The sequence below is a fragment of the Rhodamnia argentea genome, chromosome 7 (genome assembly GCF_020921035.1).
Source record: "Rhodamnia argentea isolate NSW1041297 chromosome 7, ASM2092103v1, whole genome shotgun sequence".
Classification (NCBI taxonomy): domain Eukaryota; kingdom Viridiplantae; phylum Streptophyta; class Magnoliopsida; order Myrtales; family Myrtaceae; genus Rhodamnia; species Rhodamnia argentea.
In genome coordinates, this window is record NC_063156.1 from 15059626 (window position 1) to 15131714 (window position 72089).

Below are 72089 nucleotides of genomic sequence, written 5' to 3' on the forward strand. Positions count from 1 at the left end.
AGGCCAAACCATTTTGTTTAGTAACTTTTAAAAATTGATTAACATGTTTCAAATGTGAATCAATATCAGAAGAGAATATTAAAACATCATCAATGTATACAATGATATAATCAGAATAAGGATTAAAAATATCATTCATAATTCTCTAAAATTCAGAAGATGCATTTGTTAAACCAAAAGGTATAACATTCCATTCAAATTAATCAAAAGGAACAGTAAATAACGTTTTGTAACAGTCCTTTTTAGAAATTTGAATCATTCAAAAACCAGATTTCATGTCGAATTTTGAAAAAATTCTTGATCGACATGATCTATTCAAAAGATCCTTTTTGTTAGGGATCGAGTAACAAATCCATTTTAAAGCGGAATTTAAAGGTTTATAATTCACAACAAGTCCGGGGACTCCTCATTCTAATTCTGCATTTTTATTGACGTAAAAAGCGGAACAACTCCAAGGAGATTGACTTTTACGAATTAAACCTTTTTCTAAAAGATCTTTAATTTCATTTTTACATAAAATCAAAAGTTCGGAATTCATCTGCGAAGGTCTTGCCTTTGTTGGAATATTTTTCTCGGAGAAATCAAACTCATAAGGTAAATCAACAATATGTTTTTTCCTATTCCAAAAGGCATTAGGAAAAGCGAAACGTACTTCCATTTATATTTTATTTTCCAAAAGAAGAATTTTCTTTTGTATATCAAGTTGAACCAACCTTTGTCCAATCCTTTTATACTCCAGTTCTTCTTTTGAAAATAAAAGATGAGACTCTTTATCTCGAATGAGACAATTAATCTCTTTAATGGACTATTCCTGCAAAATATTCAAATTCCTCGTCTAAGGTTTAGAAATGAAATGGAAAACAATTTTATTTCCAAAAATATTAGTCTCAATTCCATTTCGATTAACCATAAAAGGTTGAATGAGATTGATAAAAGGTGTTCCCAAACTAACATTTTGTTTTAAATCTTTAGTTAATAAGAAAGTTGTTTTTAAAGAAATATTATCTTTAATAATCAAAACTTCTGGGAGTTTGTATTTAATGTTTAAATGGCCACCGGAAGCAGTTTTCAAAGCTTCAGTGGTTTTGTCAAAATATTTTGTTGGGATTAAACCGTCACGAATGCGGTTTAAGTCCGCACCGGTGTTAAAAAGAGCTGTCGTATTTAGAACAAAATCATTGATTTTGATAGAAATATTTATTATCCATATTTTGGATGTAACTTCAAAAAGTAAGTGAAGAAACGACGAATGATCCGATTCCTCGGGATCCTCTGTTTCTATTTCTTTTCTTTTCAAAATTTGTCTTTTAAATTCCAAAAATTCTTGATCTTTGCTCGGTCGATTGATTTTGAGAAAATGAATTTCCTTTTTTAATTCATTTATCTCAAACAGCAAATCATTAGAATTTGTTGGCCTGGAAAATTGTTTTTTCCCTCTATTCAAAATATCACTTAAATTGTAAGCATTCTCAAAAGGTTTGGATGCTGAAGTTTTCGTATTTTGAAAACGATGCATGGCAACCTCATAATCAGAAAGGTTTTCAATTTTATCTAAAATTTCTTCTTCATCTTTAGTCAAGACATGAACTTCCTTAGAATCTTTTTCGAGATTCTCGGGCTCTTGTTCAAAATCAAAAAGATTTTCTAAATCATTGATTCCGAGACCTTCGTCATTTTCCTCTTGCTCGGAGAAGTCAGAAGTCTTACTCTCAAAATCAATCATGAGTTGGTTTAACTAGTCAAGGGTTTCCTCGTCTAGTTCTAACTCATTAATCTTCTTAAAAACTTTGCAAAATTTGCGAGTAAGGCCTTTTGGACCACAATTGTAACAAGTAAATTTAGAAAAATCTTTTTTCACAACTTGTTGTTTGGATTCAAAAAATTTCTTTGTAGAAAATTTGTTGGATTTTATAGCAAAACTTTTCTTTTTCTTCTGTTCCATCTTTTTGGGAGGACAAGTTCCCTTGCACTTCGATCGAGATTTAGAAGTAGAAGAAAAGGAATAAGAAGGATCATATTGATGGCAAAAATCTCCCAATCCATTGTTTCCAAGAGATTTCTCTTTCTTAAGCTGTTTTTGTAGCTTAATATTATTGCACATCTCGGATCCAGTTTTATAAACATAAGAAACAAGTTCACCATAAGAAAGGATATTAAAAGGGATTTCTTCACCAAATTGCTCGCAGATTCGTTTTCGGACTTGATTTCCTATAAGAATAGGGGGACCGGCAAGAAATTTCTTTTTCCGGAATGGTTGATTGCAATCTGGTCCGAGCAAAGCGCGTTGAAAGAAAATATCTTTGTATTCGCGAAATTCACCAAGGGATCGACATTTTAAATTTGAAAGAAGATCCTGGTTGTGATGACGAATAACGGAAGGGTCACCGATAAAATGCTGAGAAATTGAATAGATTAAAGTAGAAACGGCATCTTGGACCATCTGTCCTTCAGCATCAAAAACCATTTGACCATTGTCATCGGTCTTAACAGCATTCAAAATTTGATTTCTTTGGTCTTACGTGAGATAATTATTCCACCAACCTTTCAAAGTTTCACAGAAACCGGCTATTATCACAAAACCAATTTCTTGGTTCGTAGTATCGGGAATGGTTTTGTAGGTTGTAGCTAATATAGCCATCTAATTCAAAATTTGAATTAAATTTGTTTCAACAACGCCATCGATATTCCATTGAGGATTCTTCTTTGACGAGATCCGGAGGGGTGGTGCGTGAATAGTAAAGTTTTTGGGGTTCTTTCCAAGATATCCTGTTGATTTGAGGAGTATCTTCGGAATCAAGAACATAAATTTTAGGAGTATCTGGTATAGAAATTTGATTAGAATCTAAAACTGCAATTTCTTTCAGAGTAGAAATTGTTAAAGGTTTTTCAACTTTTGGAGTGTTCAAAACAGGTTGTTGAGGGGGAAAGTCCACTGCCTTTTGTTTTCTTTCCTTTTCTCTCAAAATTTTTCTCTTTTCAGTTGAAGTGCCTCATAAAATTCTTTGCTGAATTTCTTTGGCATTTGAAAATTTTTAAAAAGAGATTGTTTTAAAGAAGTAGAAGAGGTAGAAATTGATTGGATAGGAGTAGAGTATGAAGAGGATGACACGCCGATCATCCTTTCGATTCTATTCAACTACTCGCCTATCGTATGGATATTTTGATTTGCAAAATTGTTTTGTTCAATGATCTTTCTAAATTCCTTTTCTACTTTGAAATTCTTATCATTTTCCCGAGAAGGTTTCTTAAAAGGTGTAGCAGGAATAATTTGATCGTAAAGTTAATTTTAATTTTTCTCAAAGGAGGATGGTTAGATTCAATGACCTGTCCATCATCCAGTTGCCATTTTAAAACTTTATTTAAATTAAAATTTTCCTTTTCTTCTAGAAAATGGTTCTCAAACCAATCAAAGAAAAACATATGTTCTCCCAGTTGACCTAGGAATTCATAATATTGGTCTTTGATTTGTTTGGTTTGCCTTTAAACTTAGCAAAAAACCAATTTCTGATTTCAGTATTGGTTTCAAAATTAAACTCTTTGTTCAAAAGAATGTGATCCGGAACAAAATCTTTTTCTAAAACACAACATTCGCGGTCTTCATCCATTTACGGTGGAGTGGGTTCGGGAGATCCTAGATCCTCTTATCGATAAACAAGTCTAGAAATTCCTGAGCTCGTATCGAGACCATTGAGATTTAAATTAGAATTTAAAAGAGGAGCATTAGGAGTTGTATGTCCTTGTGCTTGAGAAATGGTATCACCTTGGCTGCTAACCGGAATGGTGATAATAGGAGGTAAATTTACGTGTAGATCCACGGATCTACGAGAAGAAGAAGCAAAAAAAGATGGTCTTGAAGAAGTATGAGATGAGAAATCAAATGATCACCGAGGGAACTGGATAGTTACCCTACCTTCGGGATGTTGGACTATATTGGTTGGACCGACGTTTTCAATAATAAGTCGAGGTATCGGATTTTCAATTTCCCATTGCTCGGGTAAAACAACGTCATTCCAACTAATCGCCTTTGGAACTATACAATTTGATTTCTTGATATTCGTAGTCAAAAGAAGGGTTTCACCCTTTGGGGTAGAATTTAAAAAGTGAACATCAAAAGCGGAACTCATCGCTTTGTAATGGATTTTATAGATGAGGGAAAGCGGGATTGAACCGTCATCTACCGCATAATTATGAGTTTTAATTTGTAAAATGAGTGACTTCAAAATATTTTTATCCCTTAAAGAGATAGAGAAATTAGGATAGCAATCAAAATGAACAGGTCCATTGCGGAGAGACATCTCTATAGTTGCGAGTATAGAATCCTCATAACGCAATAGCCTAGAATCTCTCAAAACTAACAAAATTGAAGCATTTAAACCTTCTTTCAAAAGTGGTTTAATTCCAATTTGAACCACCAAAATGAAGGTAATTATACTTATGGGCATGCTTTTTAATGGATTCTTTATTCAAAAGAGGAATCAAAGAATAAGAACTAGAAAGAGGAATGTCGTGTTCCTCGGTAGTAATAATATAATCGGAAGATTTTAAAATCTTATGAAAAGAAGATTGCTCATAAATCTGATGGTAATGGACTTTTGGAATTTTCCAATTCTTAATTGATTTATTAAAATCTTCAATAGTAATTTCTTCTCTATGCAAAGGTCTTTTACTCTGAGAAACCTCATATACTAAACCCGAAGAAGAAGAATTAGTTCGCCTTAAAAGATTCATCTTATATAAATAAAGTTTTTCAATGCTTGATCGGTTCCTCAAAGTACCAGCCCTGTTGACCAATGGACTTACGCACCTCCGCCGGGACCACAGCGGTAAACAAGAGGTAACAATCCCCTTTCAAGTATTTTCCAACTAAATTTATATAAAATGTTTCCAAAAAGATTAACTAATTTTCCTTCCTCATATATATATTGTTATATATTTGCGTGGGAGTGTTCATAAGTTTTAGTGACTTCATGATGAACACGGTTGAATGATTGTATTGATGTTAGTTTCAAATTAGAATTCCTAGAAGATGATGGGAACTTAGTGAACTGTTGATTCTAGGGTCTATTATGAAACCGTATGTTAATACAATTAAAATACATGAATATGATGCATTTGTTGCATTCAAATAGACATTAATAATTCATGTAAAATGTCTAAATTACCTCATATTCGGATAAAATGGCAACGGCTTCAAAGAATATTGTAGCTGAGCTCAATAAGGGCGAGAAGTTAAATGGTGAAAATTATGAGATCCGGAATATGGAAATCCACTATGTGCGAAAAGAGCTAGAGGCACTTGAAGCTCTTAACCCGATCATGATTGAGCCAGAGGATGAAACCACTACACAACACAAGAGGGAGAAGGAAACCTTCGTTGCTGGGAAGAAAAAGAACTCAACTACTTGCATTACGTTGTTGAGCGGGATGGATAATGATATTATGCGAGAGTTTAGGCAACATGAGAATGCAAAAGATATGTGGGACGCATTTAAATCTAGATTTAGGCGGACTTCGGTCACCAAACCGAGATAGCTTACAATCAGATTTGATACATATAAGATGCCACATGAGTATAATATGAAGTAGCATTTAAGAAAAATATCAAACATGATTAGTGAGCTCAAGGATCGCGGTCACACATTATTTGATGAATAACGGATGCGAGCAATGATTCGTTCTTTGCTTCATAGTTGGGAGCACATGAAAGTTAACCTAACCCACAATGAGAATGTCAAGACCTTTGAGGATGCTATGTGCCACTTAGAGTTGGAGGAGAACTGTCTTCTAGCAACTAAAATACAATCCGATGTGTATTTTGTTGGCACTAGCTCCCATGGAGCTTCGGACTCCAAGCGCAAGCATTCTGGCAAGCTCATAAAGTAGACAAATAAAGGAGCAGAACCATCCGGCAAGAAACCAAAGTTTGATAAGCATGGAAAAGGGAAGCGTCCCTTTAAGAGAAACATTTCAAGGGTGAAGTGTTACAATTGTGGCAAGAAGAGTCACTTTGCTCGTGATTGTGGCGAGCCGAAGAAGGTAGAAACCCTTAATATACTTAAAAGTGCTAATTATGTATCAAGTTCTATATTTCTAATTGAATCTAATCCTTTGTGGACTGTAGACTCGGGCACCACGGACTATGTAGCTAGAGACAAAAATAATTTTATGGAATTTCAATGAATTGCACATGGAGTGAAGTGGATCTATGTGGGGAATAACTCTAGAGTGGAAATTAAAGGAATTGGCACCTGCCAACTAATCACGCGCAATGGTTACACTTTATTCCTACACGATATCCTATATGCTCCGGAGATTCGTGAGAATCTTGTTTCTGTGTTGGTTTTGTCAAACTTGATTTTTGTATGAATTTCCATGATAATGGTGTGGATTTGTTGTTGGGTACAACTTTCTATAGTTCAAGTTATTTTGTTAATGGCTTTATTGTATTGGATGTTGAAAACACTAATGTGAACATTTGTTATACTATGTTTACATCTTCCCATTTTAGTGATAATGATGTAAACGTGTGGCATGCTAGACTTGGTTATATTGGCCAACAACGTATGAACAAATTAGCCAAAGAGGGCTTGATAGGCAATATTGAGAAAGTTGAATTGCTTACTTGTGAGTATTGCCTAGTGAGAAAAACAACTCACAAGCGATTTGGAAAATGAACAAGAGCTGAATTTTCATTGCAATTAATTCATACTGATATCTGTGGCCCAATGATTGATGTTGAAATTGATGGCCGACGTGCTTCTCGGGATTTAGATTTCCCTGCATTCTTTTCTCGTTGCTCATTGGTCAGGAACCTTTTCAGCCCTTTTTCTCTTATCCATCTTTCTTGCTATGTTTGAAACTCTTTGGAAAATGGCCCTACTATTAAGAATTTGAGGTTGAAAGCCCTCTCTTTTTCCGACCAAGACATGATCTTTCAATCATCTGACTAAATCATCCTGCAGATTTGAGCTTTGTTGAAAGGGGTAAGATAAACTATGAACTGCCTTATTCAAGGCTCTCCAACTCGCTCATACATAGTTGGCTATGATCTTTGGCTCGCTCTTTCCTCTTCCGATTCAATATATCTTATAGTAACGAGTAGAACAAGTTTTCCGATTGGAGTTGGGTCTTGCTTTTGGTCTTTCCATTCAATATCCCATTCCCAGTTGCATCTGTTCTATTCAGCCAATCCCTTGCTGCTTGTTGCTTTATCCCGCCATGCCTGGTCCTCGGGTATTAGAAATGATACCATGGGATGGATGTAACGCTAAGCGTAAGCCCTATCTGAGAATAGACTAGAGGTCGAGGGAATTAAATGAATGCCCGAAAAGCCTTCGCAGGGACATCATACCAACGAAAAAAAATCTACCAATCAAGCCTGGTTTCTTAGTATGTCATCTTTGTTTGTTCTCCACTAGGGCTTTCGTATATAGATATATACGAAAGCGCTAGTGAAATGGAAGCTTTAATTTTCGTGTTTATCCTAATTGTTGGTTTAGTTTATGCATGGCGAAAAGGAGCATTGGAATGGTTTTAGTTCCTGAATATTCAGTTAATAAAAAGGTAAAAAAAAAAAATAACATTAAGACAGTTATGATTTCCATTGAATCTCCCTTACTTGCTCGAACAACCCAAAATTCAATTATTTCAACTACATCAAATGCCGAACCTTCGCATCTACTCTCTCTTCGACTTAGAGGATGAACCACGCCTTCGCTATCGCAAGAGCGATCGAAGAGCTATTGTTCATCGTTGCTTCACATATTATGAAAGCCCAATTGCCCGAACGGGGTATGCTGCAAGAGCGTAGGTGAGTGGTAAGCATAGGAGGCGTGCCCGAAGGGTAGTGGCAGCAGTGCCGTTCCAAGTGCCGTAGATAGATTGAGATCTAAGGGGTAGCGGGGACTTCGACTGCCTTGTATTGGGTGAAGAGAAGAGGATGGTAGGCTTAGTAGGGCTCGAATAGGGAGTTTCGTTGTTACGCCCCGAACCCTTCAGGCCCACTAACATCCCTCCAATACCGTTCCATTTCCCAAGATCCAACGGCGAATATCTTAAGCGCGATATGAAATGCACAAGCGGAAGCATAACAAAACTCCATGAAAAAAATAGATGACTAAGGAAGAACAACAACAATACATAACGTAACGTTAAACCGGCTTTACACCTCGGACTTAAGTAGGAAATACAACACATTGGGTGTAAGGATAGGCTACACATAAAATCAAAAAGAAACACTAACCCAAGTCTAACCGTTCTAACCTAGGAGGTAACCCAAAAGGTGGGTGTCACGGTCACGCTTAAAGGCAAGGCTCACCATCATAAGAAAAGTCCTCGTCCGCCACCGAATTGTACTTGGCGGAGACTTCTGACTCCAAGTCCATATGGCCTTCGGCCTCCTCCTTCTCTTCCTCAAGATCGTATTCCGAATCCAATGGGAAATCAAATTGTTCCTCCTCCCATGGCTCGGGCTCAAAAGGTTCTCTAGGTTCGACGTCAGCATCGAAGGGCTCCTCGACTTCGCCATCCTCGGTAGGGTTTGGGGGCTTCGGCTGGCTAGTTACAAGTTTGGCGGCAGGATTGAATACTTTACCATTGGGAGGCATAGGGTTACACCATGCGGGGATCACACTTCTCGGGATGTCATAACTCTTCAATGGTCCATACTCATTATCTCCGTCTCTATAGAACCAAGCTTCAAAATGGTGGAACTTCTAATGATTGCCTCCTTCGTCAACCCAAACTACACTTCCTTTCCCTAAGTAGGACTTATTTTCACTTATAGGGTACTCGGTTACCAATGAGGAAATATCCATCAGCACTCCAAAATGTTGCGATGGTATGATGATCGAGTCGGGGTTCGGGGTTTGAAAAAGGTTGGTCCCATAATGAGGTGAGAATACGTCTCGGTAAGCAAACTCTAAACCTAAACCAGCCTGTCAGTATCTCCAGACACTTACAAAAAAAAGAAGTTTGGAAAATAAAGCTTCGACATATCAAAAGTAAGACAAATGGCAAGACATGGCAATTCGGGCATTTCGGACAATTCGGGTACTCTCAATCAGTCACAATTCCAAACCAATTCAAGGCTTCATACTTGAAGCAGGCAAATCAAACAATCGGACACTTGAGGTAAAATAGAACTCGTGAGGCAATTTCATTCTCAATTCCATTTCCATTAACCGGATCTTTTCTTCAATGCTCTTCTTGAGCTGCGAGATGACACGGTCGCTATATCGACTCTCGATACCCTGCGTTATCGAGATGATTCGGTTGTTTATAAGATTCTCGCGTCCGGACCTCGAGATGATTCGATTAAATAAAACAACTCTTGATTCTTACAGCCCTCGAGATGATTCGATCGTATATTAACTCTCGAGCCGCAAGACCTCGTCAGGTCAATCGGGATCAAACACCGCAAAGACAATGCATTGGCTATACCATTAATTATTAACAAGTCAAGATTACAAACACAAGCAAGCTCATCTCATAGCAAGCGGTTTATCGCCAAATCAAGGCATTCGATTCAATCAATTATGGGCTTATCAATTCAAGCGATTAATTAGCCGTTAAGGTACATATCCATGACCAAAAAGGACTTCTCAAGCATTCGGTTCTCAAGGCCAATTAAGGCAACTTATCTCAGCAATTTCGTCAATGACACCCAAACGTGCATACGAGTTGCCATGGTCCTTAATCAAGCCCGTTCAAGCTAGCAATGCCTAATCCTTGTTATGATAACCCAAGTTCATTAATTCACAGCCTTGAACTAACATGGATTAAGCATAAAAACATGATTTCCAAGCAAGAACAACTCATCAAGCACTTAATCTCAACACGAACAAATTCGGGTCTCTCAGCGTTTCTCACAAAACCAACCATGCATTCACTCAATATCAAGCTCAAACTTGGTCCCTTAGTAACCTAACATCCTAATTAAGTTTTATGAATAACTTACCAAGTTAACCCAGCAAGCAAACTCCTCCAAAAGTAGTAACTAAGTCACAGTTTTCCCCGAACAGTGCAAAAGAATGGGGTGAAACAAGCTTGAAAATCGAACTTAGAGCTTCTCGGGTCGGAATCAAATTGGTCAGTGACCTTCGCTACTTCAAACGGCTCTACAGGATAAATGGCTGGACGGATTTGGGCTTAGAAAGAGCTTTCTAATGGTGGGTGGCTCGCATGATTCTGACTACGGACGGAGGTGGAAATCGTCGGAAAACGGATGGCAACGGGACTGTTCCGGGCAATTGAGCTAGAAAGAGAGAGTTCAGAGAGAGAGCGTGTGTTTGGTTTCAGAGGAATGAGGAAGAGGGAGGTAGTTCAAGGGTTTCATCTAAGAAGAAGAGTGAGCTAAAGGGGTGGTTGGAGGGGTTTTCCCCTTGATTGACATGGATGTGGCTCTTGAATGACTAGGTTTGATGGAGTGACAACTTGGATGACTAGATGGATAGGTTGGTGAAGTGAATAGTTGAGGAGTAGCGAGAGTTGTTAGAGGGGATTTGACTTTGGCCTTCTCTTGTCTTTTGTCCATAAATTAATAGCACTTAGACTAACATATCCCTCATAATTTTGGCCAACATAGCATCAAATTAAAGATCATCTTGCCTTTGTTCTAAACTAGAGGAATGAGCATTCACTCGGGAGGAAGGTAACTTGACATTTCCGGTTTGAAATTCAATTTTTCTGACTCCTAAAGGACGAACCACAAACTTAATTGATCTCGACGAGACGACATCCCAAATTTGATTGTTGGAATACTCAAATATCTGACATCCAATTTTGAAGTCTAATTCATGCACAAAATCCATGAATGGTGATTTTAGTGCACCTCAAAGTAACGGGCGGCTCTCGGGAGTTACACTTATCGACCCATGATTAATGTCACGTTTAAGAGTTATTCGAGCCATGACGACCTTGGTCGTCATGTAATTGTGAGGGTCAATCGCTAGTTTCAAAGGACACGATCTTCGTGGAATCGTTTAGGCTAATTTGCAAATCATATGATGGCTAAACGGAATCACCCCCGAACCATTGGTATAATGCTAGCAAATTGTTCTACGACCAATCTTAGATCGGCCTTTAATGGCCCAAAATATTCCTTCAGCAATCCTTGTCGTCAAAGTGTCTGTCCAAGGTCGAGTTCTTTAGTCTACGTACTTAAATCGTGATTAGCCTTCCCCTTTTGGTTAGTTATCTCAAGAGCGATCAAGTCTGAGCGAGATTTAACTGAAATACATTAATAGATATTTTATTCATTCATAAGCTGAAAAGGGTCGGAATTCATAATGTCACAACTCTTTCCTTCTTAGAAAAATTTCATCCTTGAAATTTACAGCAAACCTAACTACTCAAACAAATGGGGGTGCTGACGCCTCATCGTTTCTTCACTTTCCTAGGTAGCTCCTTCGGTTTCATGGTACTCCCGCATCACCTTTACTAGCGGGATCATCTTGTTCCTCGGAACCTATTCTTTTCTGTTCTCTATTCGAACCGGCCTCTCTACATAAGATACCCTATCATCCACATCCACGACTTCAGATCCAGCACATGGGCTGGGTCCGGCTTGTACTTCCTCAGCATGGATATATGAAAGACATTGTGAACTTGTGACAAATTCGGTAGCAAGGCGAGATGATAGGCTAAAGTCTCAATCGTTCCCGGGATCTCAAATGGACTCAACTTCCCTTTCTTTCCAAATCGAAACAAACCTCGCATTAGCGACACCTTGAGGAAAATGTGATCTCCCACTAGAAATTCCAAAGGTCTACGTCGTCTATCCGCATAACTCTTTTGACGACTTTGAGCAGTCTTAAGCCTTTCTCTAGTCACTTTCACTACATCGACGGATTATTGAACTAACTCTGGACTTGTTATACCCCTTTCACCAACCTCATCCCAACATACTAGAGTTCTACAAGCTCTGCCATATAATGCTTCAAACGGTGCCATTTCGATACATTATTGGTAGTTGTTATTGTAGGCAAACTCGACCAGGTGTAATCGCTCCTCCCAACCTCTTTTAAAATCTATTACACATGCCCGCAACATGTCTTCTAGTGTCTGAATCGTCCTCTAAGACTGTCCATCCATCTCAGGATGATAAGCGGTGCTATACTGTAATTTCATTCCTATAGCCCCTCGTAGGTTTTTCCGGAAAGTTGCTGTAAACTTCGGATCCCTATCTGACGTAATTGTCACTAGAAGTCCATGAAGACGAAATATGTGAAGCATATACAGTTCAACGTACCTATCCATGGTGAAATCCTTTCGCATTACCAAGAAATGCGCGGACTTAGTCGATCTATTGATGATTACCCAAATCAAATCATGGCCTCTTTAGCTCCTAGGCAAGCCCATCATGAAGTCCATTGTGATGCGTTCCCATTTCCACTTGGGAATTTTCAACGGTCGAAACAATGCTTCAGGCTTATAGTGTTGTGCCTTCACTTGTTAGCATGTAAAGCACTTGGCCACGTGCTTAGCCACGTCCACTTTCATCCCATTCCACCAGTAGTGCTAACGCAAGTTCTGATACATCTTTGTGCTACCCAAATGAATGCTATAGTTACTTCGATGAGCTTCCGACGAAATATTTTCCCTTAACTCCTTATCATTGGGTACACACAATCGTCCACGAAACTTCAAGATCCCATCTTCAGATATTTGAAAGTCAGGGGTTTTTTTCTCAACATCCATTTCCAAAATTTTCTGGATATTAGGGTTTGTAGATTGTAAAGCCTTAATCCTTTCCCGAATTTCAGGTTCAATCCTCAACGTAGCCAACAAACTGGATAGATGACAAACTTCGAACTTAAACTTTGAATCCCTTACTCCTTCCAACATAGTCCATTCTTTAATCATTAAATGCGCGATGCTCGATTTCCCATTAAGTGCATCTGCAACCTTATTCGTTTCCCGGGGTGATACAAGATATCGCAATAATAGTCCTTAAGCAACTCCATCCATCGACATTGCCTCATGTTCAGTTCCTTTTGGGAAAATAAATATTTCAAGCTCTAATGGTCGGTATAGATCTAAAACCTTTCCCCACACAAATAGTGCCTCCAAATCTTCAACGTAAATATAATCGCGACAAGCTCCAAGTCGTACGTTGGGTAATTCATCTTATGTGGTCTTAACTTTCGTGATGCATAAGCAACAACTCTTCCATGCTGCATTAAGACACATCCTAATCTCTTTAGCGATATGTCGCTATAGATCTCAAATCCTCCGGGACCAGAAGGTATGGTTAATACCGGTGCGGTTGTCAACCTATGCTTAAGCTCTTGAAAACTCCTTTCGTACTTATCCGTCCATTTGAACCGCGTATCCTTCTTCCTCAAACTTTGTTAGAGGGGTAGTTATCGAGGAGAACTTTTCTAGGAAGCATTTGTAATAACCTGCCAATCCCGGAAAACTTCAAACTTTGGTAATTGATATCGGTCTTGGCCAATACGTAATCGCTTCGATCTTCAAGGGGTCTACCGAGATTCCACTACCAGAGATCACATGTCCAAGAAACATTTCTTTATTGAGCAAAAACTCGCACTTACTAAACTTAGTGTAAAGTGAGTGTTCTCTTAACGTCCGTAGAACTATATCCGGATGCTACTCATGTTCCTCATAGCTACTCAAGTAGATTAAAATGTCATCAATGAAAACGATAACGAATTGATCCAGAAACTCCTTAAATACTCGATGCATCACATCCATGAAAGCAGGTGGGGCATTAATAAATCCAAATGGCATAACTATAAACTCATAATGCTCATATCTTGTCCGAAAAGCTGACTTCGATATATCTTCCTTCTTAATCCTTAGCTGATGATAACCCTTCCTCAAGTCGATCTTAGAAAACACAGACGCTCCTTGCAACCGATCAAACAAGTAATCTATTCTTGGCAACGGATACTTGTTCTTTATGGTCACTTGATTCAATTGCCTATAGTCGATGCACAAACGTAAAGACCTGTCCTTTTTCCTCACGAATAACACCGGCGCTCCCCAAGGAGACTTGCTCGGATGAATGAATCCTCTGTCCAAAAATTCTTGCATTTGAACCTTTAGCTCCTTCAACTCTAATAAGGACATCCCATAGGGTGCTTTTGAGATCGGTTCCGTCCCATGAGCTAGTTCAATCATGAATTTTATTTCTCTATCAGGTAGCAATCCTGGTAATTCCTAAGGAAAGACATCGGGAAAGTCGCATACCATAGTTATATCTTCCAGCTTCGGTTCCTCGATCGTCGGATCAACTATTACAGCTAGATAGGCTCAGCATCCTTCGTCCAATAACTTAGTCACCTCAAGCGATGAGATTAAAGAGATCGAGATTCCTCCTCGACTCCCTACAAATTCATATCTAGGGTGACCAATCGGATGGATTTGGATTACCCCGCTACCACAATCCAAAACTGCCATTTGCTTACGCAACCAATTCATCCCGATTATAACATCAAAGTCGTTCATAGTCAAAACAGCCAAGTGTAGTTTCTTTCACTACCACTAATCATTATTTTACAATTAAATCACCCTGCTACCACAGTCCAAAACATCCTAACGAAACCAACACTTTATCCTTTAGAGGGGTGGTAACATGCAATATCACATCCAACAGTTTCAATTCCAATTCGGTCAAATCAGCAAACCGAACATATACGAAAGAATGCGATATTCCAAGATCAAAGAAAGCATAGTTAGCATGATCACTTAATGTAACTGTACCTATGACCACACCAGGCCCATTCTCGGCCTCATTGCGCGCTACAATATATACTCGCCCTTGAACTGGCGGCCTATTCATGTTAGTACGTAGGGCGGCTCCACCTTGTAGTCCTAGTTGGGGTTGCAGCGGTTGATACCGAGGTCCCGCCGTCTGCTATCCACACTGTTTTGTACGATGGCCAAGCTGGCCACATTTGAAGCACGCTCCTGTCCGGCTTGGATAGGGTCCATTTTCGTGCTTTCTTCTACGAGGCGACAATACCAAGTTACTCTAATAAGCAGGCTTTCCGGCATTCTTCTTAACTAGAGGGACGAACCGCATGTTGATCACCATAAGCCTCTTGCCAAAATTGTGATTATCCCTAACAGGAGCAAACCACGATCTAGAAGCGGTTGCTCTTTCTTTCATGTCTCTTTCGACTATCTAGTCTCGCTCATACAGTTCATCGTAATTCCTCAAATTTAACAATATCAATCGATCGTGGAGTTTCGGCCTCAGTCCATCCCGAAATCTCCTTGCCCTATCTAGAGGGTTCTCTACCATCATTGGAGCATACTTCAACAACATTGAGAACTCTGCCTTCTATTGATCTATCGTCATCCGATTTTGACGGAGCTACCGAAATTCCACCATCTTTTGTTCTTGAGCAGTCTCCGAGAAATACTTCTCATTGAACACCTCAAAGAAGGCCTTCCAATTAGGCACTGTACCTTCTAGGAAAACTCTTCCTTTGGTAGCCTTCCACCAATCATTAATAGTACCTTCCAGTTGGTACATAGCTAGGGTTACCTTTTCGGCTTCAATACATCCCAAAACTTTTAAGGCTTCCTCCAGCCCTTCAATCCAACGAAGGGCCATCTCGAGATCCTATTTGCTATCAAACTTGGTGGGCTTCAACTTCGGAAACTATTTCACTAGTTGGCTCATCCGGCAGTTTCCGTTCCCATCACCATGATCACCCCTATTGCCATTTCCGTTATTCCCATTAGCCACATTAGTGGCTATAGCAGCGACCTTAGCAGCTTGAGCCTGCCTGTCCATTAGATTTCCAATTTCCTCTAACACTCTCAAAACTTCGTCAACCCTCGGATCCTCGCCCATTGGTGTTCTTGAGCTAGACGCTCCTTTGGTACTCTTATCCCGATTGCTCATCCTCGCTATAACTTACCGCACCTAAACCACTATAATTGCATTCGGGAATCAGAGACCTAAGTCATCTACTTAAGTCTAGCAGTTTTAAGCTACTACCACAGCAGCATTCATAACCAAGGTAAATAATTCTCAACAAGCAAATAGAAGTACCACACCCAGAGATTTACATTCACACCTCAAGTCCGGACGCATCCGACACTTAGTACAACCACAACAAGCTATCCATTCATTAGATAGACAACAACCAAGCAACATTCAATGCCAAGTACGAAGTTCTATTACCTTTAATAACTCCAAAGTGATACTGATTAAGAATGCCAATCACAAACGCCAATTCACATGTCATGCGTATCGTGCCTAACTCTAGTGAATCCCCTAGTCTCAATCAACTTGGATAGAGCTGACCTTGCTTTAATACCACTTCGGACGGGGATGTCACGTCCCGAACCCTTTAGGCTCTCTAACATCCCACCAATACCCTTCCATTTCACAAGTTCCCGGGATCCAACGGCGAACATCTCAAACGCGATATGAAATGCACAGGTGGAAGCATAACAAAACTCCATGCAATAAAAACATATGACTAAGGAAGAACAATAACAATACCTAACGTAACGTTAAACCGGTTTTACACTTCGGACTTAAGCGGGGAATACAACACATTGCGTTCAAGGATAGGGACACATAAGATCAAAAGGAAACACTAACCCAAGTCTAACCCTTCTAACCTAGGATGTAACCCAAAAGGTGGGTGTCACAATCACGCCTAAAGGCCAGGCTCGCCATCATCGGAAAAGTCCTCGTTTGCCATTGGGTCGTACTCGACGGAGGCATTTATCTTTTTCTTGGTTTGAGAGAAGTGATCCAAGATTCGCTTGATTTTGTGCATTTGATTCAAGATTATCTTGACTTGCGGATTCTTTTTCTTCTTGATTTCTATTCTCTAATTCAATCGATTTTTTTTTCATTCGAAAATAGAAAAAGATCCCTTTTGTTCTTTCGACTCCAAGTCCATAGGGCCTTTGGCCTCATCCTCCTCTTCCTTAGGATCGTATTCCAAATCCGATGGGAAATCAAACTATTCCTCCTCCCATGGCTCGAGCTCAAAAGGTTCTCCAAGTTCAACGTCAACATCGAAGGGTTCCTCGACTTCACCATCCTTAGTAGGATTTGGGGGGTTCGGTTGGCTAGTTACAAGCTCGGCAATAGAATTGAATACTTCGCATCAAGAGGCATAGGGTTACACCATCTAGGGATCACACTTCTCGGGATGTCATAACTCCTCAATGATCCGTACTCATTATCTCCGTCTTGATAGAACCAAGCTTTAAAATAGTGGCACTTCTAATGGTCGCCTCATTCGTCAACCCAAACTACACTTCCTTTTCTTAAGTAGGACTTATTTTCACCTACATGGTAATCAGTTACCGACAAGGAAATATCAATCGGCACTCCAAAATGTTGCGGAGGCATGATTATCAAGTTAGGGTTTAGGATCTAAAAAAGGTTGGTCCCACGACGGGATGAGAATACATCTTTGTAAGCTAACTCTAAACCTAAACCAAGCTGCCAGTATCTCTAAACACTTATAAAAAAAAAGTTTGGAAAATAAAGCTTCGACATATCAAAAGTAAGACAAATGGCAAGACATGGCAATTTAGGCATCTCAGACAATTCGGGCGCTCTCAATCGGTCACAATTCCGGACCAATTCTAGGCTTCGTACTTGAAACAGACAATTCAAACAATCGGACACTTGAGGCAAAATAGAACTCATGAGGCAATTTCATTCTCAATTCCATTTCCATTAACCGGATCTTTTCTTCAACGCTCTTCCCGAGCTGCGAGATGATTTGGTCATCGTATCGATTCTCGATACCCCGCGCTATCAAGATGATACGGTTGTATATAGGACTCTCACGTCCGGACCTTGAGATGGTTTGGTCAAATATAACGACTCTTGATTCTTACAGCCCTCGAGATGATTTGGTTGTATATTGACTCTTGACCCGCAAGACCTTGTTAGGTCAATCGGGATCAAACACCCGTTGTACAATGCATTGGCCATACCATTATTTATTAAGAAATCAAGATTATAAACACAAGCAAGCTCATCTCATAGCAAGCGGTTCATCGCCAAATCAAGGTATTCGATTCAATCAATTCATGGCTTATCAATTCAAGCGATTAATTAGCTATTAAGGTACATATCCAAGGCTAAAAAGGACTTCTCAAGCATTCGGTTCTCATGGCCAACTAAGGCGACTTATCTCAGCAATTTAATCAAGAACACGCAAACGTGCATACGAGTTGTCACGGTCCTTAATCAAGCCCGTTCAAGCTAGTAATGCCTAATCCTTGTTACGATAACCCAAGTTCATTAATTTACAGCCTTGAATTAACATGGATTAAGCCTAAAAATATGATTTCCAAGCAAGAATAAGTTATCAAGCACTTAATCTCAAAACGGACAGATTCGGGTCTCTCGATATTTCTCACAAAATCAGCCATGCATTCACTTAATATTAAGCTCAAACTTGGTCCCTTAGTAACCAAACATCCTAATTAAGTTTCAAGAATAACTTACTAAGTCAACCAAGCAAGCAAACTCCTCTAAAAGTAGCAACTAGATCTTGATTTTCCCTAAACAGTGCAAAAGATTCTGGTGAAACAAGCTCGAAATCCAACTTAGAGCTTCTCGGGTCGGAATCAAACGGGTCGGTGACCTTCGCTACTTCAAACGGCTCTACGGGACAAACGGCTAGGCGGATATGGGTTTATGAGTACTCTATGGAACGGTAAGAGATAAAGCTTGTCAATGGTGGGTGGCTCGCCTGATTCTAACCACAGACGGGGGCAAAGATCCCTGAAAAACGGACGGTGATAGGGACTATTTCGAGCAGTTGAGTGAGAAAGGGAGAGTTCCGAGAGAGAGAGAGAGAGAGAGAGAGAGAGTTCGGTTTCGGAGGAGTGAGGAAGAGGGAGGTGGTTCCGGGGTTTCATCCAAGAAGAGAAGTGAGCTAGAGGGGTGGTTGGAGGGGTTTTCCCTTGATTGACATGGATGTGGCTCTTGAATGATTAGGTTTGATGGAGCGATAAATTGGGTGACTAGATGGATGGGTTAGTGAATTGAATAATTGAGGAATAGTGAGAGTTGTTGAAGGGGATTTGACTTTGGTCTTCTCTTGTCTTTTGTCCATAAATTAAGAGCACTTGGACTAACATACCCCTCATAATTTCGGCCAACATAGAATCAAACTAAAGACCATCTTGCCCTTGTTCTAAACTAGAGGAATGAGCATTCGCTGGGGAGGAAGGTAACTTGACACTTCTGGTCCGAAATTCGATTTTTCTAACTCCCAAGGGACGAACCACAAACCTAATTGATCTCAATGAGGCGACCTCTAAAATTTTATTGTTGAAATCCTCAAATATCCGACAACTAGTTTCAAAGTCCAATTCACGCTCAAAATCCTTGAATGGTGATTTCAAGACACCTCAAACTAACGGGCGGCTCTTAGGAGTTACGCTTATCGAATCGTGATTAATGTCACATTTAAGAGTTATTTGAGCCATGGCGACATTGGTTTTCATTTAATTGCGAGGGTCAATGGCTAGTTCTAAAGAACGCGATCGCCTGGAATCGGTTTAGGTTAATTTGCAAATCATACGATAGCCAAACGGAATCACCCGTGAGCCATTGGTATAACGCTGGAAAATTATTCTAAGATCAATCTTAGATCGGCCTTTGATGGCCCAAAATATTCCCTTAGCAATCTTTATGATCAAAGTGTTAGCCCATGACTGAGTTCCTTAGTCCACGTACTTAGGCAAAAGTACACTAGAGTGCCATAACTTTTGTACGGTGTTCATTTGAGTGCCATAACTTTCAAAACGTTCACTTGAGTACCATATCGAAGCAAAAACATTCACCCGAGTGCTATTTTTACCAAAAAAGCTGACATGGACTTTTCACTATTATTTTATTAATTTATCAGTGCCACGTGGATTTTCTTTACATTTTTCAATATTTTCTGAAACTCTCTTTAATTTTTTATTCATTTTAATGTTTTTATTTTGATTTTAGTTATTTAATATTTCAAAAAAAAAAACCCTTAGATTTCTTGGTGGTGGTCGGCGAGGGTTGCCACCGACCACCCGGCAGCTTGCCAAGGGGCCGGGTCGACTCGCCTTGGGGCGGGAAGGCCGCGACGGCCCCGGGTGAAGGCCGTTGCGGCCTCGGCCGCCGCAGGCGAGGACGCGAAGTTCTCGCCAAATATGGGTGAGGCCGTCGCTTCCCCGCTAGCCAAAGGCCCCTCGAGGTAGCCGAGGTCGCGATGGTCCCGTTGACCGAGGGCAAGTCGACCCCGGCCCTAAGCGATGACCCTTGCCTGCGGTGGCTAAGGCCACGACAGCCGTCGTGGCATCGCCGACTTGGGGCGAGCCCACCCTGGCCCTCGGGTCGGCCGGTGGTGGCCGGAGGCAACCCTCATCGGCCACCATGAAGAAAACACTGGTTTTTCCCTTCTTTTTTCTTGAAAATATTCAATAATTAAAAAAACCTAGAAAAATAAAATCTATAAAAAAATAAAAACTAATGAAAATTTCCACATGTACATTAAAATATTCAAAAAATTGGTTCGTCGGTGCCACATCAGCTTTTTTGGCATCCACGTCATCTTTTCTAGCGTCCACATAAGCGCTAACACTCAAGTGTACTATTTTTAAAAGTTATGGCACTCAAGTGAACATTTTGAAATTTATGGCACTAAAGTGAACGTTGTACAAAAGTTATGGCACTTCTAGTGTACTTTTCCCACGTACTTAAATCCTAATTAGCCTTCTCCTTTTGGTTAGTTATCTCAAGAGCGATCAAGTCTGAGCGAGATTTAATTGAAATACATCAATAGACATTTCATTCATTCATAAGCTTCGAAAAGTGTCAAAATTTAGAATGTCACATTCATGAGAAGAGGAAAATTCAATAAAAAAGGAGAAAAGAGAAAGAAAAGAAGAAGATTGAATGGATTATGGTCTGATCATAGATCATAAGAAAGATTATCTTCATAACTAGTGATGCCGGCGGCAAAGAGTAACTTATGGATATTGATGGTGAAGATGAAGCTGCCGAGGGTGCTGCTAGGCCGGGAGCGATTATTGTATCTTCTAACACTTTACTATTGCTACGCCCATCGACCACCAAAGTTAAATAATCCACCACTAGATTAATTGATCCCTAGTTCACCATCTTGAGTACTCTAAGGTCGACAATTGTTATTCTTGCTTCTTAATCTAACTAGGTAGAAAATTCGGTTGTCACAAGTGACACGCAAGTCGGTGAGGTTAGCCATGACCCAACTCTTCACATGCTTCATCGGCTTCCCAACAACAGCGAGGTGGTGTTGGGGTCGAGATCTTGCCAAAATAGCGTAGACATAAAGGGTAGGCAAATCCTGGGGCTGACATAGAAGAAACGACGAATCCATGGGCTATAGAGCTCGGTAGCATGGTGGAAAGAAGTGAAGCAAATCTAGGAGGAGAAGGAGGATGGTTGCTTAGGATCGTTGAAGCTTACCCAAGAGGGGACAGTGGGGCTGCGAGCTGCAACACGGATCGCGAAGTGAGACGATTCACGAGAGCTGAATCCGTGGCATCAAGAAGCGAGCAAATCCGAAGGCGGAGAAATTTACATGGCGTTGGGAGGGGGGAGGTTCTAGAGAGTTCAAAGCGAGGGTTTTGGGGTGAGTGAAGAGGAGGATGACGAGATTGAGAGTTTACTCCTTTTCTTTTTAATTTTTTTCTTCAATTCTTTATTATTATTATTATTATTATTTTGTGACTTGGGGTTGGATAAAATGGAAATGAATGCTTGCATCGAAACTCGTGCGAAGATCTCAACAAAAGATTATTGAAAGTGGGTAATTTGGGGAAGAAGGAGTCAGTAGAGGAGGAGGTTATCTCACCTACCATCCAATTTAATTTTCCTACAAAATTGGTGGGGTCCACTTGCAAATTTAATTTTCTTTTTAATTTATTATTTTTTTGAGTGGCTAGATTTTGGGTCCAATTACGGGATTGCCCATGGCAGGAAGTTTCTTTTTCATTATAAGAGCTCTTTTTGTAAATTCTTTATTTTTATAGTTTACTCTATTTATATAATATATTTAAACACAATGTATTTCAACATGTCAAAGTTCTCTATTTTTAAAAAATGGCGTGTCGGCTACTATGTCGCGTGTCCATGTCGGTGCTACTTATCCGCCAAGAAAGCAAAAAATGAACATATGTATATGGAATTTGAAATTAATTAGAAGAGAGAGAAGGAGCAAGAGAGAGAAATTTGTTGTGACGTCGCCTTGCGCGTGGGAATAAGAGACCAGAGGCCAGGCCCTAATGTGGGCTGAATTTGTTCTTTTTTACTCAAAGATAAAGAAGTAAATTGAAGCTTAAGCGTCATGGGCCAGTTTTTGGATTGTGCGAATGGGCCGATGAATAATGGGCTGAGCCTTTTTATTAGCCTTTTATTGCTAATTTTTCTTCTTCTCCTTTTTTTTTTTTTTATTATTCAATTGAAATGTGCATTTAATTGTCAACAAAAATTTGTGTGTACAGAATCCTGTCCTTGCCCTTCATGTTTTTCATAAAGTATTTGAAGTTGAATGTGAAACTAATGGAGTCGGTATCAAGGCTCTTCTTATCCAAGCCAAAAAACCTCTAGCGTATTTTGTAGATGATGCAAGATGGTTTTTGTCAATGCATCTGACAAGAATGCAATTATCTCCAAGCAAATTGAAGAAGAAAAGCCGGAATACTTACTTTGTTGCCAGCACTTTTGTCAAGAAAGCAAGTTTGAAAGTTCAAACTTCAATCCCCTATGCAATCTCCATGGAATTGTTCATCAATTGCCAAAGTATGTATGATGCATTTTCAATTTTTCTACATGTTTTGAAGATCTATATCAGCACGAAATTGATGCATTATCTAGTTTGTTGAAAAGGTCATTCGAGAAATTTGTTGAAGTTCTGTTCCTTTCAATAAATGAGATTATAGCATCTCGGCAACATTCAATGCGCGAGATCTTTCTCCTTATATCGAAGATGAAGCGCTATTAGATTTAAGGTCAAGTCTCAAATAACATGAGAAATTTGATATGGAAGCATTAGGTTCTATCAATCAACTCTCAAGTTCAATTCAGACTTCGTCGACTAATCCAGATCAATCCTTAGTATGGCAACCAAAGACTAATTTCAGTTAGAGTTTGATTCGATTGGTCCAAGTTTAAAAATATCAATTCTACGAGCTAGTTGTCGACACGCAAGAATATTTATTGATTTCATGGTTGTTGATCGACTACCAACATATTAATTTGCAAGTTTATTATCGATTTTGAGGCTCCTAATCAATTACCTAGCAATTAGAGGTTGTTCTGATCAATTTTCATCTTCGTTTGTTCATCTTCCAAGGTGACAATTCGGTTTCCAAGGCCAATGCACTAATTTGGAAGACCAAGTCAAGTTAGCATCTAATCATAATTAAATGCATTCAGTCCTAATTATTGAGCGTCTTGATTCCTAGTTTTTGTGAGTCTTAAGTCTTAGATTTTATGAGTCGTTATTATAGTGTTGTTTTCAAGAGTCTTCTTTATGTGAATACTCCAATAGTTATTTCAGTTGTTAGGATTCCAATGTCCTTTTCTTTTATTTAGTAGAACCACTTCATGAATAGTAGTGCGATATTGTTTATAAGACAAAAATGACAAGACATGAATATGATGAGTATATGATATTTTCCTCAAGAGAACAAAATTCCATCCCGATTTTTTATCCTTGGTCGGTAGATTCTTCTTTAATGATGAACTAAGAAGTCTTTGATCCTTTGTTGGTGCTTTTCTTTTAGGCATCGGTAGTAAATTTCTCCTATCTAGAAGTCCTTTATTCTTGACGGGGTGACTTATACTTCAAGTCTTGATGGTGCTCGTCATCTATCATACATCCACATCCTAATATTATCCACTCAAAACACATTCCCCACCTGAACCATGCATGAAATTGGGATCTCGGTGATGGTTTGACTCCCAAGACTGTGGACATGAGAGGAGAAGGTTGGGATACCACTATAGAAGCTCCATCTTTGAAATAATACCCGAGAAGGCAGTTTTGGATTATCCTCCATGGTTTCTACTTTCTAGTTATTTCCTAGGCTAGAAATTGAGTAAATGACAAGACGTAACATGTATCTAAAACCATCGAGATTGGTCATGTAAGATTGGTGGTTTCGACATTTTCGTAGGGTAAGACTTTAATCTGTCGTTAATACAATCAATGTTAATACGTAGTAGCACAAATAAGCTCCGTTTCATGAGTTCGGGGGACTTTCACAACACAGAAGAAATGGAGTCCTAGTCAACCCATTATAGAAACATGTTTTATGTGTTGAAAAGTCAACATTTGACCCGAGTGTGCAGATTAACTTCTTGCAAGTATAAGTGCCGCATTTAGTCTCTGGATTAAAACCTCTCAGTACTCACTTTCGCTCTGCCGATCCTGCAGACATTGTTCAGACCCACCAGAAGTTCTACAATGGCTACCTCGGTTTTTGGTTGGTCCGCGAAGTACAGCGTCTGTACCAGAAGCACGTTCGCCCCAGAATCACGGTTCCGCTTCTCGAAGCTCTGCTCGGATTGCCATTTTACTGTGCTGTGGGCAAGCGGAGCTAGCCATTCCAGGATCTGCTCCACCGTCGTCCTCCATTTCTCCACGATTGCGCTGTCATGCACCATCTTGGCGTGCGACCTTAGCCTGGCCCTCAGACCCGTTCTAACGGAAGCTGGCAACATGTGATAGAGGTCGTCTCTCATGTCGAGGCTGATCGAGTGAGGTGAAGACGCTAGCTTCTCGATTAGAACAATCACATTAGCATAGTGCACAGCCAAGGCGGCATGGCCAAGTGTCTGAGGACGGGTGATTAAGCACCCGTACGTCGCGTAGAAAGATGCGAGCTTAGAGTAAATTCTGTTGCTCACGATCAACGCCTTCACATCTTTGTGGTCAATTATTCTGAAATCATTTCCAGACACGCTTGTCGCTCTGGTCGACTCAACCATAGCTGTTCCGCAATAACCATCGACAAGGGGAGAATCGGTTTCCACGTTCATGCACCCTTTGAAAGGCCCAATGTAACGAGACTGCTGATGAATTTGGTGTTCCTTTTTGTTTGCTCTATCCTTGTCTGAACACAGCGACATATAGAACAGATCGAGGCTGGAAGCAGATGAATGAACCGAAGATTGCATCAGAGCAGAAAGGGAGTGGCTCCTGGAAAAACAAGTGGGATGGATTTCCTCTAATTCAAACTTATCTTGGTCACCCCCAAAGGCATGTATCATTTTCTCAAGAATCGTGAAGAGTGATCTGGCGAGGAGCCGGACTGTATAGTCATAAGTTCTGTTACAAGGAGACAGTTCGCGGAGATTTCGCACCACCTGAATCTGCCACATCGCCTTCTGCTGGCACTCGAACAGTTTGACGCGGTCCGACTGGGGATTGGCCTTCATCCTCCGAACCGTCAGTTGAAGCTCCGCCAGCACCTCCTGCTCTTGGGTCAGCTGCAGCATGACCGTGATAAACCTTTCCATTTTCTTCACTCTCCTGTCCATCTTCTTCCACTTGTACTCCCAACCGAACCACTTGACGTAGTTGCTTATCGGGCCGTCGAAGAAGCTTCCGATTTGGTGGTACACAGGGTCAGCACACCTCCTCGCGAGCCTGACCACCGCCCTGGCCACGTACACGAAATTGTCGATGATCTCATCCTCCACGAGATTCATGAGGTAGCCATCATCTTCTGATACAAGCTTCCTGATGCCCGCGGACCTCGCCATCTCTTCCCTCAACCGAAGAAGCTCGACATCGCTCAAGCAGTGCCATATCTTAACCACTTTAGACATTACGCTCACGACCTCGGAAGACAAAATCCCAATCGTGGCTTTCTCGTGCACTTGCGCCTTGTACCGCGAGCCCCGCCAGAGATTGCCCAACCAGGACTCGGTCGCACTTTCGCCTCCCATCGAAACGCTCACAGCAGGACCGAGCAGAGGAAAGTACCCAATATGCAGCTAGTAATTTCGACAGGCTTCTTATTTCCTGCACCCATACGAAAATCCAACCAAATCAGATAACAGCAGGAAAATGCTAAAACTGCAACTCCATCAAAGCCACAATCTTTTTAGACGTTGAACCAAATATCTAATGCGCAAAAGAGACAATTAAACCTACCTCATCCAAGATGCCAACTTTCCCAGAGAAACTACTTCGAAAGAGTGGCACAATCAAGAATCACAAACGAAACTCTACTGAACCAACACTCTCCTCTAGACCAGGCGAAGCAATACCGACACGCTTGTTTCTCTAAGACATTTCTCTGATGATATATATCCATATCCAAGACAACAACGTTAACCCAGAAACTAAAACAGCATCGCAAGCAAACAACATGCAGAAGAGCGCGTGAAGAAGAAGAGAGCACTCACTGCTGACTCGTAAAGCTAACCAGATCGTCGTCCAAATGGAGTAACATGAAGCAACAGAAGGGGAGAGGTAGAGAAGTGAAGCCGGCAGTGAAATAAGGCTGGCATGCCAGATAAGAAAAGAGGGGGAGAGGGAATGGGTACAAAAGAGGGGCGAGGACGAAAGTCATTCTGATCGAGGAAGGATCAGATCAGAGGGGATTATTTGGGGTTTATCCTCTGCTCTGCGATTTCGCATTCGGATCTCCCGGTGTTAAGCTAACAACACATGCGAGAAACAAACACAAGTACAATCGTGATGAAATGTACTTGTCGTGGTTCTGTCGTTTCCACGACGCTTTAATATGCCGTCCTCCTCCTCCCACGGTTCACACCGCGACCCCAATGGCCGCGGTGGGCTGGAACCGTCTCTTAAACTACTAGCCGTTAATCTTATTTTTTATTCTTTTGCTCTATTTATATGTATATACGGAAAGAAAATAGAAAAAGTCAGCCTCAACTGTTATTCACGTCGCATTTTTGCTTCCCTTGCTGTTATGATCCGTGTTATTTGCACCTTGGATTTTGTTAGGTGATCCACAAATGGTACAGTATTGTTCGCACACAAAGAACAGACCGATTTTTTGTTATTCTCGGATATGTGATAGACTTAATCGATGAGAGCAGACTTTGATCGTTTATGAGTAGAATTATCAACAACATGATGAATCGACAAAAAGTGAAGTCGACAATCTCCGATACAACCATCAACGTAGTGGGATAAAGTAACTGTTAAGGTAGTAGAGCCGAGGAAACCGCAAGGTAGTTGAGTGGAAGAAACTGCCGATAATCGTTTTTGTAACCCTTACTGGTAACTTCTTTTTGTAACCTCCGTCGATAAACATCGATTGTGGGCAGCGTCATACTCTCCAAATCAATCAAATTTACTATCTTTACTTTTACTTTCATGTACCGCACTTTATTTTCTTTAGTTGTAATATTTTGATTCGGGTCGTTGATTGAATTCTGGCGTGTATCTCTATCATGGGTATTGCGTCGACGATTAAATTCCACCGTAGTATCATTACGTGGTCGAGCTTTGTCATCGTTTAAATTCCAGTGGGGTTTGTTTACGTTTGGTTCTTTTGCAACAATTGCACTTTTCAATCGATTAAATTTCGGCACGGTTTGTGTTTTTATAATACTATCAAATTCAAGCGGTAAATTCTCCTGTTTGCATGGATATTTCCTGTCCGGAGTCGCCAAAGACCTATTCTTTTATTTTTGGATTTGCCCATTCAAAATACATGCAACTACAGTTAACGGAAGTCTCTAACTCCATAGAAACAAATACACACCAACTCAAATATTGAGGTAGTTGGTACTAAATTGATTCTTACATGCAGACTTCGAGAAGCCATCTTATTAAAATACAGACAAACCTAAACAATTATAAGAGACCTAAAATGGCGTGATTAAAATCCTAAACCTCACCTAATTGACTACAAATCATTGAATCACGAGAGGCATTCACACGCAATCCGGCAGCGAAGGACGAAGCGCCGCAAATTTTCTCCGCGTAAAGCATGTAATCCGCCGAAATTACGCCAAAGTACAAAACCTACATCGAAGAGCCTCGATTTGAGTGTGCGAGCGGGACAAGACGATTAGAAACGTCATGTTTGAGATAACTCATTGCAACTTCTAGATCGACTTGGATTATGCATTGGGGACCTTTGCTGTTGAGTAAGCTCGCATAGTTCTTTTCAATGAGCAGGCGTTGATGATCTCAACTTATCCAGGGTCACATGGAGGACTCTTGATGTTTTTGGGGTCCTGCTGTGAGATTTTTGTTTTTACTCTCTCCTTGCTCAATGATTAGAGGAATATGCGGTAATTTTTGCACTTGTTAATTCTGAAATTGCTGGGAGGAGCGGTGACACCGAGAAGCAAAGCTTTGAGTTGATCTTGACCTCCTCTATTTTTTTTATGTTGGGTCATCTTGCTTTTGCCCTTTGGCTTTTCTTGAATCCGAAAGGTCAAATTTCGATACAAATAGAGTAGTTGTTCCATTTTTCGACGTAATAGTATTCATGGCGACGAGATGCGACGATAGGATCGGGCACAGTGAGTGAGATTTCTTGTTTGCGACAACCTAAACAGAAATGTTTGTAGCCAAACTGGAACAACAACAAAAGGGAAGAGAAGCCGTGCATAGTGGGGAACATAACAAAAACATGTCTTCGCGCTTTGAATAATAGGAAGAATTATTCTAGATGTTCACATTTTGTGAAGAGTTCGAATGTTTTTTCCATGTCTAATTTTATAAATTTCTGAAAAACTTTACATATGTCACATTAAATGTAAAATTTTCGGTGACAATAAGAGCGAAAAATTAATAGGCACGACTATGTGAGTACGCAAAACACACGTCTCACGAATGCGCAAGACACGCAAACATTTTGTTACTATTCTCTCAATAGCTAATAAATTAATGAGTTTTATTAAACTAATTGATTATATTTTTATGTTAAGCTAATTTATTAGAACTCAGTTATTGGTTTCTCCAACAATTAGGTTGGAGCCCAACCTGAAAGACTGGTTTTATTTTTTCTGGCAAAGCCTACAATAATGATGGTGGACCTCTTTGGTTAATCGACTGCGAGGCCCATAAGCGGTATGGGGGCAATGAGTAGGTTAGGTTACCAAAGTTAAATGGATCTCGACTCATCACAAGCTTAACAAGAAAGTATATCGTTTGAAATACTTTGATTAGAGCAAACTGCCCATCATTTTTTGGTTATGCTTTCTTGTGTTTATGGAATATTTCCAAACTAGTAGCAACCACGTAAAGTGTTAGCGAAGCATGCCAATCTAATTGATAGTCTAATACTAATGTCCAACTTGAATTATATCTAAAATGATCATACTATTGCGTGGTATGGAAAAACATAATATGATTGCGAGGTTTCTCAGCTAATTTTATGCGCCACTTAATTTCAACTTAATTAGAAAATTACACTCGATTTCTGTGCACATCTTGCAGTTTTCTATTTGGGGATGCTTATAGAAATTGTACAATACGAATTGATTGGATTGACACATCAGTATCAATATGATCAGCTTGATTAATGAAAACACCAAATTGGGAGCTACTTAAATTGCACAATGACTAAACTGAACACAAGGAGCAAAAGTTTAAGAATCAAATTAATATTTATCCAAGAAATTGGTTTCGGGGTCTTTAATCATGTAGCCTACCAAATGACCCCCAAAAAAAAAAAAAAATTCATGTAGCCCATAACATTTTTATGTTTTTTATTTTTAGTTTCCGGGTGAAGTCCTGGACATTTCGAGCACCATCTTTTGCCCATGTCATACTTCGTCACTCTCCAGCACCTTCTAGCGACCCAAGTCCTCTACTTTTCCCACCTATATAAATACGCTCAGACCTTCCTAGACGTTTCACCGACTCATAGACCATTTTCCGTCCAAAAACACACAAACCCTTATTAAGCTTGGCTTCTTCTTCCGATCACCGACAAGATCATGAAGCGTGTCGACAACAGGAAAGATACCACGACGCTCCCCGTCGTGACCCGTGACGAGGAAGGCAAGAAGAGGGTGGAGAAGGTGGAGGTGGAGGCTCACAGCGTGGACACCCTCAAGCACATCGAGAGGAAGCTGATGGACAAGGGCGTGCAGCGGATGGAGCGCCATCCTGCCGACGGCCTTGGCGGCATCAGCCGCCTGCCGCCCAAGTCCGGCCACGGCGGCAAGTACACGTGGGAGGGGCCAGAGGACCCGGCAGAGAGCGAGCTGGCTCCGACGCCGCCGGCCATCGATGAGAGGGACCCGAACTACGTGGACGAGGAAGCGGAGGAGAAGGCGACGCGAGGGGAGGACGGGGAGGTGGCCGAGCTGGTGGTGGGGGAGGTGGAGGTGCCCAAGGCTCGCGAGGTTGGGGTGGCTAGGGTCGACGTTGATTCTCGCTTGCAGGTGGACCAACATGAGGATTGAGAATGAGCCTATAGCTGCCATTAGAGACTGGGATTGTATATGTTTTAACAATTAACGTTAACATTCTCCACTAATCCCATCTTATGTTCTTAAGTAATGTCTTTGGGATTCCTCTTATGATGTAATGTTTCATTTTGCTAGTGTCTTCGATTGGCACGAGGATATTGGATTTGCTTTTGCTGTGTCCAAAACAGGCCAATCGTTATCCGAGAGAAAATTGAAAGTTTCAGCATAGTATAAAAGGTTATCTCCATGTCATTGTTTTCTTTTAGATGAATTACTCTGGTGAGATATAATATTTATCTAGGGTATAAAAAGTAACTTTAATGGTTAAAATTTGTGTATGAAAAAAATTTTAATATTATAATTTTTTTCGACTCGTTCAAGTATTAAGTTGGATAAAAAATAAAGTACTTAAGTTTTAAATTGAAGAAATTTCAATCAGATAAATTATATGGGTTTTTTAAAGTATTCACTTTGCGTTGTTTTCTATACTTGAAACTAAGCTAAAAATAAAAAAATTAATTAAATATAAAAATAAGCTAAAAATTATTTTTTAATACAAGCTCAATATAAATTTTATTAAATGTAAAAATAGGTTAAAAGAGAGAGAAAGGCTAGAGAACCGCACCAGTCCCGCTGTCTATTCACAATCTTGCTAGCGAAGGTGGGGCGGCGGCTGCCTTCACCGCCTATTCTTCACCCTTTCTTTTTTTTTCTTTTTTAGCTTATTCTTAAATATTTTGTTTGAACTTTTAGCTTTTTCATTTTTATTGCTGATTGGGCTTAGGCGAGCCATGTTGGCTTCTTATTTTAATCGAATAATATTATGTCGGATTTTCGTTCAAATAGATCGGAACTGAAATTTAAATGATTGTTTTTCAGAAAGGTTAGTATCTACATTATTTGAAAAAAAAATATTTTGACATTAAAATGAGTGTCGAAGATAAGTTGTGGCATTTCTGATGACTTTTTGTCCATATTAATGATATGAAAAATGTACTCTCATTCAACGTGTCTTGTCAGATTATATATTAATATCACATTTTTCATTTGAATTTTGCATGTTACGATATCCAAATTTTACTTTTACAAGGAGCTGATGACGGAATCCAAGTTCTTCTTTAGAAGATATGTTTTAATCTCCCATATCGTATTAGATGTTATAACAAAAGTAATTTTGTTATAAATATATTAATCATAGGTGGATACTTCACATTTCACCATTTTCTCTTCCAATGTATGTTACAAATACATTGATATACATTGATGTACATTGATATGGATTGATGTTGCACCTTTCACATTCCATGAGCGGTTTTTCCTCTCCCAATGTAATATACCCTCTAGCCTATAAATAGAGGCTTTTGTAAACTTGTTGATGCAATTAAAAAGAGTTAACATTTGCTCCCCACTTCTCTCTTATCTCTTCTCTCATATTTCAAGTTGGTTTTATGTTTCTGAGTTGATTCCAAAGATCGTCGTTTACTTTTACAATACGTTATCAGCACGAACCGGTTAGAATCTTGGATATCACTCGAGGTAACTCATCTTTACCTCTTCATTATCTAACATCTCTACATTTTCTTTTTAAGTATGTCAAACATTACCAAGAGAGAGTTTGCAACGTTAGATATTACCGGAAGTAATTATCTAACATGGGTTTTTGCTGTGAATATACACTTAACATCATTAGATCTTAGTCGATCTATTCTCTCGGAATCTAATAATACCTCGGCCCAGAAGGCTAAGACTCTTATCTTCATTCGCCACCATTTACATGAAGATTTAAAGGCCAAGTATCTAACCGAGGAGGACCCTGCAATTCTATGGCAATCCCCGAAGGTTCGCTTTGATCATCAACAAGAAGTGGTCCTTCCTCATGCCAAGTTTCAATGGATCAATTTACGCTTTCGGGACTTTAAGTCCGTAGCAGAATATAATTCTGCTATTCAGCAAATTGTATCATAATTAAGACTCTGTGGCCAGCAGATCACGCAGACCGAATTGTTGGAAAAAACATTATCTACATTCCATGCCAATAACCTTGTACTCCAGTAGCAATATAGGGCAAAGAATTATTCAAAGCATTCAGAATTAATTTCTGCACTACTTGTAGCGTAAAAGCACAACCAGTTGTTGATGCAAAATCATAATTCCCGTTTTACTGAATCCGCACTTGTGCCTGAAGCACATGTCGCACATCATAAAAACAAGAGTCACCGGCATTGGAAGGGCAAAGGGCGTAACTTGAAAAATCAACCTTATAAGAGCCGAGATAGAGGTTCACAAGGACCTAAACGTGTTCCACAAAGAAAAGAAGGTCCAGAAGTACCTAACCAGGTCGGTGCCAATATTTGTCATAAATGTGGTTCTACAGGCCATTGGTCTCGCACTTGTCTCACCCCAAAGCACCTGGTTGACCTCTATCAAAGGGAACAAGATGAGAGAAAAAGGAAAGCCAATGTTGCAACCAAGCCCTTTATGGAGGATAAAGAATCATCTTTTGACAATACATCTTTTGATATTAATCATTTTTTGGATTTAGATTAAGCAATATATATAAGTTTATATTTATTCACATGTATTCTCTTAGTTTTTGAATAATATTCACATTTAATATTATAATTTCATTTCTTATTCTTTTATGTTAGTTATCAATGATGCTGAGAAATTATCTCGAGGAGAACAATGGTATTCTTTGTCTTGTAGACAGTGGTACTACACATACTATCCTCCAAGAGAGGAAGTTCTTTGAGGCATTAAAAAAATGCGAAGGGAATATTACCACTATTTCGGGCGATAGTAACATAATTACAAGCTCCGGAAGAGCTCGTGTAATATTACCAATGGGCACAGAAATTTTTATTAATGATGCTTTATTTTGTCCACGATCTAAAAGGAACCTACTCAGCTTTAAAGATATTCGTTCCAATGGGTTTCACATTGAAACCGAGACCGAAGGTGGTAAAGAATACTTGTATCTAACTCAGATGGGTGGATACGTAAAACAAATTATGGAAAAGTTACCATCATTCTCCTCCGAGTTATATTATACTTACATAAATGTGAGTAATAAACATGTTGCGATGAACCCGAAGTTCATAAACTCACAAGGTTTTCAATTATGGCATGACCGTTTAGGTCACCCCGGGTCGAATATGATGCGCCGAATATTAACACATTCAGTTGGACATGCATTAACAAATCGTGGGCTCCCTTCACCTACTGATTATGTATGTGATTTGTGCGCTGAAGGTAAATTAATTATACGGCCATCTCATACTAAAGTAAGGGTGGAATCTCCTACATTTTTGCATAGAATTCAAGGAGATATATGTGGGCCTATCCACCTTGCATGTGGACCTTTCGGGTACTTCATAGTCCCGATTGATGCTTCAACGCGATGGACATACGTTGACCCGTTGTCAACACGTAATATGGCTTTTGTAAAATTACTCACTCAGCTAATTAAATTACGTGCATAATTCCCCGATTACCCGATCCAGAAAATCCGCTTAGATAATGCTGGTGAATTTACATCTAAAGCCTTTGATGACTATTGTATGGCTATTGGGATAGATATGGAGTATCCTGTGCGACATACTCATACACGTAACGGCTTAGCAGAATCTTTAATCAAACGCCCGAGAATGATTGCTAGTCCGTTGCTGTTGAGGGCTAAATTACCCTTTAGTTTATAGGGACATGCGATATTGCATGCTGCATCATTGATTAGAATTCGACCCATTGCATGTCATGAATACTTCCGGATTCAACTTGTACGTGGATGTGAACCTAATGTTTCCCATCTGCGAATATTTGGTTGTGCCGTATATGTTCATATACCACCTCCATAGCGTTCCAAAATGGGGCCTCAAAGTCGACTTGGTATTTATGTGGGATATGAATCTTCATCTATTATAAAATACTTGGAGCCCCATACGGGCGACTTGTTTACTGGCCGGTTCGTTGATTGTATATTTGATGAGGCACATTTTCCGGCATTAGGGGAAGAAAGCCTGAAGCTTAAAGAATGCCGTGAAATTTTCCGGAAGGAAGATCCAATTGAATTACCTTGATCCACGTACAAGCATGATTGAACTTAAAAATTCAAAAGATTATTGACTTGCAACATTTAGCAAGTAAACTGCCGGATGCATTTACTGATCACAAAGGGGTGACTAAGTCCCATATTCCTGCAGAAAACGCACCACATAGAGTGGAGATCCCCTTGAGACAAAAAATGTCTGATGAGCCTATTCAACGCCGAAAGCGTGGACGACCCACAGGGGCTAAAGACATAAATCCACAGAAAAGAAAAAAACATTTAGTCACCCAATGCGCCTCATGCAAAGGAAAACAATCCCGGTGAAATTAGTGCAACTACCCCAAATAACAATTCCAGAAATACGGAACGACCAAATCCTATTGATTTGGGAAACGATGAGGATTTGGTTGATGTTAATATAACGGTTGCAGTAAATTATATGAACGCGGGAGTGAGATATGATAGAATTACAATTGTCGTTTACGACTCATTTGCCTCCTCAGTAGTGTTGATTGTCTCAAAAGATAATCTCGATCCAGAACCAAAATCCATTCTTGAATGCCAAAAGCGTTCAGATTGGAATACATGGAAGGAGGCAATTAAGGCAGAACTAGACTTGCTTAATAAACGTTGTGTTTTTGAACTCGTTGTCCGAACACCCAAAGATGTTATCACTATTGGATATAAATGGGTGTTTGTAAGAAAATACAATGAAAATAATGAGGTGGTAAGATATAAAGCGAGACTAGTTGCCCAAAGGTTTTTGCAGAGACCTGGTATAGACTTTGATGTCACTTATTCTCCCGTAATGGATAATATTACGTTCCGTTATTTGATCATCATGACAGTAAGTATGAATCTAGATATGCAACTAATGGATGTTGTGACTGCATATTTATATGGGTCACTTGACATCGATTTATATATGAAAATCCCCGAAGGATTTTCAATTCCCCCGATGGGAAAGAATGAAAATCGCAACATGTACAGTATCAAATTGCAAAGATCATTATATGGTCTTAAACAATTAGGTCGTATGTGGTACAATCGGTTAAGTGATTACCTCCTGAAGCAAGGATATGTAAATAATGTAATATATCCTTGTGTGTTCATAAAAAGGTTATCAAATGGCTTTGCCATCATATCCGTATATGTGGATGACCTAAATATAATTGGAACCCCAAAATAGCTCGAAGAAGCTCGTTCTTGCCTAAAGAAGGAATTTGAATGAAAGACTTGGGTCAAACCAAGTATTGTCTTGGCCTGCAGATCGAGCACCTCCCGGAAGGAGTTTTATTGCACCAGTCTAATTATACAAAAAGGATATTGGAGACATTTTATATGGATAAATCTCATCCTCTCAGCACACCAATGGTGGTACGTTCACTTAAAGTGGACAAAGACCCATTTAGGCTTAAAGAGGAAAACGAGGATAGGTTGGGACCCGAAGTTCCTTACCTTAGCGCCATAGGAGCACTGTTATATCTTGCAAATTACACCGGACACGATATTGCATTTGCAGTAAATGTTATAGCTAACACAGTGCCAATCCAACCCGAAGACATTGGAATGACGTTAAACATATTCTACGTTACCTTCAAGGAACTGTTGATCTTGATTTATTTTACCAAAGAAACAAAGATTTAACATTGGTGGGATATTCAAATGCTGGCTATTTGTTTGATCCTCATAATGCCAAGTCACAGACTAGTTATGTGTTCCTCTGTGAAGGTACGACAGTTTCATGAAAGTCAGTAAAACAAAGTGTAGTTGCTACTTCCTCAAATCATTATGAGATTATTACATTATTTGAAACTGCTAAAGAATGTGTTTGGTTAAGAACTTTGATACACCACATTCAAGATTCATGTGGTTTATCCTCGGTTTATGATGCCCCCACTATACTTTTTGAGGATAATGCGGCTTGCATTGCACAAGTGCGTGATGGATTTGTCAAAAGTGAATGAACTAAACATATTTCACCTAAGTTATTTTATCCACATGAATTTCAAGAAAAAGGTGAAATAGATATTCATCAAATTCGCTCTAGTGACAATCTTGCAGATTTGTTCACTAAATCCCTACCTACTTCCACATTTGAAAAACTTATATATGGAATAGGGATGTGTCAACTTAGGTGACTACTTCAATCAGGGGGAGCGAATTAACCATCCTCGAAGGATGGAACCTAGAAGGTTTATGGCTGTACTCTTTTTCACTTTGTAAGTTTTTTTTTCCCATAGGGTTTTTACTTGCCAAAGGTTTTTAATGAGGCAGCCTACGTGCAATGACTATTACAATAAGAGGGAGTATTATACACACTGTACTCGTTTTCCCTTCGCCGAGTTTTTTGTCCTACTGGGTTTTTCTTGGCAAGGTTTTTAATTAGACAATTTAAACAGTGTATAATAAAAAGGTGAACATCCAAGAGGAGTGTTATAAATATATTAATCATAGGTGGATGCTTCACCTTTCACCATTTCCTCTTCCAATATATGTTACAAATACATTGATATACATTGATGTACATTGATATGGATTGATGTTGCACCTTTCACATTCCATGAGCGGTTTTCCCTCTCCCAATGTAATATACCCTTTAGCCTATAAATAGAGGTTTTTGTAAACTTGTTGATACAATGAAAAAGAGTTAACATTTGCTCCCCACTTCTCTCTTATCTCTTCTCTCATATTTCAAGTTGGTTTTATGTTTCTGAGTTGATTCCAAATATCGCCGTTTACTTTTACAACAAATTTCCCTTAATGGGACTAAATTATTTTAAACCAGTGTTGGATACAAGGTTAATTGATATAAACAAGCGTACATGAAGACATTTTTATAATTGTGCAACAGAAAATAAAATGAATATATGTGGTGAAGGGAACTAACATTTTATCTTCAAATTATAATTTCTTTTTTGTATACTTATTTTCGAGACTAATTATTCTTTTTCTTTAGTTAAATAAAATGAACTAATTTGATAGGAAAAAATAATTGTACAAAACTCAAATTATATCTGCACAAATACGAGCTTTATCTTCATGTTGAGACAAATAATAATTAAACTATATACACATGAAAAAACTTTATTGATAGTGGTTGAGAAACAGGCCACGTCGTAATCGAGTTTCTCAAATCTCGGATGTTTACCTTTTTTGGAGCTTGTAGACGAAAATTTAGATGTTAATAGTCAGAAAACTGCAATAATCGATTTGAATAACAAAGACCATCTTTCGTTGTAGTACTGTGGGTCATGCGACGCTTAAGGAGGGATGAATTTTTGGTTGACTAGCATAAGAATGGCAAGAGGATCTTCCCCGAAATGAAGTGGCAAAGAGAAGAGAAGCCTCCATGTGCCGAGCCCTCATCACGGCCCTAGCCTTGGTCAAACTAGATCTGGGCCTCGTTGTGATACGCAGCCTTCAGCTTTTGCTTACTCAGGCCCCTGATAGAGGATCAATTCAAGCAAAATTTCAAAATCAATATCGACAGTGTGGATGGATCTATGTTTCGATGCAAGGATAGTGACACTCTTATACCTCGTTCAATTCGCGAAAAAATAGATAATATGATAAATATTTTCATAAAAAAATAATTGCTTAGATCGCTCATCGTAATTCATCATTTATGAAATGTTTAGACACAAGTTGTTATCGATATTAGATACATTTTTTCATTTACTAGTTATTTCAATCAAATACAAGCGATCATTTTTAGAAAAAAATATTTATCAAATTATCCATTTTGCGCGAAAATAACGAAAAGATTGTGATATTGGTTAACCTCTATTGCGGTGACGATTCTATAGAAGAGGTCCTGCGAAAAAATAGCTCGACGTTGGGATAATTCTATGTAGTTAAAGGATAGCTGGAATTGGGATGGCATAACCTTAAAGTGAATGGTGGACTTGATTTTACGAAAAATAATGACGCTTTGCGCCTACGGCCTTTTCACCAGACGGTCTTTGCTTCGCCCCCTAAGGCTGTAATAAGTTCCAAGGGCGTATCAATCCATACAGTTGGTTGAACAAATGAAGGAAGGGCATTTGGTAAGAAGCATTCTATTGAGGGAGGGAAAGCGTGGTTAACAAGTCACTTCGTTACTGCGTACTACTTCTATGTCTTTTATTTTATTTTATTTATTTCATTTCATTCAAAAATTCTTGTTTTTTTCTTATTATTTTCGGTTTTAATTAATATTGTGATGTCTCTAACATTTAAACATAGAGCAATACAAATGCGTGAATAAAATACTGCACCTGGGATTCTTTGGCACTAACTTTAGATCTTACATAAGATCTCTCGAAAAACTCACCCTTATTCAGTTATTCCTCCTGCAGCAAAGCTTTGATCGAATCACTCGGAACAGACCTGTTTCTTGGACTCTATCGACGTCCAGGGTCGTCCTTTGATGTTGTTTCCCTAACCCGCACCGAAGCTTTCAGAGCCGCCGGTAAGGTTTATTCGATCTTATCGTCCACCACAACCACCTCTTCGGTTTTGCTAGTGGGATCCTTTCTCCGTGCGCCGCCATGCTTGCGCGCCGCCATGGTCTCGCTCACGATGTTCGTGGGATGAATGAGTTTTTCCTTCAAGGCTCCGGTTACAATTCCCACCGTGCCGAAGATGTTGCACTTGGCCGCCTTCACCCTGTCAAACCACATTCGTGACGGTTTCAATTTGCATTTTACCATCCTCATTTACAGCTGAAAACCCAACAAATAATGAACGGAAATAAAAAATTCACATGGTCATTGTATTAAAAACCACACCTTGCAACTTCATAGTCCTTAGCCATCTCCGCCATGCGAGCTTCTTCCTCCTCGTATTCGTTTGCCTTCAATTTGAGCCCTTCCGCTTTCTTTCGCTGGTGTTTCCCTGCTTCATTCTCCCTTCCCTGCATCTCTATGTCGAATTTCGTGATTACACTGATCAACAAATTATATGCCAAGAATCATCACGCGACCGAGAAAGAGATAAGACGATTTGACCTAAGTAGCTGCTGCTTCCACAATCTCCGAAGCCCTTCCCTTGGCCTCCTCTTTCTTGCCGGCAAACAAGCCCATGGCTCTCCTGGCGATGTCTGCTTTGTATCCCCTTGCATATGTTATCTTACCACTCACCTCATCTCCTTCGCTGCTTTTCTCTGATGTGGCCTCCTCGTCTTTTGCTTCATCCGCCGCCACCGCAGCAGACTCGAGATTTTTGCCCACGACCGCTTCCTTGGCACTCTGGTATGTGCCGTGGACTGCGCCTAGTAACGACCCTATCATGCCTGGTCTCTACTAGTCATGTTGCCCTTTTCGCTGTGCTTGTGAGTCATTTCTCTCCGGCTCCTCCGCTTGCCGAGACGCCATTTTCGGTGACCTAGCAGGAGTTTACGTAGTCGATCGAAAGTGATGAAGCATCAACTAGTAGATACTGACTACACCTGGAAGTACCAGCAACATGGGCTACTGCCACCTGTCGCGGTCGTTCAGAATTGGTGACACGATGAAAGTGACCAGCTGTGAGCCTGCCGTGCAACAAGGTCGTTTTTCACACCTATTTTATGAAAACTATATTTTGCTGCATCTCTTATCCAAATTTATTACTTACCTACACTGCTCCAATCGCTTGTCACACTTAGATTTACATGCAAAAATTGCGTGTATGTACATACATACTCGCATGTCTCTGCCAATAAATTATTAGGACTAAATCCATTTAATTAATATTATATGCATCGGAGCTTGACTTGATCCTTCAAATTTGTGAACCGGCCTTGAAAGCGGAATAATCATCTCAAAAGATCAACAAGCAGCAACGAAAATATCAGAACTGTCATTGGTTGCTAGATAGTCAATTACGAGCCTCGAAGTCAACAATAAGTTTTGTAAGTGGACAACTATACTGCATATTCAACAACTTCATTCTGGAACCCATATAATTAAATTGTAACTGAAATTGGTTTTTGCTTGCATGAATAACGAATGGATTGGTTCAATCGACAAAACATGAGCTGAACTTGAGAGTTGATTGATAGAAAGAAGCAATTCCATGGAAAATCCATCAGAACTTGATTTTGGCTCCGTCTAAATCTTTATTGCCTCAACCTTGAACTGATTGTAGAGATCCCATCCTTCGACAGTACGTATCCCAAGAATTATGATGTTTGTAAAAAAGAATTAACATTTCTCCACCTTTAAACGTATAGTTTTTGCTTTCTCTAGGCTTCAAAAACCCTATTTTGAATGAAATACAGGCTCCTCCTCGTTTATACCACTAACTAGAATGTCTTCAAAATAAACAACAACAAATGGATGAATAAATGAATGAAGCAGTCCATTCATGAGTCTCATGAATGTGCCGGGAGCATTCGACAAACCAAAAGGTATAACGAGCCACTCATAAAGGCCATCTTTCTTCTTGAAGGTGTTGTTTGCTAGCACTATCAGTTAGAGGGCGTGAATAAGTGATTATAATCAAATTTGATAAAATAATACGGAAATAAAAATTTTAAGTTTGATAAGAGTGAATGTTGTGAACAGAACTGTTAGAAATATGTCTCGAATTTGAACTCGAAGTGAAAATTTGAATATTTGAAATTGGATATTTCTTTTTTTATTGATATCACATTGGTTAAAGAAAGTCCAAATTGGAATATTCGTGGATATCTATAACTGTGCACTATGGAATGTATCTTCTATTCGATAATATCCCTCGGAGATTTCTTGACTTGAAGTCGGTCAAGGAAAAAGAAAAGTCCAACTTGGACTGTTGACCAACTCATGGACTATTGAACGAACTCCTATGGATATACATTTTATATATATATTCTGATTTGAGGAAGCTTCATGGGCACCATTTGTTGAGAACTGTAGGCAGAGGGAATTCTATGTGTGGTTACATCCGAAGCACTCTTCTTTGTGCGTGAAATCAAAGACTAGAGTACGTGTGTCTTTTAGCCGATTAAATCTTGTTATTATATTTGTGTAATTTCTTTGTAAGATTGAGAGATTATTTCGCTAGGAATTGGAGGCTAAACATTGTGTGCGTTGTTGGATGTAATTAGAATTGAGAAACACCGAAAGTGTCTAAGTGACTCGAGTGCAATCTGTAATCTCCGTGTATCGCTTGTTTTATAGTGAAATTCGTTGCTGCTCTCCCCGTGGACGTAGGTCTCTATGACCAAACTATGTACATTTGATGTCAAATTTATTTTCTTGTTCTGTTTATTTATCATTCGATCGCTTGCTCTGGGCAACAATTGGTATCAAAGCTAGGCTTGCTTGAGTTGAAGCGAATCGATTGCGATAGAAGAAGTTAAAGTGAAAATCGACAAATTTGAGAGAAATGACTTTGGTTTCTAGAAGATGCAGATTGAGGGTTATCTATATCGGATGAAACCGCACTTGCCCCTGTTTGGGGAGAAACCAGAGGCGATGAAGCCAACTAATTCAGAATTGTTGGATAGACCAAGAATGAGTGTTAATTGGTTGACGTTGGCTCGTAACGTCGCGTTTAATATCATCAAAGAGAAGACCACTACGAGTTTGATGAAAGCCATGTCAGATATGTACGAGAAGCCATCTGCGATCAAAAAGGTCTATTTAATACGATGTCTATTTAATTTGAAGATGAGCGAAGGTGCGTCAGTTGCTAATCATATCAATGAATTTAATGTGATTGTTAGTCAATTGAGTTCAGTTGATATTGGCTTTAAAGATGAGATATGTACTTTGATTTTATTGTCCACATTGCCCGATAGTTGGAATACTACATTACTCGCTGTTAGTAATTTCTTTGGGTCAACATGTTTGACGTTTGATGAGATTCGAGATTTAATTCTAAGTGAGGACATCCGTAGAAGAAAATCCGGCGAATCTGTATCTACCGCTTTAGTAGGTGAAAATAGAAGAAGAATTGGTATTAGTGTTAGCAGAAGTAGTACAAACTCGAATAGACGCAATCAATCCGAAACCGGTGGTGATGTCTGTTGGAACTGTGGCAAGATGAGGTATTTTAGAGGAGATTGCCTTATGCTGAAAAACGAGAAGGGAAAGGGACTTAGAGTTGAATATATGGATGATGTTGTAGTTATAACCGACAGTAATTCGGATAATGCTGATGTTGTCTTGTCTGTTATTGATGATTCGTTATTTGATGGATGGATTGTGGATTCTGGTTGTTCGTTTCATGATATGCCAAACGGGAATTGGTTTACTACTTATCAATGCATGAATAGTAGTAAAGTGCGGTTGGGGAACAATGCTGAATGCAATATTATAGGTGTTGGTGATGTTAGAATCAAAATGCATGACGGTATTGTGAGGACATTGACTAGAATTAGGCATATTCGGGAGTTGAAGAAAAATTTGATTTCCTTGAGTGTCTTGGATTCAATTGGGTGTCAATATTCGTTAGAATGTAGAATTCTAAAAATTGTTTGATGTACCTTGGTGATAATGAAAGAAATCAAGCATAATGACATGTATGAGCTTCAAGGTGAGATAGTGACAGATTTTGTAGCGGAAATGTTAGATGCATATGTTCGAGAGTTTGAATTGTAGCATATGCGTTTGAGGCATCATAGCGAGAGAAGCCCGAAGGTTCTAAGTGAAAGAAATTTATTGTGTGGTTATATTGCTGACAAACTAAAAGTATGCAGGTGCTGTGATTTATATCACCGGTGGAAAGTGCAATTTAATGCGACTATCGGAGAAACCACAAAGATTGCAGAATTAATTCACTTAGATGTTCATAGGTTGTCGCGATTTCTTTCAATGAAGAGTGCTAGATTTATGCTAATAGTTGTAGATTGCTACTCGAGGAGGACTTGAGTGTTTGTGCTTAGGCACAAGTTTGATGCTATTATCAAGATCGGGCGGTTGTGAGTTTTAATAAAAAAAGGAGACTAGTAAAAAAAAATCAAGTAGGTGCAGATTGACAAAAGCATGGAGTTTTGCTCGAAGCTGTTAAATGAATTATGCATGAAACAAGACATAGTGAGACACCACACTAGTGCGAATGAACCACAATATGTTGCAAAGTTATTGAGTAGAACATTACAAGAAACAACCCATAAAATGCTCGCTAGTGTTGGTATGGCTAAGAGGTTTCTAGTGGATGTGATTAGTATGACGAGCTACCTAATGAATAGATCTCCATCGATTGCAATTGGATGTCGGACTCTTGAAGAAGGGTGATCGGGTAACGTTGCTAATTATTCTGTTCTTAGAATATTTGGTTGCCCATGTTATGTTCAAGTTAGTGATAGTAAGCTCGATGAAAGGGCAAGAAATGCATGTTCCTAGGCTATGCACAAGGTGAGTGAGATTATTATTTGTGGTGTCCGATATTAAATTCACATGTTATCAACAGAGAAGTTACATTTGACGAGTCTCCACTACTTTCGGTCAGAAATGATTATAGTAGTGTTCATATAAACCTGGACAATGTTCAGCTTGAGCTGGAGTTGCAACCAGAAACTCCTTAGGTAGCCGGTATTAACGTGGTAATCGACATAGATGGTGCTTGTAGCGAGATTGAGCTTGTAGAGCTAATGATTGTTGTAACTAGACGTGGCCGATTCCTCGAAACCATCGGTTACGGTTTAGAAACTAGCGGTTCCGGTTCCTAAAAGAAGTGGAATCGGCGATTCCGGGCTGGTTCTCGGGCCTATTCCGATTACGTTTTTTAAATTTAATTTTTAAAATAATAAATAATGAAATAAACACAATAAATTATAAATTATAATTAAATTGTACATTGTAATAAAATTTAGGAAAAAAAAGAGAGAGGAAGAATGGGCTTGAACCTAATGAATTATCATTAAGCGCTTACATATCTTCTTGGGGATAGAAGAATCAAAGCCCATGTAGTTCTTTTACCTTTGATAACCCCAATTTACCTCATCGTCAATCGTCGCTACCTGTTGTAGTACCCGTGGAGGTGGTATCTCCACAATCCTCACTAAAGAATTCGTGTTCTCGATCCAGCTCTTAGTATCGAAATCTAGCCTTCGTCTAATTGTTGACACAAGCTTGAGCTTCCACAAACTCCAGACTTAATCTTGAACTGCGAGAGTCCAAAACTAATCCTCCAGCACTAAATGTTTATTCAACTACAACTTTTGAAGAAAGAGTTGTTAATATCAAGCGAGCGATGAGGGCGAGAACTAGGTAATCGATTGAGTGACTCTTCCACCACTCCAGGATTTGGAAATCTGTACTTTGTTCGGCATCACGAAACTCAAATTGAGTGGTTAAATCTTCGATCATATAGTGATTATTAATTGCTACGTTAGCATAAATAATATCGTGTGGCGTAGATTAATTTTTGTGGTAGCATAAATTAATCATGTGGCCCGATTGACCGACCGCTTGAGTGTGATTTAATCGGGTGGTCCCGCTCTATTATTTATTCAACGTGAGTAAATCACGTGGTTCCGATCAAATATTTATTTGGTATAATTAATTCGAGTGGTCTCGATTGAGCGGTTGGGAAAAATTAGAAAGATCGTGTGGACCCGATCTTTTATTGGAAAAAAATTGGTGAGATCGGGTGGTCTCGATATTCTAATCGGGAAGTTTAGCAAGATCACGTGGCGAAAATTGATCGATCGGAAGGATTTAAGAGATTGTGTGGTATCGGACGAGCGATTGAGGAATTATTGTTGTTATATGGTCTTTATGAGGATTAATGGAGATGAAGTGTGGAATTTTACCCCGAAGCGTTATGATGCGGGGTTCGTATCTTATAAGACCATATTTTTGCTGAGGCGTTATGACGCGGGCTCCGTTATTATTATTTTACCCTAAGGCCTTAAATGCGAGGTTGTGCTTATTATTTTATCCCGAGGTGTTAAACGCGGGATATTAACCTAAGGCATTATTACGCGAGTTATAGTGACCTAAGGCATTATTACGCGGGTTCGGACTATATAATGACCTGAGGCATTATTACGCGGGTCTGTCCATACGTATTGTAGCTTGATACATTAAACGCGGGCATTGGAATAACGTGGAATATTTTATGTTAGTCTGATGCGTTAAACGCATGCTTTGAGTCAACGTGGAATTTTATACGATAGCCCGAGGCGTCAAACGCGGGCTCTGGAGTACGTGGAATATTTTTATGATAGTCTGAGGCATGGAACGCCGATATGGGAGTAACGTGGAATTTTTATAAATGTGTGACAATTTTGGGAGAAAGAATGAAATATTCTGGAATTTATTTTTGGAATTATTGATTGAAGGAGGAATTGTTGAGAAATTGCTCATCTAGGATGTGTCTGGAGGCACTAGCGCCCTAACCTAGAATTAGGGACCTTCTTACTAAGATTTATTCTCACCCCGTCGTGGGCTCTCTTTTTCAAACCCTCCGCCTCAACAATGAGGTTCGACATTCCCCGGGATATGGATACGTTAGTAACGGAGTATCCGGTGGGGGAAGACAAAGTGTATTATAGGCATGCGACAACTATTTGGGTGGACACAGAAGAGCTCTCTTGGAAGCCCCACATATACGTGGCGTGGACGTACCGCCACGGGGATTTATCAGTGGGTTCGTTGAGTGGGTTCGATATTCCCTACGACGGTGTTGGGGAATGGAACCCCACTAGTGCTGCACCTCCGGATGGCGTAGTGGTGCACTCATATGCTGGACCGGCGGGTTGGGAGCCCGACCCCGAGGTCATGGTGCCGGTCGCGGATGGGGAAATTGTGGAGCCATTGAATGCGGAATAGCCACTGGAAATGGACGAGAACGAGTTGATAGCTATAGATGAGATAGTAGCGGATAGTGAGGACGAGGCCTAGGGTAGTTGGTCTCTTGACCTTTTGTAGAGTGTTATCTTTTGGAAGTATAGTGGGCTTCGACCACGTAATCTTTTTGTTATAGGTGGTCATAGGCTTGTGCAGTGGCCTCTGAAGCCCTAGGTTTGAGAGCGGTAACAATTATGTATATATGTACATAAGTTTGTTTTTACCATCCCAAGTTATCATATTGATGTTGGTTTTCGTACGGAGATTTGTTTCTACTTGGGCATGTTTTGTTTTGTTGGCCTTTGGATCCTGGAGAAGCGTACGATAATATGGCTAGGTGGGATGTCGACGGGCTCACGGGGTTCGGGTCGTGACATTCCCATTTGGAGTGGTATCCTAGCAAGGTCAGCTCAATTCAATTTTGGATGAGATATGAAGTGATAAGGAGCGATGACTTTGGGATGGTTAAATAGAGAGACCTTAGGTGTTTACGCAAGTTAAACGTGTTATGCGGGGCATTTGAACGTGCGCTTGTGATTTGTATGGTTGATTGTTTTCGTCTTGAGTGTTTGGTGTTGTTTGCTAAATCGTTCTACTAGAAACGATTGTTAGTTTTGTGCTAATTGCCGTGATAAGCAATGTGGAACTGCTAGACTCGAGTAGATGATTTAGGTCTCTAATTCCTTGGTGGAATTATTTTGGTTCGGGTGTTGTGAAAGTTAATGGATATGGACAATCAAGGTAGAGGTTCTGGAGGAGGATCTAGAGGAAGTTCTAGAGGAGGTTCTCGGGGAGCATCTAGCTCCGGAACATGAGTTAGGGAGGATCCAAGAGTGAATAGAGTCCGTAGGGCTCTAGAAGAAATTAAAAACTTAATGGGCAGCGAGACTCAAGAGCAAGTTGTCGCTATTGCCCAAGCCGCTGCTGCTACTACTGCTCATGGGTGTTGCAACCCTCCCGAATCGGTTTGGGAATATGGGTAGGGCTAACGAGCCACGCTCCGATCTAGTTGGCGGTGAGTCTTGGCACGTGGGTTCCTCCCAAGACCCATTACTTGAATCGCGACGGGAAGAAGAGATTAAGATATCGGGGTTGACCTTTAGTGTAGTCGGGTGGCATGTGCACGGTGTACATGTATATGGAGTAGCCACCAATCAATTTTTGGAGGGTATGATTGGGAACCTTATCGAGCGGTCGAGAGAAACCATTCGATTCCTCGAAAACCGGAGAAGTGGGTCCGGGGACTTGGTTATGCCGAAATTCACATCGATGCCCTTTCGATTACGGGAGTTGACCGATTTTCTAACCTAGGAATTCGTACGGGTGAAGTTCAAGGCATGATAGGCTCTAACGATCTATGTTTGTCATGTAAATGGGAATTTCTAACCTATCAATCACAATCAGGGAATTTAAAATGCATAATCAAATCAAACAAACAATCAAGCATGGCATGTCAAATACGGCCCTATCGGCCTAAAGAAAGATCCAAACAAGTCTCGGGGTGGTTCGGAAAATTTTTGGGGCTAAAGGCCCGGAAGGGTAAAATGGTCATTTTTGAAGGTTCGAGACCCAAAAACTGCAAAATAGGGTCGGGCCAGTTGAATGTGGCAATTTCCCATTTTTTGTGATTTTTCAAAATTTTTTGCAATTTTCTGATTTTTTTGGAATTTTTTTATTGATTTTCTAAAAATTATTAATTTTTCAGGTCGGTGTAAACCGACCCTCGTAACTTCAAAAATTTTCAATCCGGACTATAGGAATCCTGAATCGATCTAAAAATTTTTTGGAAATTTTCTGAAATTTTCTGACATTTGTTGGGATTTTTTTTTATGAATTTTATTGATTTTTTTTTTTGGATTTTTAGAAAGATTTTATGAATTTTTTATTAATTTTCGGGACCGGGTCAACCTGATCAACCCGATCCCGACCCGACTCAGACGCGCTCGACCAAAATGATACCGTTTCTATTTTTTCGGGTATTTTTTTTAATTTTTTGAAAACTAATCTCCGAATAACAAAAAAAAAAAACGGACGACTATGATCAAACCCGGAACTAATCTTGACCGTCCACTCACTTTGATTTACGTGCGCCTTGCCACACCTGATTGCGCTTGCCCTATGCACCAAAACGACGCCGCATATGCCCTTGGACCTAAACGACGCTGCACACCCTTTAACCAAAACGGCACCGTTTCGCATTTTTATGATTTTCTACCAAATAAACGAATTATCAAAAATAAAATAAAACTAGATCGAACGATCCACAACTAAAGATCCCGATTTTCCCTAGTCGTCCGATCCGCCTAATCGTTTAAACCCGACTAACGGCTATCTTGACCGGACGATGACCTAGACCACTCACAGCTCACCACCTCGGACTTTGACTCGATGACCGCCACCTCAGCCTCGTCTTTTCCCTCGTGACGACGACGCAACCAACGGTCGGGACCTCTTCGGCGACATCTAATGGTGAGATCTTAACTAAATCACGTGAAACCAACTCTAATCGACTCGACTCAACATGCAGATCAACACATCTCGGAATCAAGCAATTCTACCGATGGAATCAATAGCTATGAACTACGCACAGAGCACGATCGTCGCGAACTAATCGGACAATGGAGAGCATATCATCACAATTCCTTGACACAGAAGCACCACAATGAGTTTAGGAGACTTACCTCAAGCTCGGATTGAGCTCGCAATGGTTGGAAAAGCCCGACCAATGTTCGACTAGACCGAGATAGGTAGGAGGTTCGACTCGGGTATTTCGAGTGAAATCAATGCAAAAGTAAGATGCAATCATGGTCGGTGATGTTCAAGGATCAAAACGCATACACTAATCCTCAAAATGATGATCATCCGAGCAAGTCGCCATTGATGCACGGTGAAATGGTTCAGAGCTCGACTTACCGATTTCTGGCACAAGGAGCTGCGAGACTTATTGCGATCGCTTCCCCTCGGCTCGGGCGAGCTTCCGGTGATGATCCAACACTCTGGTTCAGCCTGGATTGGTTGGGCCGAAAGTCGCGAAGCTTTGGTGTGAAGCTTCGACAATGGCGTCGCGCGAGACTCTCTCTCTCTCTACTTTTTTCACTCTCTCTCTATTATGTTTCTTGGACAAGCACAATGAGCCTCTCCTGCGTTCGTGAAGCTTCCCGAGCCTTTTATACCAGTTTTTGAATTTTTGGCGCATCGGGAGGGGCTTCGCCGACCCTCCTTCGCACGTGCCCAAGCGTGCGAAGGGGTCTAAACGGTGATGGAGACAACGGGAAGTCCGTCCAACTCCATCAGCAACTCCAGCGCATACGAATTAGACACGAATTTGAGCAAGTTCCTTGAAGGTTGACTTTCTGGATTATCGAGACTTTGACGGGCGATTTCTCGGTGCTCCGGCAAGCATTGGCCCCAAAGTTGGTGGCGATTGACACGTATTAACTTGGTGAACAAGACGCCTCCCTAAGCTTGTCCGATTATAGCCAATTGGTCCTCCAATTTGGTCGTCAAATCTCGATCTTTAAACCTGCAAAACGGGCGGGAGGCCGGGGAAGAAGACGACACGGTTCTGGGCCGGTCTGACCGGTCCGACCGGCGGTCAAACCGGTTTGAACCAGTTTTGACTCGTAATTTTCAAAATTAATCCAAATCCGTGGGGAATTTTTGCAATTAAACCTCAAAATTGAACTCAAGGGCCCAAATACTATCTAAAAATGTGATTTTGCCCAAAGTTCTTATCAATTTCTATAAAAACCCCAAAATTTTCTAAAATTGCAAATCGGGAAAAAGTTCAATTGAGCACCCAAATAGTCAAATTGGATCAAATTACCCCCACCAATCGATTCATAACATATGAAAACCTTGGAAGGTAGTCCAATTTTATCATGAAAGTCCGTGGATTAAAAGTAATTTCAAAAATTAGAAATTCTAGAGACTAAATTGCAAATATTTTGGGGATTTTTGTCCAATCCGAGCAATTCGCATAATTAAGGGTGAAATTGATCAAATTTAATGTGTAGAGGACTATAATTGAATGTCTTGACTCAAAACATGCAAAATTTACAAATAAAAAGACTAAAATCGCATTTTTTCTTAAATTCAACTCTTAGTGTTATGAAGAAACACCTAGAATTGAATCCAATTTTTGATTTTTATTGAGGTCAATATGAAAAAGGAATTAAAATAAAAATATTGGACATTATTGTGTATTTTTACGACCTCGGGAAGTATTTTTTGTGAATTTTCTTGTATTTTTCTATTTTTTGAAAATATAAAAAAATTTGAAAAATATGAAAAATTATTTTTTGTTCAAGAATGGTTCCTTATGCTTGGCCAAGGCTTCCAAACTTGATTTTTCAAATTTTTTTTTTGACTTTTTATGAATTTTCTATGAATTTTTATAAAATAAAGCTAAAAACACTTGACCAAAAAATCAAGTGTCAACAGCCGCCCCTTTTTGAAAGGAATCTCGATTAGAGGTTGCTTTCAAAGACAATGTGACACCTGAATCTTCACTCGACTCAACCGGGGAAAAGTTTAAGAAAAACAGGTTTCAACATTCAATTATCTCACCTTTGCCATTGAAGTTCAAAATCTCATGAAGAATTCACTTCGGCCCATTCCTAATGTGAGAGAGAAATGAAGAGAGAGATTTACTCGTGGCTCACCTGTCAATGGTCTAAAGATTGTCGGTTGGAGGTTGATAGGACGAGTTTATGGGATTACCTTTGAACAATTCGTGAGGTCTCTTTAAAGAGCCGCGCCCGTCCGATGGTAAGTGTCTTTTGCAGCAATTTGAAGGTTAAAAGGAGGGTTTACCCTATAATAAGGGATTTACCCGGAAAGATCCAAAAAGGGATATTTGATTATCATGTATGAAGGAATTCACCATAAAAAAAGGGAATTGGTTATCCTACGGGAAGGAATTCACCATTAAAAGGAGATTGGCTATCCGTTTAAAAGGATATTGGGTCATCTGTAGAAAGGAATTCACCATTAAAAGGAGATTGGCTATCCTATAGAAAAGAATTTACCATTTAGAAAAGATTGGCTATCCTGTAGAAAAGAATTCACCATTTAAAGGAGATTGGCTATCCCTTTAAAAGGAGATTGGCTATCCTGTAGAAAGGAATTCACCATTTAAAGGAGATTGTCTATCCGTTTAAAAGGAGATTGGCTATCCTGTAGAAATGAATTCACCATTTAAAGGACTACCCTAATGTCTTCCTTCTGGAATTGACAAAAGCGGTAACAAGGGTATTGTTCCAAGGACCTATAATTACTAGGAATCCTTCGGAAACTTAAACTAAACTTCAGATTTAAAAGAAAGAGGGTGTCGTCTGAGGACCTAGGATCACTAGCGAACCTATAGAAACTCAAACTCGATTTTCAAATTTAAAAGGAAGAGGGTGCCATCTGAGAACCTAGGATTACTAGCGAACCTACGGAAGGTGAAACCCGATTTTTAGATTTAAAAGGAAGAGAGTGCCATCTGATGACCTAGGATTACTAGCGAACCTACGGAAGCTCAAACCCGATTTTCAGATTTAAAAGGAAGAGAGTGCCATCTGAGGACCTAGGATTACTAGCGAACCTATAGAAGCTCAAACCCGATTTTCGGATCTTTAAAAATGTAGTCATTCTGATAATTTGGGGAGACTAGAAAACCTGCAGAAATTCAATTGAATGTCATTAGAGCTGCTTTCTGAGCAATCCAGTGGATGTAGTAGGCCCACGGATCATGACAAAGAAAAGGCGATCCTAAGTTTTAGGGAAAAACTTAGGAATCATGATTAAAAGGTTTTCAGCTTGCATATGTGAAGGAAGCTTGTCCAAACACATTGTCGAATAGCACACATGTTCAAATCTCCATTAGGGAAGAATTTTGAATATCATGATCCGAGTATTCTTCAAAAAGATTGCCTTAAAAGTTTTCAAAAGGATTTCCTTCATCCAAGAGAGCTTCTCACCATTTGGGAAGGCTTTTCAAAGCTCAAATCTGCTCACGTAAAACCTAATCTTAAGGTTTCGGGATCATTCGAGGTGTATACAATCTGATTGATCAGAGAAGGCATTTAAAAGGGACCGTAATTTAGGCCAAGTCAAAGCCTTCTCAAAGGATATTTATCTTGAGGCTAAGAAAGGAATATTCATTAAGAATAACTTTTTCGGGTCTATAAGTCAAGAACCCCGAAGATATGATAAGACATGATTGTGCTTACCTCTTTAAGCGGTAGCTTCCTATGTAATCTCTCGGATCAGCCTGAGACATCTCTAGATCAGAAAAGCTTTGGGAATAGGTTGTACCTTGGCTTAAGGTGGGTTTTTTGAGAAAGACCATATTTTCAAAAGAGGGGTGAACGTGAGTGATCACCTTGATATCGTTACCAGCAATTGTTCGCGCTTTTAGGAAGATTCACAAATATCTTTCTTCAGCTGACTTTGAGGATTTTCCTCTTTTCATTGTGATTCTCAAACTTTTTCTTTTTTACGAGACGATTTCAAATGGGCCTTGGCCTTTGCTTTTACCAGGCACTTTGCTTTTTTTTATCTCTTTTGTCTCTTGTCATTTTTCGCATTGACTGGCTCTTTTCGAGATCGGGATCAGAAATTCCTCCAGATTATATTTTTTGGTTTATTGCTGGTAATTCTTGTGTCTTGCCCCAGTATATGGAGGTGATCACCAACAATGGTTTAGAAATGAAGATCATAAAGGCTCAAATTGGCTCATCAAAGGATAAAGTGTTTGGGGATATAGAAATGAAGTGCTTTTCTTCACTTTGAGGTGTTCCAAGCTTTCGCGAGAAATCACCTGAAGCGATCACGTAAAGATTGATGCAGGTTAGCACAATAAAGTCTTACCTTGATCTTTTCTCCAAAGAACCAACCAACGGACCTCCAAACATACCATAGTGTGGGGTGGTTCTTGACAGGGTTTTATAAGAATTCTCCCTTTTGGTTCGGAAGGGTTTTCAAAGGATATAAGTGTGTATGGAAAATTTGAAATGGAAATACCTTTCATCATTTCAATCCATGTAATCACTGCGAATGATTCCTATGTCCAAAGATTAAGCTTTCTTTTTTCTATCATCTTCGCTCATCTCTCAAGTGTATTAGGGACGTGTTTGAGGACAAGGTTTGCTTCTTTTCATCTGAAGGATCCTCCTTTTGAAAAGGCTTTTAAAACATACCCTTTTGTAGGACCTTAGGGCATTTTCATCAAAATTCACCATTTGCGGGAATTTCATCACAAAAGGCATATTCAAAAGGTGTTTGTGAAACTTCAAAGGGATGTTTCTTTAAAAGGCCACGCAGCTTTGCGGATCCAACGATTTTTCTCAGTGTCAAGCATGATAACACCTTTTAATGAAGATGAGTATCCTTCATAAAGGAAGAGAACCTCAAACCTGTCTCCTTCAAATGTTGATTCCTGTTTCCTGGAGAAACAAAAGAAATCAATCGGTTATGGATATTCAAAAAACTTGGGATCAAAGCTGGTTCCTTTTCCTAGTTTGATCAATTGCTTTGCGGGATTCTTCACAACTCAGAGTCCTCCCGCAAAATGCAAACATATGCAAATGCAAGTATGCATATGGTATGTAAATGTAAAGTTTTATGTGACTCAGATTTGCTCATCAAACAACCCGAAGCTTGGTTTTATTTTAGAGATAGTATTTTTTCACGGCATTTGCATTTACCGAACTTGCCAATTCTTCTCCATCCATGTTTACAAGGATAAGAGCTCCCTTAGACAAAACTTTTTGGATTACGTAGGGGCCTTCATAGTTTGGCGTAAACTTGCCTCCCGGGTGTTGTGCATTTGGGAGTACCTTTCTCACAACTAGCATCTCTGCTTCAAAATTCCTAGGCTTGACCTTTTTGTTAAAAGCCCCGGCCACTTTCTTCTGATAGCTTTGGCCATGGCAAATGGCCTTTAGCCGTTTTTCATCAATCAGATTTAATCGCTCATGCCTCTGCTGATTCCACTCATCCTCCGAGAGTTTGATCTGGGAAAGGATCATTAAAGAGGGAATTTCAACTTCTATTGGCGGGACTGCTGCCATACCATATACCAATGAGTAGGGAGTTGCCCCGGTTGAAGTACGAATCAAAGTTCGATAGGCCATTAGAGCATATGGCAATCTTTCGTGCTAATTTCTATACTTCTTAGCAGTCTTAGCCAATATCTTCTTGATGTTTTTATTTGCTGCTTCCACAGCTCCATTCATTTGTGGGCGGTAAGGCGAAGAATTAAGGTGTCATACCTTAAATTGATCCAATAGGTGATCGACTACCTTGTTGTTCGAGGTTGGAGCCATTGTCGTAATGATTGCTCGTGGAACTCCATATCTTGAAATGATGTTTCACTTAATGAACTTGGCCACACTATTTGCGGTGACGTTAGCATACGAACCGGCTTCGATCCATTTGGTGAAGTAATCAATGGCCACCAGAATAAAACGATGACCGTTGGAAGCCTTTAGGTTGATTGGACCAATCATGTCGATCCCCTACATAGAAAACGGCCAAAGTTCTAACATCTAATGCAATTCATTTGGCGGCGCATTTATCTTATCGTCATACACCCGACAACGATGACAAGTCCCGACATGTTGATTGTAATCTGATTTAATAATCATCCAGTAATATCCGAGTCTCATGATCTTCTTGGCAAGGAGATGACCATTCATGTGCGGCCTGCATTCTCCCTCATGGATTTCTTTCATAATGAGATTTGCTTCTTTGGCATTTACGTACCTTAGCAAGACTGAATCAAAAGATCTCTTGTATAGGATTTGTCTATTGAGGAAGAACTTAGAAGACATCTTACTAATGTATTTCTTATTTTCCGGTTGACTGTCTTGTGGGAATTCGCCTTTCAACGGGTAATTTTTGATATCGTGATACCATAGTTCTTCATGAGATTCTCCTTCGATGACCATGCAGTATGCTGGTTGATTAAGGATGTCAATCCTCAATGGTTCTATCTCAAGGCCATGTTTTACTTGCAACATAGCCGATAATGTGGCTAAAGCATCAACAAAGTGATTCTAAGTCATCGGTAGATACTCAAATGTGATCTCATCAAAGTGCTGGATCAATCCTTCGAGAAATTTGTGATAAGGGATAAGCTTAGGATCCTTCGTCTTCCATGCTCCTTGGGTTTGCAGGATAATGAGCATAAAATCTCCATACACCAGCAGTTTCTTTACTTTTAATGAAATGGCCAGTTGTAACCCAAGGATGCAAGCTTCATATTTAGTGATGATGTTGGTGCACGGGAAAACCAACTTGGCCGAGACTGGATAATGTTGATCTTTAGGGGATATTAAGATTGCCCCAATACCCGATTTGGCAAGATTTACAGCGCCGTCAAAGTACATTGTCCATTTATCTTCAGATACGTTCAAGATCCGATCTTCATCATTTCGTTCTGGAATGTCCTTAGGAGGATTTTCGGCCAACATGTCGGCGATCGCTCTTCCCTTGATAGATTTTTGGGGAGAAGTTCTGATGTCGAACTTCGAAAGGAACACTTGTTATTTACCCATCTTTCCCAACAGAGCTGGTTTTTCTAGAAAGTACTTGATAGGGTCATTTTCGGTGACCAATTGGATATGATAATGCGGGGTATACCGCCTTAGTCCGTGGAGGACCCAAACTAGTGCTACGCAAGTTCTTTCCACCGATGAGTACTTGGCTTCAGACGTGGTGAACTTTTTGCTCGGATAATAGATGGACTGTTCCTTTCGATCCTTGGGGTTAGTTTGGGCAAGTAAAGTTCCCAAGGACTCATCATGATCCGTCAGGTATAAAGTCAAATGAATATTAGGGCTAGGAGGTACCAGATCTGGTGGTTATACCAAATATTTCTTGATCTTCTCAAATACCTGTTGACATTCGGAATCCCACTTCACTTTTGCGCTTTTTTTAGGAGTTGAAGAAGGGCTTTGCTATTTTCGACAATTGTGATATGAATATGGATATGTAATTTAGCCTTCCGAGTAAACCCCTTACTTCTTTGTCAGTAGACGGGGTCCCTATGTCCCATATGGCTTTGATCTTGGAAGAATCAATTTCGATGCCACGACCGCTTACGACAAATCCAAGCAATTTTTCAGATCCGGCCCCAAATACGCATTTTGCGGGATTCAGCTTGAGCTTGTACTTCCTCAACCGATCAAATAACTTTCTCAATATCAGAACATGATCTTCTCCGAGTCTAGATTTGGCGATCATATCATCGACATAGACCTCCACTTCTTTGTGTATCATGTCATGAAAAAGAGTCACCATAGCTCTTTGATAAGTAGCCCCCGCATTTTTTAATCCAAAGGGCATGACCTTATAGCAGAAAATTTCCCATTGGGTGACGAATGAAGTCTTGATCTTGTCCTCCTCTTTTAGCAGGATCTGATTATATCTTGGGAAACCATCCATGAAGGAGAATAATTCGAAGCTTGCAGTGCTATCAATAAGCACATCAATATATGGTAAGGGGAAGTTGTCTTTTGGACTAGCCTTGTTCAAATCTCGATAGTCCACGCATATTCGGATTCTTCCATCCTTCTTCTTAACTGGTACAATGTTGGCGACTCAATCAGCATATGGGATGGCTTCGATGAACCCCACTTTGAGAAGCTTCATCACTTCTTCTTTAATCTTGTTAGATAACTCCGGATTCATTCTCCTGCATGGCTGGTTAACCGGCTTGCAAACAGGATTTATGGGTAAAGTGTATTCCCCTATATCTCGGTCTAATCCCGGCATGTCAACATATGACCAGACGAAGATATACCGATATTCTTTAAGTGATGCCGTCATTCTCAAAACATCGGTTGTAGATAAATGCCCCCTACTTTCACCTCCTTAACACAAATCGAGTCTCCCGGATTGACAACAATAGGTTCTTCGGAAATAGGAGGCTTGGACTCTTCAAAACAATCCCATTCTCTCTTGATATCACTCACATCCGTTTCTTCTTCATCAATCTCATATGAGTAGTCATCAAGCTGATTTGAGTCACATATTAACCTGTTATGCATGGGAGGGATGATATGCCTGAAATGCATCAAGAAAGGTCAGTACACTAAAATGATGAAATTACAGAATGCATGACCTATTTTGACAAAAAACATTTTCAAATTCGCTTTTTGAAGAAAAAGAAAAGAGAACTAGTCCTTGACCTTCTGGACATCTCGGTTCTCAATAGCCATTTTGAAAATCAAGGCTCATATGGCGGATCGGGCCTCAAGTTTCATGGTCAGAGCGGTTGTCATCATCGGACCAATCCGTTGCTCCATATGTCCGTAATAAAACTAGAGTTGATTTTTATTGATAGATGCAACTAATGGCAATACAATATTGCACTTCTTGAATCACAAAACGAGATCCAAGAGTACTTAAAAAATTAAACAACAGAGAAGACAAAAAGCTTTAGTTGTAGGAAACAAATGCAGTAATTGAATGCAATGAAAGAGAAAGTTCAAAAAGAACCTTTTACTCGGGGGTGAGAAAGTCGTCGTCGAGCCATTCAATGATCACATTCAACCGATTGTCTAGAAATGGGTTGAATAAATCAGACTTCGCAAGATCAGAAATATCTTCATCCTCAAGCCATTTACCTCATTTGGAGAATACTTTAGATAAGGGATTTTCAAACATTTTCCCTCTAGCTTTCCAGGCATTGGTACCAATGAAGTGATCACCTCGGTGTCCACGACGTCCTTGGTCTCCATAACATTTGTTTCGACCTCGGCCTCAACCCGTATCATGTCTTACCATTCCCCGATATCCCAAACCAACCTTGTGATCACTTGAGTTAAGACTTAAGGGATTACGAATTCCTTGGCCATACTTCCCCAATCTAGTGCTAGGAATGAAACCATTTGTGAGGAGTACCTTTCCGGCCATAGTTGCAGGCTTAGATAACTCCGGAGTAGCTATCTTTGCATAAGATGGTACGTGCATAATGGATACGACATCAAAGGTATGGCAACTAAGCTCATCTTCCTTTAGGGGCTCAATGCAAGGAATCATTCCTTTCGGGGAAGCGCGATGTCCCGTTTCATTATGAATAGTGATCAGACGGCCTTGGACCACAAACTTAACCTTCTGATGTAGAGAAGAAGGTATTGCTCCTGATATATGGATCCATGGTCTTCCAAAAAGCATAGTGAAAGCGCTAGGGATATTCAGTACTTGAAACGGCACGGAAAAAGTTAACGGCCCGATGGAGACATCCAGTTTGATCTCGCCCACCACATTCTTAGCAACTCCATCAAATGAGCGAATAGTCGATTTGGACGTCTTGACGAATTCTTCATTTATCCCCAAGCTCTTCATAGTGCTTAGAGGACACAAATTAAAAGCTGAGCCGTTATCAATTAAAACATGAGGTACCTCTTTTCCAATGGCACCTTACGGCGATGTAGAGAGCCTTGTTGTGAACGCGTCCTTCTCTCGGGAAATCTTCATCTGAGAAGGAAATCTGATCCTTCAATAGAATGGCCCCCATGAAGTCTCCCAGTTGGACTTCGTTGATAGTCTCGAGAACGTGCACTTCGTTTAGTACTTTCAATAGAGCGTTCTTATGCTTCTCTAAATTCTTAAAGAGGTCAAGCAAGGAGATTTGGGCAGGCATTTTCTGGAGTTGGTTGATGACTTCACACTCACTGGTTCTCACAGTAGATTGGAGCTTTTCAACTTCTTCCGAAGTCGGCGCTTTCTTCTCGGGCTCCATCTCCCTTGGAGCATAACATCTTCCGAATCTCATCACGGCATCAATATCATCGGTCCCGTAATCCCAATGTACCGCCTTCGGGTCATATTCTTCTACGGGTGGAAGTTTAATTTTTACCGGCTTAATTCTGTCATTTGGACCTTTCGAGACTTCCGTTACTTCTTCAAGAGATGAATCAAATGTTGACGGCTTTTCTAAACTGGGAGCATCCCAGGTATCTATCTTATTCAAATCAATCACAAAATGGATTGGGACGTCCACCATCCCAATCATTTCATCCTCATGAATGCTTTCGGGATTATGTCTATGACATGGTCTCAAGGGCGTTCCATCAACGGCGTTTCCTTCATCAAAGTGCCTTTGTCTTTCCCTCCCGACTCTCACGATTATACCCTCTATTCTCATACCAACATCTACCAGGTGTTGAAATAAGGAATATGTATATGCATACATACGGTTGAAATACTCTGCCGACAATGACTTGAGCATAAATTCCAACATTTCCCTTTCCGATAATAGTGGTTGCACCATCATAGCATGCTTTTTCCACCTTCTAGCGAAGAGTTCAAAACTCTCGTCTTCTCCTTTTCTGAAATACAATAGATTTGCTTTGGTGAAATATCCTCTAATCCCAGCTTCAAAGTATCGTACGAAGTGCTGTGATAGTTCTTCCCGACTTGGGACCCAATCCAGATCAATTGATTGGAACCAGGCCAATGCGGGACCAGTCAAACTATGCTTAACACTCTGGATTAATACATCATCATCTTCATGATAACCAACCATTTGGCGGAGGTAATACAAGATATGTGCCAAAGGACACCCACTACCATCATATTTCAAGCGGAAAGTCACCCTCGGATTCACCCCTTGGGGTGGAGCATTTCTGATTTGGGTGATCAGCATGATTAACTCTTTCATTTCGTCCACCTTCTTTGAAAGATCATCGCCTTGCTCTTGCAATAACACGATCCGTTGGTTACGTGTCTCAATAGTCCGTCGTATCTCCAGGATTTGCATACTTTCTTTCACTATTGTGGTATTATTCTTGACCCCTAGTTGAGATAACTCCGCCACCATACTCGTCAGATGATGCATGTGGGTCTCTAGATTAGAGAGTTGCATACAGATTTCCTGATCCTTCCATTCCTCCTAAGGGACCATCTGATTCTTAACTTCATCAATAGTTCCTATGAACTCTTCGCTCTCGGGGTTATCCATGCCACCCCAACCATCGGGAACTATATCTCCCGAATCGATGAAAAAACTTGGCGGTGCCGAATACATGACTTTAAAGTTATAGCCGCTGCTATCTTCTCCTAGGTTGTTAACTATTTTGCCCCTTTCAAGAGCTTTCTACATGAACCTTCTATCACCTTGGTGAGCTTTTTCAAGGCTGACTTCATAATCATCTAGCTCTTCCATTTCTTTGTCATTTTGGACAATCATCAAGTATCCTGAAGGAACTCTCCAAGTCTTTCCCCTTGTAGCTTTCATCATGAACTTCTTTGCTACCATATCAACGGTTACATAGGTTCCCTTGAATGCAACATCCTCCATTCTCCCAATAACGCCTAAATTGAGTAGCCGTTCTAAGCACACCTTCTTTTGTTTCTTGGAGATTGTTGCTCCATCGGGGTATTACGAAGCCAGCGTTAGAATTTCTTGCAATCTACTTACATCCATTATGAACTCCAGAGTTTCTTCGGGATCATCTTCAAATATCGCGTTCACCTCGCGATGTTCCGGTAAAGGGTTTTGCTTCACGTTTGGTTTCGTCTTATCAAACTCCAGGACCTTACCATCAATCAAGGCTTGCACCTTATACTTGAGAGGAAGACAATTGTCAACATTATGTCCCCTTTCTCCCATATGATATACGCACATCCGGGATTTATCGAACCCAGCAAATCTAGGAGGATTCGCTCTAGGAGGCTCCTTTGCGACCAGCCGATTCTCAATAAGCATAGGTAGTAGTTTAGACAAAGGTCAAGGCGGTGGGGTAAAAACAGGTGGGTTTTTCTTCCTCGGCTCCAGTGGTTTAGGGATGGTCCAAGAAGAAAATCCTTGGGTAAGGGTAGGAGGTGAGAACTTTTTCGGTTTAGGTGGGTTAGGGACAAACGCCACATCACCAGTTTGCTCCGTATCTCTTCTTATCGGGTATTGGCGCCTAAAAGACGCACCAGATATCTTCTTCTCCCGCAATGCCCATTCATGACGTTCCGCCACCTTAATTAGGTGCACGAATGTCCGACACCCGCAGGTCTTCAACTTATCGAAGTAATTAAATGGTAATACCTTGAGGAAGATGTCCACCAACTCTTCTTCGGGGACAGTGGTTTCACTTGAACAGCCCGAGCTCTCCACCTTTGAGCATAGGAGCAAACGGCCTCAATTTTCCCTTTAGCGGTCCTCAAAAGGTCTTCCCTAGGAAGGGTCGTCCGAGTGTTAAACTTGTACTACCCGAGGAACTCATCGCCTAACTTGTCCCAATCGGTGAGCCTTTCAAGTTCCAGTTCAATAAACCATGCTAAGGCTACCCCGGATAAACTTTCGTGAAAAGTATTGACCAATAGTGGGATATTGTCTGAGAATTGAGACATGCGGCACAGGTAGTACTTCAAATGCACCTTGGGACATCTGGTCCCATTATACTTCCTTATGAAATCAGGCTCCTTGTAATCAGAAGGAACCTTAATCTTCTCAAACGGTTTCACCTTGTCAAAGCGTGAAAGCTCGTATCCTTGGCTAGCCAAGCATTCCTCAATCTTGGCGAGTCTCTTGATCTCTTCCTCCATCTTAAGGGCTTGTTTTTCTTTCTTTTCCAGATTAATTACAACTGGAGGGTCCTTAGACGGCCGCTCCAAGTTCGGAGAGGGGTTCACAGCAGGGGCTGGGTTAGCACCTGTACCATCCGATGCGCTTGGAGGAGCTTGGGAATTTGGGTCGATATGATACTTTCCTTGACCGGCAATCAGCATTGCCTTCATTTCAGCCACCATCGTAGCTATCATGTTCATCCGATTCTCCAGATTATCCATGCGAGGTACGAGTTCTTCTTGTTCCATTCTTATTAGGCGTACCTTGCTGCGTGTCCTCGTGATTATCTGTCACCGATTTTTCATGACATTAATAAGCATTGGGGCAATTTGAAATTTAAAAGGATTAACCCGTGGTAATTGAAATTCCTATATGATGATGCGTATGCATGAAACGCGTATAAAGGAAATAAGATGCATTTATTGCAATTCAAATTGTTCAAAAGTGTTCAAAAAGATAACAATATGCAATACTAAAAGGGGAAATGGATCTATCTAAGCCGATGACACTTGAACTCTTCTTGTTCCTCCGATCCGTCCGAATCCCACAAATAAGGATCTTCTCCTTCTTTAGACATCCAAAGCTCCGGATCTTCGGGGACATATGGCTCTACTCCTGGGACATACGGTATAATGTACTCGGGTACATATGACTCCACTTCTTCAATGCGGGGAAATACGCACCGAGGTACGTACGGTTTGACCAATGATCTGCGGTACTCCTTGAACTTCTGAATGTACTCCTTGGAAGCCCTGTGGATGTTCATCTCATCATCCAAATAGTTAGGCCATTCAACTTGTTGCATCGAGGAATTCTTCAAAGCATGTAGGATAAGCTTGATTCGGGCCCAATAAAGCTTCTTTGCTTCTTTGGCGAGCTTTCCATGTGACGTATCGAATGAGAAGATTCTAGGACAAACATCTGGTGCCACTTGTTGTAAAATGCCAAATTGTCTTACCATACGAATAAGATAGTAGGCCACCGCACCGGTATACCCCAGTAAGGGAATAGAGCTATCATCAATGCCAGTAATGCAAGCCTCCGGGATCTTGGGCCAAGTCGGCGCCATTAGATATGCTCGGGCTCCAAATCTCTCAAAAGTTTGACCTATTTCTTGAAAGAAAGCTTGATATGAGGGATTGGCATTTGAGGAAGGATTTAAGAGGACGTATATGCTCGTTGATCTCATAGCATTCTACCCGGAGTTGGAAAGTTTTTATGTGAGAAATGAACCACATATGAGTAGTCCGTTGGATGCTTGGAAAGTGACCCTTTTGGAAGTTTTAAAACGGTTTAGAGAAAGGAAGGTCTCAGCTAGGATCATATAAGAGTAGTTCCATCGGCAACATGCTTGTCGAACTATGTGAACTATGGAAGGGTCGAAAGTAATCCTAGAAGTAGGAAATAGGACGAATGCAAAGAAAGCTAGAATGAACACCTTTCCCGATTTATGACCGGTGTCGGTGGATAGAGAAGAGTAATTGTCGAAGAGGAATGAGAAAGTGAATCTGTCACGGTTGGATTTGTAGACCTTTTCTATCTCGGAGGTCTTGAGGCGAAGGAAGCTCGATAGAGAAAGGGTAGGGTCCATATCTAGAGGAGGTTGAGCTATATGATCATCAAAGTTGGCCCCGATGATAGCAGTATATTCTTCGAGTGTAGAGGTCATCTCGAGGCCTCGGAAGTTGAAAGTCATTGTGTGCACATCCCATGTCCTGGCCAAAGCTTGAATAAGGGCCAGCTGATATTCCACTACGATCGGATCCACTAATCAGCCCAGACGTCCTTCAATATTGTTGACACTCGATTTTTAATCAATCATTTTTCGATTTATTTTTGAAAATTCATAAAAAAATTCACAAAAAATTAGAAAATTGCAAAATCAACTTTGGTAGCCTTGGCCAAGCTCAAGGAACCATTTTTGATCAAAAAATAATTTTTCATATTTTTCGCATTTTTTGATATTCTTGAGAAAATAGGAAAATACCCAAAAAAAAATCCAGAAAAATACCATTCGAGGTCACAAAAATACAGAAAAATAGTCAGTATTTTTATTTTAATTTCTTTTTCATTTTGATCTCTTAAAGTTTGAAAATTCCATTTCAGATTTGTGTGTTCCTTCACAAATGCACCCCACAAATTAACATAAAAATACTATTTGGGGCCATTTTATTTTTCTTTCTTCACTATTAAGGTTGTGACATGATTCTCTAGTATTCCATTTCACATTCTGATCCAATTGCGTCTTAATTTGCTCAATTTTGGCATTAGGGACTTAATTGCACATAAAATTCTTTCATTTTAGTCCCTAAAATGCCAAATTCAAAATTAAATTTCATTGAGGAACACCCATGGAACCTCAAGACGCCTATCCTATAGTTTTTGACCTTTTGAATCTAATGGTAGGCTCAATTGAGGATAATTCCTTCATTAAGGACTCCAATTTTGTAAAAATCAATTTCGGATCTTATTCAAAATTTGGGGTTTTCACTCAATTTCAAAGGAATTTTTCACAAAATCACATCTTTAGAGACAATCCATGTTGGGGAAAATGATTTTTGGCATCAATTTCATGAAAAAATGCTAATTACTAGCTTAATTAGGCCTTTTATTGCGAACCGGGTCTGCCGGGTCGGGCGGATCCGACCCGGCAACCCGGTACTATTCATCATCTTCCTCAAAGGGTTCACCGGCGCAAGATAGAGAAAAGAGGGCCGTTTTTGCGAACGGTTTGTTTTCGGCGAGGAATCTTCGGGAAGCTTCTGGAAGGACCGGCAGTTAGGAGGGGAGCACGAGGATTAACAAAAAAAGGGGCTCACAAAAGAGAAAAGGGGGGATTCGGGACGTAAAAGGGAAAAAGAAAAAGAGAGAGATCTCGGGGAGTCCGCCATTGGAGGTCCGATTCTCGAGAGCTTCAAGAGGAGAATCACCACGATTGAAGTGAAACGAAGGCTTTCGGATTCATCTAGGAGCGACGTCTTGACGCGAGGAGCGACGTGAACTCCTTTGATCGAGGCTTCGATCCGCAAACTAGGTAAAAGCTTCACTTGAACTTGCGGAACTCTGTCAATGGTGGGTCCAGGACTTCATCGAGTTTTTGTCCGACATCCTTTAGCTTAAACTCATTCAATGCATCTACCGACCACACTCCGTTAGTCTTTCATGGATTTTGTGGCATATTAACCCGAGTTGGCCCTTCCAAAATCCCGAACCAACCATAGCTCGTATTATGCATTCTGGAGCTCGTACTATTACCAGGTAAGCTCGTTAATCCTTTTTTTTTTATGCTTGTTGGCCGATTGGATGGAGGAATGACCGTGAAAATCTGAAGATCCGTTTGTGTGAAGATTCGTCACTGTTCGGGTTCATGTAGGCTAGTCGCAGCTCGTTGTTCGGGTCTGAATCTTTAGTATGATAGCTCTGAAATAGAGTAGATCCAGTTTGCTAAGAAGTTGGAGTGTTTTCGCTTAGTTTAGGACCTATTTTGGTACCTCCGGCGAGCTTCCGGCGAATACGACCGGAGTTGCAGAAACTCCGGTCTCCTTCTCGAGTGCGGGTTGACCGGGTCAATGCGTGTTGACCTGGTCAACGTTGACGTGACGCCACATGGCGCACACGTGGTGGCCACGTCAACAAACTGTTATAATCGAAAGCGAAAATAAAAATAATTGATCCGACGACCCATGGAGTGCCACGTGTCAAGATCTCAGATTTTTCAAAAATAAAATCATTTTTCGAAATTATTCCTTTTTCGAAAAAATAAAAATCCGAATTTTGTGATCGCGCGGCCCAGGTTTGGCCGCGTATCACCATTCCGATCGTTGGATCAGATTTTTCGAAAATCCGAATAATAAATAAAATCATTTTCGAAAATTAAAAATAGCTAGATCGAACGGTTGAGATTTGATCTCGTCATTTGATCCGAACCGTTGATCGTTGGTTGAGATCGGACGGTCACGATTGGTCTCACCTCACGATCCGGACCGTCAATCTTGGTAATTAGATTGGACGGCAGGGATTAAGTCTCATTCCCATCTGAACCGTTGATTCCAGTTGCATGATCTGACCGTCTCCCTTGCGCCACGTGGTGCAATCGGGAGCGTCAATAGCTATTGGGCGGGAATTTTGAAACCTTGGGCGCCAATATTCGGAACGACGCCGTTTCGGGGAGTCCCGGTTCGGGCGCGGATCCGGTCCGAGCGGACTGGTCCGTGGACCGGGTTGACTCGGTCCGTTGACCGGGTTGACCCGGTCCGATTAAAAAAAAAATCAAAAAAATTATTAAAAAATCGAAAAAAATTAGGAAAAATTGTAGAAAATTCCCAAAAATTCCAAAAAAATTCTCAAAAATTGAGGAATGGCTACAATCAACTAGCCAATCCTATTTTTGAGATTTCTTCTTCCGATCTTTCCAAAAATGAAAATTTTACCCTTTAGAGGGTAATTTGTCCCCAAAAATTCATAAAAAAAATTCCCGTAAAATCCCAAAAAATGTCGGAAATTAGGAAATGGGTCGGTTCAGGTGGCCAATCCTATTTTCAACACTTTTTCACTCCGGATCTTTTCTGAAATGACGATTTTGCCCTTTTTGGCAAATTGTCCCCAAATTTTCTCAAAATTACGATTTTGCCCCTCTTGGGCGAATCACTTCCAAATCATTCCCGATCTCTTCTTATGCTTTGAATGTCCCTTCTCTAAGCCAATAGGGCTATACTATGAATGCCATGCTGATTTGATGCGATTTATCCGCACGTTATGGATTCCTTGATTTGCGCATTTACTTTAATTGATTGTGATTGCTAGGATAGTCACTTTCATCCGCATGAACTCCTAGATTTAGGATTCGTACCCCACTCGTCCGCATGAAATCCGAGATTAGAAAAATTCAATCAACTTAGGTACCGAAAGGGCGTCAATTCTGATAGTTGGCGTAACTAAGTCCCCGATCCCACTTCTCTGGTTCTCGCAGAATCGAATAGAAACTCCCAACTATTCGATAGGGTTTCCAATCGTACCTTCCACAAAACGATTGGTGGCGACTCCGAGGCATGCACACGTAGCACATGTCACTAGACCACACCGAAAGGTCGACCACGATTTTATCCTCCGCCGCGATTTGGGTAATGGGCTTTGGGAGAGGCCCGCGTCCGAAGGTCCACACGCAACGGGGCCGGAAGGGCGACCCATTAGCCCACGATCTCCCGCCGATCCGAGATCGAGGGTCGCGACAAATATACGCTTTATTGATCGGGTTGAGACGATCCCACCATTGAGAGAGCTCTTTGTGCGGCACCGAGATGACCTTGATATCTCCTTTCCCCATGATCTAGAATATGTAAAATGATTATTCTAAAGTCAATTACCACAGATTATGATGGATATGCATGAAATGTGATGCAAATGCACTAATCCAATTCCATGTCATCTTTTAGTAAAATGAGGGTCAACTACTCCCATTCGACCAAAAGAAACCAAATGGGGGAGTTATGAACCAAATTCCACCTAAAGATCACATGTAATTGATTAGGATCGTTTAAGTACGATTAGGGGAGAAAGTCATCATTACGGCTTCGAGTTTGACAGCTCATAAAACTCACAATCCTAATACAATCAATATCCAAAGAAACAGGATATAAAGATACCCAAAGATGTTTGACCAATACATGTCAAAAGGGAATACAAAAGCAACCTAGAAAGATGCAATAAACCCTAGAAATTGTTGAGAAAAATCCTTTGACGGTTTTGAAATTAACAAAACAATCCAAGTACTCTTGTGTTTTGAGATAATGCCGTGATTTACTTGTTTTGCAGATTATCCTTTTTGTGCGGAGATTCACGGGATTGAATTTGACAAAAGGATTTGGCTAAGATATTGTTTCTGAGAGTCTCAGATGCCGGTTCAAGCTCGGACGATGAGCGGGGATAGCTTAGACGTTGGAATGATGCTCAAGCTCTAAGAGAAGTACTTCACGAGCAAGAATCAGAACTTCAAGAGGAATACAAATTGAGCTTAATTGATGCATATCAACGGACGCCATCGAGCTAGATCATTCTTGAAGATTCTCGGTGACAGAGATCAATCAAGGATGTGGAACCAAGGAGACAAACAAAGACTTTCCAAATGGAAGAAACCATCTATGGAAACCCGGGATCATAATTGTATGGGCAATTTGATCCAAGCGGGGAAGACTTTCCTTTGGCGATCCCCAACGACTAAGAGATCTTCTTTTGGTAATTATCTCGTCCAAAAAGGTAGATTTGGAGAGATCTCTTCTGGATGCCTTGCAATGGCTAGATTGGAGGCAGAAGAGTACAAAAGACATATCGAAGATGAAGGGAAGAGAGATCGGCGTTAAGAGGGAAAAATGTTCATAATTCTTAGATAGAGTGTACTCCATTTTAAACACATTTTTTGATCAATCCATTGTAATTGTGAGGAGGTGTACGCACAAGTGTTGAGCGCTAGGTGTGAATTCCTGCGTGTTAAAGAGATCACCGATCCGTAACCTCTGAGCAGCTTACTAGTGGAATCCAGCCGATTGATTGTCAGCCGAAGAAGTGGACGTAGGCTTAACCAAAGCCGAACCACTATAAACCCTCTCTGCAGTTTTTCTTATCTCTTACCTTAATCACTCTAGATATTTTGTGATAGATAAACTGCACACGAACAGCGCGTATTGATCACATTGCATATCCCGCACCAATTGAATTATTTGCTCATTGCGACACACTCTATCACCATCATCTAATATCTCTATTTTACGTTGTGTGATTTAAACTCCGCAATAAATTTTTTAAAATCACACTCTATCACCTATTCACCCTCCTCTAGGTGAAATTACTAGCCACCAACAATTGGTATCGAGCAGAGTTGCTCATATTTTACGAAGTGTTTTTTACTTCTGAGCTAACGATCTTTATGGCTAACAATTTCTCCTCTTCTTGGATTGAAGATGGAAGCAACAACAGGCCACCATACTTTGAAGGAAAAGATTATAGCAACCGGCATAACAAATTTAAAGCATTCCTCGGATGCCGGGATCCCCAAATCTGGGATGTCGTACAAAGAGGAGTAACACCAACGACGGAGACCACAAATGTAGGGGACAACACAACGCCGACGGCTGCTCTAATCAGAATCGAGATAACCAAGAGCGATGCTCTTGATGCAAAGGCCATTTATTCATTTTACAGTGCATTATCTCCTACCGAATATAGACGTATTGCGGATTGCTCCTCATCGAAAGAAATATGGGATAAGCTTCACATCACCTATGAAGGAACAAATAGAGTGAAGGAGACAAAAGTCAATTTTCTACTTGGACAATATGAAGCATTCAAAATGAAGCTTGAAGAGACAGTGAAAGAAATATTTGACGGGTTCTTTGAAATAGTGAATGGTTTCACATATCACGGGCAACCAGTTTACGGATCGATGAGAATCAACAAGCTACTCCGAGCTCTTACAAAGGAATGGGACAATATTAAAAATTCTATTTGAGAGACTCAAAGAATATCTCCCTTGTCAATGGATGAGCTCATTGGAACTCTTCAATCTTATGAAGAAGAAAGAATCAATGATGAAAACACAACTAGAGGTAAGAAGTTAATTGCCTTAAAATCTAATGTTGATTCTGACATTTCGGATTCTGAAGTCGAAGATGATGAAAAGCTAGCGCTCATGGTCAAGATTCGGAAGAACGGCTAAACAAGGTAGGAACTTTAAAGATAGAAAGGATCTCGGACGATACAATCAGAGAAGATCATTTGAGACCAAAAATAAAGGTCAAGAAGTCATCTGTTACGAATATAAGAAAAAAGGCCACATCAAACCCAATTGCCCACTATTAAAGAAGAAAGGCAAGGATGAGAAATCCAAGAAAGCATTGAAAGCAGATACTTGGAGCGACACCGAATGTGAAAGTAATGAAGAATGCACAAATGTCTGTCTAATGGCAGACTCGGATGATGCCTTGAGGTAACTCATTCAAACATCTCACCCGATGTATCTGCGTATATAGATGAGCTATGTTTAGACTACAAGGCTACTCTCAAGAGACTTTCTGAATTAAAAAAGGAAGTAGCTGTTTTTAAACAAAAAGATATTTCGCAAAAAGATAAAATCAACTTTCTCGAAAAAGAATTTTGTCAACTAAATGAGAAATCCGATTCTATATCTTGCGAAAATGCGCAATTGAAATCAAGGGTGGAAACTTTTGAAAAGGAAAAGGATTTTTTGAAAAATGAAAGAAATCCTTTTGAAGAGGAAAACATTTCTCTGAAAAAGGAAAAATATCTTTTCGAAAAAGAGAACTCCATTTTGAAAAAGGAAGTTTTGGAGATACACAAAAAATTCTCATCCGGTTCAAAAACTTTACAACATATACTTTCTATACAAGTTCCCTACTACAACAAGTCGGGAGTTGGTTTTCAGAAGGAAAGTGATGAGAAAAATTATTTTCGAACAGTAAAAGAAAGACTTAAGCAGCGACCTTCTAAAGGCGCCTACGTGAGTCACTTTACGAAACAATTTGTAAGATTTGAATGACAACATCTCTCGGGATGTTCAAATTGTGGTGATCCAAAACATTCCAGGAGCTACTGCTCAAAGATTAATTGACCAATACGTAACATTCTTAGATACACTTATACGTCTAACCTCAAAGGACTCAAACAAATTTGGGTATCAAAGAAAAAGTGAGAATCTTTGATCATTGTAGGTACCGAACAAAAGAAGAAACAAATGGTACCTTGATAGCAATTGCTCTAGACACATGATCGGTGACTCATCCATGTTCATTGATTTTGAAAAACTTGATGGAGGAAACATTTCCTTTGGAGGCAACAACAAAGGAACGATTATCGGCAAAAGAACTGTGAAGATTGGCAATCTACTTATCAAAGATGTTTCATTAGTTAAGGGTTTGAACTTCAATCTTGTTAGCATTAGCCAATTATGCGATATTGGATACAAAGTTTCTTTTGCAGAAAATAAGTGCTCGTGTACAAGTCAAGACAACAAGTCATCATTTACCGGACGAAGATATGGCAACATGTACCTTCCGGACACATCGTTTGAGAATGAAAAATGTCTTCTATCCGTCAAAGACGATCCGGAACTATGGCACAGGATGCTAGGACACATAAGCTTCAAGCAAATCAACAAACTTTCCAAAAAGAAGCTTATGAGAGGACTTCCAAATGCCAAATTCGAAAAGACAAGACTTTGCGAAGCATGTATTCTTGGAAAGCAAGTAAGAAATTCCCACAAATCTATAAATGAAGTTATCACTACCCATGTTCTGCAGCTGTTGCACAAGGATATCTTCGGACCTACTCGAACACGCAGTATTGGAGGTAAAAAGTATCGTCTTGTTATTGTGGATGATTATACTAGATTCATATGGGTATTCTTTCTTACTCACAAGAGTGATGCTTTCTCATTCTTTAAAACCTTTTTTAAGAAAGTTCAAAATGAAAAAGGTTATTCAATTACAAGCATCAAAACCGATCACGGAGGAGAATTTGAAAATCACTACTTTGCTGATTTACGTGATCAAAATGGTTTTCAACACAATTTTTCCTCTCCATATACTCCTCAACAAAATGGAGTTGTTGAAAGGAAAAATAAATCCTTGCAAGAAATGGCATGAACTTTATTAATTGAAAGCAAAGCTCCACCCCATTTTTGGACCGAAGTCGTTTCAACCGCCTGTTATATTATCAATCGTGTTTTCCTCGGATCATTAATTGAGAAAACTCCCTATGAACTCTACAAGGGAAAGAAGCCAAATATTTCATACTTTCATGTGTTTGGAAGTAAATACTATATTCTTAAGAATGCAAGTGATCGTACTAGTAAGTTTGATGAGAGATCGGATGAAGGGGTATTCTTGGGATACTCCACATCTAGTAAAGCTTACCGAGTCTTCAACAAGAACTCTCGGACAGTCGAGGAATCAATGAATGTGAAATTTCAAGATGAACGGACTACTCGGATGATAGATGTTGAAGAAATAATAAGATTTGAAAATCAGAAATCATCATTTGAGAAAGTAAAACCATCATCCGAAGACGCAGAACTAGATAAAACCTCTCAGAACATGGAGAACACTCCGCAAATCACATCATCTGAAGATTCAAATGATGAAGACCTCACTAAGACCGAACGTGATAAATCAAATAGGAGCTGGAAATACAGATCCAGTTATCCCGCAAATCGGGCCATTGGAAATATAGATGAAGAAGTCAAAACCAGATCCAAACTCAAGAATCCGATAAATGCTTTCACTCTAGTTTCTGAAGTTGAACCCAAAAGAATCGAAGAAG

General features: G+C 40.1%; 2 protein-coding genes across 2 annotated transcripts; one reads left to right on the forward strand and one right to left on the reverse strand.

The window, feature by feature from the left end:
* Positions 1-24385: 24385 nt before the first annotated feature.
* LOC125315984 lies at positions 24386-25945 on the reverse strand. Its single transcript, XM_048282619.1, has one exon. The coding sequence runs from the start codon at positions 25943-25945 to the stop codon at positions 24386-24388; it is 1560 nt and encodes a 519-aa protein (XP_048138576.1).
* Positions 25946-29856: 3911 nt separating this feature from the next.
* On the forward strand, positions 29857-30640 carry LOC115743569. The gene has a single exon (XM_048282383.1). The coding sequence runs from the start codon at positions 29933-29935 to the stop codon at positions 30401-30403; it is 471 nt and encodes a 156-aa protein (XP_048138340.1). The 5' UTR covers positions 29857-29932; the 3' UTR covers positions 30404-30640.
* The last annotated feature ends 41449 nt before the right edge of the window (positions 30641-72089 follow it).

Bases quoted from the DNA above. Each gene is read 5' to 3' on its own strand.
- LOC125315984 (XM_048282619.1), bottom strand. From the start codon at position 25,945: ATGGGAGGCGAAAGTGCGACCGAGTCCTGGTTGGGCAATCTCTGGCGG.
- LOC115743569 (XM_048282383.1), top strand. From the start codon at position 29,933: ATGAAGCGTGTCGACAACAGGAAAGATACCACGACGCTCCCCGTCGTG.